The sequence below is a fragment of the Somniosus microcephalus genome, chromosome 27, assembly GCF_052327205.1.
Source record: "Somniosus microcephalus isolate GS21.2 chromosome 27, FLI_Smic_1.0, whole genome shotgun sequence".
Taxonomy (NCBI): domain Eukaryota; kingdom Metazoa; phylum Chordata; class Chondrichthyes; order Squaliformes; family Somniosidae; genus Somniosus; species Somniosus microcephalus.
The window spans coordinates 4,462,460-4,533,993 of record NC_141013.1 but is presented as its reverse complement, the minus strand read 5'-3'; the positions used below and the strand labels follow the sequence as shown (position 1 = coordinate 4,533,993).

Here is a 71,534-nt window from a genome sequence, read left to right as displayed (position 1 = left end):
GGCGCTATATAAATGCAAGTCTTTCTTTTCTTTCCTGGAATCATAGAATGGTTACAGCACAGAAGGAGGCCATTCGGCCCATCGAGCCCGTGCCAGCTCTCTGCAAGAGCACTTCAGCCAGTCCCACTCCCCCGCCCTTTCCCCGCAGCTCTGCAAATTTCTTTCCTTCAGCTACTTATCCAATTCCCTTTTGAAAGCCACAATTGAGACTGCCTCCACCGCCCTTTCAGGCAGTGCATTCCAGATCCTAACCACTCGCTGCGTAAAATGTTTTTCTTATGTCGCCTTTGGTTCTTCTGCCAATCACCTTGAATCTGTGTCCTCTGGTTTGCGACCCTTCCGTCAATGGGAACAGTTTCTCTCTATCTACTCTGTCTAGAATCATGATTTTGAACACCTCTATCAAATATCCTCTCAACCTTCTCTGCTCTAAGGAGAACAATCCCAGCTTCTCCAGTTTATCCACGTAACTAAAGTCCCTCATCCCTGGAACCATTCTTGTAAATCTTTACTGCACCCTCTCTAAGGCCAAATTGACACCGAGCCACATAAGGGGATAGTAGGACAGGTGACCAAAAGCTTGGTCAGTGAGATACATTTTAAGGAACGTCTTAGAGAGAGAGACGGAGAGGTTTAGGGAGTGAATTCCAGAGGTTAGGGCCGAGGCGGCTGAAGGCACAGCCGCCAATGGTGGAGTCACCCGTTCTCACCGTTCTTGGTCTGCAGCTGCCTGGCATTGAGAAGTCCAACTGAGATTTGTAATAATATTTGCTGTTTTCTAAAGAGATCGTCGAGATCAGAACTTTCCATTTTCTGCTGGCAGATAGAACCAAAGTCACTTTCCTCCCACTGCCTATGGCTGTGAAACAACATCTCAACCCTCTCCAAGCTCAAAACATCCTGAAACCACAAGAGTAGAGAAAGGGTTTGCATTTACTCCTCACTATTTCTGATTTTTGAACATTCTCGCTATTGTGATCCGGAAGATTTACTGTGATCAGTCAACACGCACATTGGTTACAGAACTAAATGCTTCCTCCGCCCCCGAATTACCCCCTCCTCTCCTGAATGTTTGAGTTACTGATTCACGAAACATAGAAAAACAGGAGCAGGAATAGGCCATTCGGCCCTTCGAGCCTGCTCAGCCATTCAACACGATCATGGCTGATCCTCTATCTCAATACCATATTCCCGCTCTCTCCCCATACCCCTTGATGCCTTTTATGTCAAGAACACATGCACCTCCTTCCCAATACTCCAAACACCATGATCGCCCTTATCCAAACACTCCCACATCCTGCAACCCCCTTCCCGGTTCTGCTGTACCTTTGCAACCACCCCCCCCCCCCCCCCAAAGCTTTCCACATGCAAGATCCCGCACTCCCAATCCTCCCAGACCCCAGGATCACTACCAATCCACACAGTGCTCCTTTCTCCCTGCAATGCATCTTCTACAACATACCTCCTTCCTATCTGCAACAGCTCCCCTACCACCTTCCTCTGTACCCTGGGCTTTACTTAGAAATAAAACTAACTACAGGACGGAGTTATATTACATAGTATTTACAGGACAGAAACAGGCCATTCGGCCCAACAGGTCCATGATTATGCTCCACATGAGCCTCCTCCCACCCTTCTTCATCTCACCCCATCAACATCTTCTATTCCTTTCTGTGTTTATCTAACGTCCCCTTAAATGCGTCTACACTATTCGCCTCATCCACTCCCTGTGGTAGCGAGTTTCACGTTCTCCCCACTCTCTGGGTAAAGAAGTTTCTCCTGAATTTCCTATTGGATTTATTAGTGACTATCTTATATTTATAGCCTCTAGTTAAACAAACACTTAACAAAAATCAAAGCCAATTATAGTTTCTGACATCACTCCTGAACGGCCTGGCTCTAATTTTAAGGTTCTGCCCCCTTGTTCTGGACTCCCCCCACCAGAGGAAATAGTTTCTCTATCTACCCTATCAAATCCTTTAATCATCTTAATCACCTCAATTAGATCACCCCTTAATATTTTATACTCAAGGGAATACAAGCCACGTTTATGCAGCCAGTCCGCATAATTTAACCCTTTTAGCCCCGGTATCGTTCTGGTGAATCTGCGCTGCCCCCCCTCCTGGGCCAATCTATCCTTCCTGAGGTGCGGGGCCCAGAACTGAACACAGTTAGCACAGATGCGGTCTAACCAGAGCTTTATACAATATTTTAATGATTATTAGGGACTCTTACCTTTGGAAGCTTCTGTATATCATCAATTGAAAGAAAGAAAACCAGGCGGTCTACTTTGTCTAAGGTCAGTGAGGTCCAGTTTCTGGGATCACTAGAAAAAAAGAAAATAAATATTTAAATCGCTATACCTGCAGTGCTACATATAACTCTGGCTATTAATTTTAAGCAATTTTATGCCATGCATTATCAAACCTCTCACATAACTTCTGTGAAGCTGCTTTTAGAGAAGTTTTCCCCTAAACTGAAGTTTGAACATCACTGGGTAAAATTGCACTGTGCAATATTAATAATGAAGTTTACTGAAGAAAATTCCTGTCTGCTATTTTGATGATGACATGAATCGTTCATTACTAATATCACACAGCAAGAGTTCAACCCAAATATACCACGGGATCGACTATTTTTAGGGGTGCAATATCTATAAGACTGTTATACCCGAGTAGCACACAGTATCATTATACAATGCATATAGATGTGCTATAGCTTATTATGTAGATAATATTAAAATATTACGTCTATGTGCTCTTCTTACCAACTTCCCATTAGAAATTCCTCTGTCCTCAGATAATGAAGCACTCCATGCCCGCATGCAACAAGACCTGGACGACGTTCAGGCTTGGGCTGATAAGTGGCAGGTAACATTCGCGCCACACAAGTGCCAGGCAATGACTACCTCCAACAAGCAAGAGTCTAACCACCGCCCCTTGACATTCAACGGCATTACCATCGCCGAATCCCCCACCATCAGCATCCTGGGGGTCACCATTGACCAGAAAGTTAACTGGACCAGCCACATAAATACTGTGCCAACAAGAGCAGGTCAGAGGCTGGGTATTCTGTGATGAGTGTCTCACCTCCTGACTCCCCAAAGCCTTTCCACCATTTACAAGGCACAAGTCAGGAGTGTGATGGAATACTCACCATTTGCCTGGATGAGTGCAGCTCCAACAACACTCAAGAAGCTCGACACCATCCAAGACAAAAGCAGCCCGCTTGATTGGCACCCCATCCACCACCTTAAACATTCACTCCCTCCACCACCGGCGTACCGTGGCTGCAGTGTGTACCACCTACAAGATGCACTGCAGCAACTCGCCAAGGCTTCTTCGGCAGCACCTCCCAAACCCGCGACCTCTACCACCTAGAAGGACAAGGGCAGCAGGCACATGGGAACACCACCACCTCCAAGTTCCCGTCCAAGTCACACACCATCCTGACTTGGAAATATATCGCCGATCCTTCATCGTCACTGGGTCAAAATCCTGGAAACTCCCTCCCTAACCGCACTGTGGGAGTACCATCACCACACAGACTGCAGCGGTTCAAGAAGGCAGCTCACCAACACCTTCTCAAGGGCAATTAGGGATCAGTAATAAATGCTGGCCTTACCAGCGACGCCCACATCCCATGAACGAATATTAAAAAAAATAATAGAAAGTCTATGTAACCATCACGCTGCAATTACAACCTCCTGGTCGGTGGCGGTGCTCTGCTCCAGTTTTGCGTCTCCCTATACTGCAGGGTAGCGTCTAAGCTCCAACTCCACTTCCCAAACTGCAGTACATTTTGCTATTTAACTATAAATAATATCAAATTGAAGTATTATATAAAAATTAGGACAGAATGCATGACTTTAAAATGAGGACTGATTTTTGCCAGTTTGCACTGGTGCAATTATTTTCCCCCGCCCTTTAACTCCACTTTGCCTAAAGACTATACACCTGGTCTTCACTCCTATTGCACAATGCCACGGGAGATCAGCTAGTTACATATTACAAATACACAGTACTGTACACCTCTCTCTCTCCTCCTTTAAGACGCTCCTTAAAACCTACCTCTTTGGCCAAGCTTTTGGTCATATGCCCTAATTTATCCTTATGTGGATCGGTGTCAAAAAAAAATTGTGTCTTAAAATACTCCTTGTTGTGTATGTAATATGTGTGCTACTTTGAACCTATGGACAGGACTGCACTACTTGTTGGGCGTAGTGATATGCAGTACCACTCCTGGCCATAGGGGTATAAATAGTACTGTGGGTACTGATCTCCCCTCAGTTCCCGCCTGTGGGCATGAAGTAAAGACCTATGTATAGTCCCTACCTCCAACCAGTAAAGACCTGTTTGAGTTATACGTTTAAGTCTTTGTGTTAATTGTTCAATACAATACACATACTTAACACTCCTGTGCAGCACCTTGGGACGTTTTACTACATTAAAGGCTCTGTATATACATGATGATGTTGTATGTGGGGACTTTCTAAATGGCTCAGTGAGTTTATTCAGTGAGTCGCTACGTCATATTGATCAAGGTGATCCCGGAATAAATCCTAGGTCTGTGCGGAAATAGCTCACTACCACCTTCTCAAGGGCAATTAGGGATGGACAATAGATGCCGGCCTTACCAGCGATGCCCATATCCCAGCTGGAAGCAGAGGCGCATAATTTGCCTCAGCGCTCCTTGGTTAGAAAAAAAGAGAAAATTAGCCAGGACTCCTGTTCCTAATCAGTATACCGCGAGTCCTGCTGGAAGTGCGTGTTTGTGGGTGTCGGGTGATGACTAGATTGGGCTCAGCTGTAATGTATGCCACAGTTGGATAGCCAGTCAACACTCAACCTCACGACTCACACTTCAACAGAGGTCACTTGGACAAATTACTGGAAAGCAACTGACACTCAGACCCATACCCCCAATACCAAGGCAACATTTTCAGAAGATGGGACATAGGAACAGGAGGCCATTCAGCCCCTCAAGCCTACTCCACCATTAAATTTAGATCATGGCTGATCTATACCATAACTCCATTTTCCCACCTTTGTTTCATATCCCTCGATACTCTTACCCAACTAAAATCTATCAATCTCAGTCCTGAAAGCTCCAATTGGCCCCCAGCATCCACAGCTTTTCGTGGGAGAGTTCCAGATTTCCACTATCCTTTGTGTGGAAAATGTGCTTCCTGATTTCACTTCTGAATGGCCTAGATCTCATTTTATTATGGCCCCTTATTCTTGCGTCCCCCAGCAGAGGAAATAGCTTCTCCGTATCTCCCCTATCGAATCCTTTTAACATTTTAAACACCTCGTTCAGATTATTGCTCAATCTTCAATACTTGAGGGAATACAAGTCAGGTTTCTGCCTTGTTGATGGCTGCTCTATATTGGCTGGACATGTTGTTCTGAAACAACTTGGGATACCTTCTAAAATAAAATTTCTTAACAGCTTCAGTTTTTTTTATCCAAAGTGAGTATTGACACCACTGCGTCAGCCAAAGAGTTGGAGGCAGGGCAGCACTTACAGCAGGACTCACAGCAAACAGTCTATTTAAACACCGTCTCTACAAACTACAGCAAACAGTCTACAGAGTCTATTTATAAAATTAATCTCTACGAACTACAGCAAACAGAACTCATGACCGAAACTACTTCAAACTTCTCCTGATAAAAGCAGGATTATTTCTCCAGCAGAATGCATTGAGTGGAGGATAGTTACATAATACAAATTATGTGCGTAAAATCAACCCCAGTCATTTACAGCAGTGATTGACGGGGGAATTACCCAATCATCTCCATTCTGGCCAGGACATGTGGTGTCATTATAGTCAGCCTGTTTTTTTATCCCGCCTTTAGGCAGTTAATTTAACACGACCAATCCTACTTCAGTGAAACGGGAAACTCCACAAACTGTGGCATTACCTACCCAAACATGTTGTCTTCAGTTAACATGTCGCCCAGCAGAAATTTCTTCTGTCTGTCAAAACAGTAATCTTTAATCTTCAACAGGTTTGCCTTCATCTCTGCTCGGGAGATGGCCATGAATATTTCATCAGCAACAAAAGGTAGTGCAGATCCCAGTAAATCAAATTCCGCATTGGAAAACCCTTGATCGTATAAATTCTGAATATTAAAAGAAAGGTACAGTATATATTTGGAAATGATCAGCACCAGATCAGACTGATTGAAAATTTACACAAGCTTATTTTTATATATAATTTATCAGTATGTTAATTCATCTCAAGATTCAGAGCCAATGAAGTACTTTTGAAGTGTTGTCACTGTTGTAATGTAAGAAATGCGGCAGCCAATTTGCACACAGCAAGCTTCCACAAATAACAACGAGATAATGACCAGATGATCTGGGACACCGGGGAGATCTCCCCTGCTGATTGTCTGATGCTCTCAAATATTTCAGACTGTCAGAAATATTTGAAAGTGTAGTGTATGTAACTGTTCTACCTTTAAGAGAACTATTGTATGTAACCGTCCACCTTTAAGAGAACTATTTTAGGTGTGGCACTACTTTATCTTGGCTGCTGTATACTGTAATACCGACGGTGACCACACCGGTATATAAGTGCTGTGTCAGGATTTATTGGGCAGATTCGCCCTGACCTTCGAATAGTAAAGTCCTGTTAAAGTTACTCTTGTAGTCTGTGTATTAATTCGCCATAATACCTACAGACTTTACAGTGGCGACGAGTTCGATCTTACCCTGCGGCAACAATACTTCCGAAGCAGTTAACGAGCGTCGAGAAGAGGCACCCGCCCTCGTCGTTCTGCTGAGAGAAAACTCGAGTCTGCAGAGCAAGGAAGAAGGAAGAATTCAGACACGAAGCCTTCCATCAGCAACAGGCACTGATTGTCCCTTCTGCCACGGTGGTGAGTGAGCCGATCAGCACGAGAAGCAAGTCGGCCACGGTGACTGTGAGTAAAGGGAAAATAAAAAAAATAAACGGAGGATAAGGGCGGTGAACTCGACCACGGTCGGGGGAAAGGAGCCAGACAGAAGTTGGGCCCAGAGGCGCTGAGACTGGGGCAGCGTGGAGCACGGAAGCCGCGGTACAAGCGGGCTGGGAGACGCAACGGCGTCGTGAGACAGCTAGACCGCGACCGGCGAAAAAGGCCGGGCAGCTACCGAGGCCACGAGGCGCTGCGACCGGGATCGTAAGGCGCGGGAAGATATAAAAATAAATAAACCGCGGTGAACTCATCCGCAGCCGGGGAGGAAAGCACCGGACTGCGAGAGGGCTGGGAGGCGCGATTGGAGTGAAAAAGGCCGGGCAGCGACCGAGGCCACGAAGCGCTGCGACCGGGATCGTAAGGCGCGGGAAGATATAAAAATAAATAAATCACGGAGAACTCAGCCGCAGAGGAAAGCACCGGACTGCGAGAGGGCTGGGAGGCGCGATTGGAAGCCGCTGAGGGAGAGACAGAGCCCGAGCGAGCGGGAGAGACAGAGCCCGAGCGAGGGAGACTGAGCGAGATCCAGCCCAGCGGCTGAAACTGTTCGCCATCAACGGGTTGTACCCAGCGCCGGTTGCCCTGCCGAGAAAAGGGAACAAGGAACGCACTGAAGCCGACGCGCAGGCTGCGAACCCCGAAAGCCAGCGGTCGTCGCCCGAGGGAAAAGCTTACCCCTCCCGCCAGGGGAAGAAACGCGGGAAGCCGTCAGTAGGCGGGGAAGAAGACAAGCGCGGGAAACCGCCATTTTGAAAAAAAAAAAGTTAAAGAAATATTTCGTTGTTGTTTCTCAGGAAGAGTGTGAAGATGCCTAAGCGTAGTAACATCAACGGGTTCGATTCCGATGTGGAAGATTGGGCCACGTATGTAGAACGCATCGAGATATATTGTAAGGTCAATAAGATAGCAAATTATGACAAAGCTCTAACCTTACTAAACTCAATGGGTGCGAAGACATACGGGTTATTGAAGCATCTTCTATCACCAGCTAAACCGGCGGATCAGTCTTTCGCTAATATTGTTGCTGTCCTGAAGGATCATTTTAACCCCGCACCGCTGATGTTAGCGGAACGATCAAAATTTTACATGAGAACGCAACGAAAAGAGGAAAGCAACGCGGAGTACCTGGTTGAACTGCGTAGGCTAGCAAAATACTGTCAGTTTGGGGTAAATCAGACAGAGGCACTGAGAGACAAGTTCGTGTGCGGGATGTCGAAGGAACACAAAAACGACTGCTCGAAGAGAACGATCTTACACTTGATAAGGCTGTCCTTATTGCAGCATCGCACGAAGCCGCAGCGAGAGGCACGGCGGAAATGCAGCGGAAGACAGCGGTACTCAGTGTGGATCAAATGACTTCGGGTACAACGAAATGTTATCGTTGTGGGAAGACAACACACGACCAGAACCAATGCTGGTTTAAAAACCAGGAATGTAGAAAATGTGGCAAGCTTGGTCACATAGCTAAGGTATGCCGGTCAGGAAAGAAGACCAGCAATAATAAGTCACCGCAGAAGTACAGAAAGGTACATAAGGTGACTGGGAAGAATCCAGATGAACAGAATTCGGACTCAGACTCCAACAGCAAGGAACTGGGTAGTCTGAGGATTCACAATGTGAGTAAAGAAGCTGACCGACAAACTATCTGGGTCACACTACAGATTGCAAAAGTCCAAGTGAAGATGGAAGTGGACACCGGATCGGCGTTGACAGTCATGAATAAGCAAGATTACAAAAAGTTATTCAAACATATTCCCCTACGGGATACGGAGATAGTATTGCAGACATACACGGGGCACAAAGTATACCCCATCGGAAAGATAAAAGTCAAGGTGAGATACAAGGACAAAGATCACCAAGGGATGGACATGTATGTGCTGCCCAAGGGAGGTCCACCACTTCTGGGACGGGAGTGGATCAGGAAAATAAAGATAGACTGGCATTCACTAAACACAATGACGGTAGATTCCGGAAAGGAAGATGTCAAACCTGAACGGTTGTCCAGAATATTGGACGAAGCTAAAGAGGTATTCCAGCAAGGACTGGGAACACTGAGAGGAATTAAAGCAAAAATCAAGATTGCAGAACATGCAAGCCCAAAATTTTTCAAAGCCAGATCGGTACCTTACGCGATACGACCTGCTGTGGAGGCAGAACTGGAAGAGCTTGAACGTTCAGGGGTACTGTCTAAGGTGGACTGGAGTGAGTGGGCCACGCCCATTGTTCCTGTCGTGAAGTCTTTATCAAGTAACAAGCCAGGGGGACCGGGAAAGGTCCGCATCTGCGGAGACTTCAAGATCACAGTTAATCCGGTGCTTCACACGGTACAATACCCGCTCCCGCGGATTGAGGATATCTTTGCTTCATTGTCTGGCGGGAAACACTTCACCAAGATAAACCTGGCACAAGCATACTTACAAATGGAAGTCGAGGAAGAGTCGCGCCAGTATCTCACAATCAACACGCACAGAGGCTTGTATTGTTATAATAGACTGGTTTTTGGAGTAGCTTCGGCTCCAGCAATTTGGCAGAGGGCCGTGGAGCAGGTCTTACAGGGTATTCCAAGCACGCAGTGTTACTTGGACGATATCCTGATTACGGGAGAAGACGAGGAGGAACACCTCACAAATTTGAAACTGGTGCTCACCAGGTTGAAGGAATATGGCCTTCGAGTTAATCGCCAGAAATGTGAGTTCTTCCAGAAACGGATCTCGTACTGCGGTCATGTCATTGACCAAGAGGGGCTGCACAAGTCACCTGACAAGATAGAAGCTGTCGTGAAGGCCCCCGCTCCGGAAAATGTATCACAGTTGAGATCGTTTCTGGGGTTGATTAATTATTACCACAAGTTTCTGCCAAATCTATCCACGGTGCTGCATCCGCTGAATGCTCTGTTGCGGAAAGAAGTACCATGGAAGTGGAGCGAGGACTGTAAGAAGGCCTTTCGCAGAAGCAAGGCGTTGATTACCTCTGAGGAAGTGTTGGCTCATTTCAACCCAACGTTACCTCTTCGTCTAGCTTGTGATGCTTCCCCTTATGGAATTGGAGCAGTACTTTCACACAAGTTACCAAATGGCTCGGAAAGGCCAGTCGCATTTGCGTCCCGATCATTGACCTCCGCTGAGCGAAATTATGCTCAGATAGATAGGGAGGCCCTCAGCCTTGTGTGGGGAGTAAAGAAATTCAATCATTACCTGCAGGGCAAGAAGTTCACATTACTGACAGACCACCAGCCGTTGGTGTCCATATTCAACCCTAACAAGGCCGTTTCCACTATGACAGCGCAAAGGCTACAGAGGTGGTCCGTGTTACTTGGGGCACACCAATATGACATCGAATACAAAAGGTCCAAACAGCATGGAAATGCTGATGGGTTATCGCGCCTACCGTTGCCAGTAGTGGAAGAGGCGGCTACAGTGGACCCGGTAGAGATGTTCCACTCATCCATAGTGGAATGTCTACCAGTAACAAATTCGATGATCGAAAATGAAACAAGAAATGACCCGACTCTCTCACGAGTCTACGATTTAACAGTGGAGGGATGGCCAGCACATGGCGAACCAACGCTGCCCGCATTTTCGCAAAGAAAAGAACAGCTGTCAGTGTGCCGAGGAACCTTGATGTGTGGATCTAGAATGGTGATTCCACCCAAACTTCAGCATAAGGTGCTAAAGGAGCTTCACAAGGGGCATCTGGGTGGAGTGAAAATGAAGAACCTAGCAAGAACGTTTGTGTGGTGGCCAGGTATTGATGGAGACATCGAAGAAATAACCAAGAGCTGTCTAGGATGCCAGAAGGTCCAAAACGCGCCACCACAAGCTCCTCTGCATCCATGGGAGTGGCCCTCATCTCCTTGGCAAAGGGTACACGTCGACTTTGCTGGTCCATTTATGGACTCAATGTTTCTAATCGCGGTGGATGCACACTCCAAGTGGCCGGAGGTAATAAAGATGTCCTCCACCACCACGGAAAAAACCATCACAGTATTAAGGACCATATTTGCCAGGAATGGGCTGCCGGAACAGATCTGTTCTGATAATGGACCGCAATTTGTGTCCAAAGAATTCAGTAAGTTCTTAAAAAGGAATGGGGTCAAGCACTACACGTCAGCCCCATACCATCCCGCCACCAATGGATTAGCTGAAAGGTTTGTCCAGACCTTCAAGAAGGCCATAAAGGCCATGGGTAATGAAGACATCAACCTACAACATAAGGTAGATAACTTCTTGTTGGCGTACAGGAATGCAACACATGCGGTCACAAACCAAACTCCCGCCATGATGTTTTTCAATAGAAGACTAAGATGCCGGCTGGATTTGATTAAGCCAAACGTCAGAAGGGACGTAGAGAACCGGCAATTTCAGGGCATGAATGAAAGGCCAACTAGATCCTTTCAGATAGGTCAACAAGTTTTGGCCCGGGACTACCGTACCGAGAAATGGCAGCCTGGAACTATTGGGAAAAGGCTAGGGCCGCTGATGTATACCGTGGACATTGGTGACAGCATAATAAGGCGCCATGTTGACCAGATCATAGGGTCATCCACAAAGGACCAACCTACTCCACAACCTTACACGGCTAATGTTGAAGCAGAGATACCCAGAGCACCTACCTCCGATCTGGTAATACTGGAATCAGATGAACCTGACACTGTCCTTCAAGCCGAATCGACCTTGCCAGAAGAACCTACTACCCCGCCGAAAACTACTACACCACCGAGGCGTTATCCGGACAGAGTCAGGAAGCCTCCAGAGAGACTGAATCTGTGAACTGTTTTGCATAAGTTGTATATATGTTATGATGTTATGTTAATGGGGAATAAGTATGTTGTAAGCTAAAAAGGGAGGATTTTAGTGTATGTAACTGTTCTACCTTTAAGAGAACTATTGTATGTAACCGTCCACCTTTAAGAGAACTATTTTAGGTGTGGCACTACTTTATCTTGGCTGCTGTATACTGTAATACCGACGGTGACCACACCGGTATATAAGTGCTGTGTCAGGATTTATTGGGCAGATTCGCCCTGACCTTCGAATAGTAAAGTCCTGTTAAAGTTACTCTTGTAGTCTGTGTATTAATTCGCCATAATACCTACAGACTTTACAGAAAGCATTTGTGGTTTTGATCTGTTTATAATTAAATGCATGTTTGGTGAAAGCAGGAGTGAAGGTCTCACCAAAACTCTTCATTCCAAGGGATGACTCCTTCACCTTCACTGTGATACTACTCGAGTCTCCTGTTTAGATCTATATTAAGACTTCCCTTGGTAATTCTGAGCTTGGTCTAGAGACGATACTGTGGGAAAACTGACCCTACGGAGGAGGGCAAGTCACTCAGTTAGGGAGGGCGAGCAAGTACGTTTATGGTTACCACCCAGTTTTTGAGTGGGTTGTCCAAAAATTTAATCCAATTACCAGAAGTCTACTTCCTAAAATAGAAATTATTTTTTCCCTAGTTTCTGTGACCTGTGATGTGCAGCTATTGGTTATTAAGGTGTCAGCCGTGGCTCAGTGGGTAGCACTCTCTCGTCTCAGAGTCAGAAGGTTGTGGGTTCAAGTCCCCACTCCGGAACGTTGAGCACAAAATCTAGGCGGACACTCCAGTGCAGTGCTGAGGGAGCGCTGCACTGTCGGAGGTGCAATCTCTCAGATGAGACGTTAAACTGAGGCCGTGTCTGTCCTCTCAGGTGGGTGTAAAAGATCCCATGGCATTATTTCGAAGAACAGCAGGGGAGATCTCCCCGGTGTCCCAGATCATCTGGTCATTATCTCATTGTTATTTGTGGGAGCTTGCTGTGTGCAAATTAGCTGCCGCGTTTCCTATATTACAACAGTGACTACACTTCAAAAAGTACTTCATTGGTTCTGAAGGGCTTTGGGAAATCCTGAGGTCAGGAAAGGCGCTATAGAAATGCAATTCATTCTTTTTTAAGGTTCTTTGAATGAATTTTCATTGGCAGCAAAGAGAACATTAGAGATAAGCTTGTATCGGGGCTAGACAGGAGTAATGTTGCAACTCTGATTTCCTGCCCAGGTCATATGCATGGCCCAGGGGGTAACCGTGGCATGGCCCAGGGGGTAACCATGGCACTCCCTCTGCCCAACCCACAGCTGAGTCTAGTGCCAATGGAAGGGGCATAAAATTCTCCGTTCCTTAAACTCTACCACTTTGACCAAGCTTTTGGTCACCTGTCCTAATATCTCCTTATGTGGCTCGGTGTCAAATTTTGTTTGATAATCGCTCCTGTGAAGCCCCTTGGGACGTTTTACTATGTTAAATGTAAGTTGTTGCATCCAAATATTGTTTAGTCAATGCAAGTTCAAAATAGACAAATAGGGAAACCATTACAGCATTTCCCCCTATTACACCGAGATCGCTCACCAATGGTGACAGAGCTCACATCTTACCAGTACTTGTACAATCCAATCCACCATCAGACTCTGCTTCGAACTTGGGATCTTTAAGAAAGGAATTGGATTATCTACCAGGATTTGCAGCAACCTCTGTGTCATGTTGATGGAAAATCTTCTAATTTTCAATAGCCTACAAAAAAAATAACCTTAATAATCTGAAGGAGTGAACCGGTTTTTCTCTAGCAAAGAGAAGACAGAGAGGTGACCAGCTAGAGGTCTTCAAGATTATGAAAGGGTTCGGTAGGATAGACGTAGAGAAGATGTTTCCACTTGTGGGGAGACCAGAACTAGGGGCCATCAATATAAGACAGTCACTAATAAATCCAATCGGGAATTCAGGAGAAACTTCTTTACCCAGAGAGTGGTGAGAATGTGGAACTCGCTACCACAGGGAGTGGTTGAGGCGAATAGCACAGATGCATTTAAGGGGAAGCTAGATAGGTAAGGAATAGGGTTTGATGAAGAGGGTTGGGAGGAGGTTCGTGTGGAGCATAAACACCGGCACAGACCAGTTGGGTCGAATGGCCTGTTTCTGTGCTGTAAATACTATGTAATAACTGTTTTTGAAAGATATGCAGAAATTGACTTCCGACCGTTCCAGCTGGAAGGGGTTACTTACTGGAGGTCGAAGAGTAGTTGAGGTCGCATGCTCTGCATGGTCTCTGTAGAAAGGACAAAGCGGTTCACTGCTTCCAAAATGCAATTTCTCTGTAAAAAAAGGGCACGGTGTTGCTTTAGATCCTTAGACATTTTTTTTAAATAGTGAACTTAAAAAAAACAATGTTTTCATGTTTGATTAAAGAGCGAGTCTCGTCTCTGGTTTAACTTATAGAATCTTACAGCACAGTTGGAGGTTCCACCGTTGATCAGTGAGCTTATTCAGTGACAGGCCTGTGACGCAAGCAGAGGGTGTCATGAATCTTACCATTCATGTAGAAATGACTCATGAAGTAACACTGGGCAGCCAGCTGGTGGCGCCGTCCAAGGAAAGTATAAATACTCGGGCGTGGGCCCAGCTTGCTCAGGATGTTTCTGTAACCAGGAACTAGTGATGTAACTAGAACTCATGGTTGTGAAACAGTTGATTAAAGCCTTGTTTTATACTCAACCAAGTGCTCAATTCAATTCAATTTTATTTGTCATATATGCAGCAGACGTGTGTACTGCACAATGAAATGTTGATTTTTATGAGTAGTTTTCTTACGTCAGAGAGCTGAACTTACCAGGGGCACCGGCAAGTCAATCGGCAGATCCCGGAAAAATCGTAGGAGTTTCAGGAATGTATTGGGTGTCACTAGATATTTCAGAGTTGGACAATCCACTCCACGTGCCACAAATCCAAGAGAACTGAAGAACATACAAGGTGTTAAAATAAATCAAAGTCATCAATTTCTACATGTGACTAAAAGGTTTATGCATGAAACCAGCATTGCACACTGCAGGGTGGCATCCAATTAACATGAAGTATTTACATCCAGACATTTGCTGCATATGTAACCCTTAGTTTCGGCACTCTGACTTTAGTGAAATGTAATCCAGTTATAGAATGTGCCTTGTGAGGGCAGTCTGAGCTGCATAACACCAGGGTGGAGTACTGATGGTGGCTAACACCAGGGTGGAGTACTGATGGCGGCTAACACCAGGGTGGAGTACTGATGGTGGCTAACACCAGGGTGGAGTACTGATGGTGGCAGCAATGGGAACTACTTTTGGTGATGAATGAAGAACATCATACAAGTGTGTCAGCCGTGCTCAGTGGGTCGCACTCTCTCTCACCTGAGTCAGAAGGTTGTGGGTTCAAGTCCCACTCCAGAAATTTGAGCACATAATCCAGGCTGACACTCCAGTGCAGTACTGAGGGAGTGCCGCACTGTTGGAGGTGCCGTCTTTCGGACAGGATTTTAATCAGAGGCCCCGTCTCAGGAAAATTCCATGCTCCAAAATTTCTCTGTGTAACAAAGTTTCTCCTAAATTCTCTTCATGACTACTTTAAATTTGAGACTCTTTGTCACTAACTCTCCAGAGCGGGCTGCATAGGGTGACACCACTAGTCCTGGCTAGGATAATTCCCCCATCAATCTCACTTGGAGACTGCACTGCTGTAAGTATCTGGGATTGATTTTATGCACGTCATTTGTATTCTGTAACTATCCTCCACTCACTGCATTTTGCTGGAGAAATAATCCTGCTTTTATCGGGAGAAGTTGCTGCAGTATCGGTCATGAGGTCTGTTTGCTGTAGTTCATAGAGACTCTTTAGACTGTTTGGTGTAGTGCGTTGTTTAAACAGACTCTGTACGCTGAGTAAATAGACTCTTTGCTGTAAAATAGACTGCTTGCTGCGAGTCCTGCAGTAAGTCCAGCCCCACCTCCAACTCATTGGCTGATTGGCTAACACAATAGACACTCTGAAGAATATAACAGCGCATGAATATCAGTCCTGATTCTAACGCAGAGAGGATGCAGGGAAGATGCAAATTATTGAAGAGCTTCCTCAATAGCTCAATGTATAAATAGTGCTCCTGACCAGGTAGGTGTCAGGTTGAAGGTCTGGTCGGCAGTGGGAGCTCTGCAACGGCCCTCAGTCTCCATAGCCTATGGAGGGGGACAAACAGCTAAGATCGCCACTCCTGACTGCCACGCTTGTTGAAGCGTGTGGACATCAGGATCAGACTTGGCCATGATGCATTCAGCAGAACAGCCCAATGACTGTCACTATCTCCAAGCTCAGACATGGTCCTATGACGCCGTGTCATATCTTCAACAAGCTCTGCAGCTTAGTGTGTTGTACAGTTCCATTGCTGGAAAAAACAAGCTCAGAGCAACTTACCTGAAGAGATCTTCAGTCATATTGTGGCCATTTGCTTCTAAAATTTTCCCAAAGAGCATCTGTGCCTGTAACAAGGGAAGAATTCTCTTGGAGCATCAAGTGACACGGCCAGAACTTCTCTTAGTTTCCATGCACACCCCTCTAAACATAAACTTAGCTTTTATTTTTTTTAAAACCTCATGCTTTATCCCCTCCTGAAGCATAACTCTTGTTGGTTGTGGTTCAGAAGGTATCTGCCACAAGCTAGGATCTCCCCCAAATGGCCACTCTTCATGAGCGAGCAGAGATAGCAAGGATCTGTGTTAGCATTCAACCTCCTTCCCTCTGTGGTTCACAACAACACACTTTGAGTAAGCATGAGACACTTGATGGTGGAGTATATATGGAGCAGACTTTATTGATATACAGCGCAGGTGATCGGCCTAACTGTATAGAGAGCAGCTTCTCGGTTTCTGTATCTTTCGAGCTCTCCAGAAACCTGTTGAAAACCATGCTCCTTTATACACCAAATAATATTTTGCCTACATCAAAGGTCCATGTCACAGATAAGATCTCATGACATATCTGTTCCCAAATCCTTTGAAGACAGTCTAATCATGTAAACAGTTGCAGTTGTTTGCTCCAAAGTTACTGCCCTTAAACAAGACTTCCTGACGTAACTGTTAGGAACATAGGAACAAGATAAGGCCATTCAGCCCTGTGAGCCTGTTCCGCTATTCAATAAGATCATGGCTGATCTGTGACCTAACTCCATATACCTGCCTTTGGCGCGTATCCCTTAATAGCTTTGGTTAAAAAAAAGCAATCAATCTCAGATTTAAACTTAACAATTGATCCAGCAAATGTTCTTAACCTCTTTGAAGAATAGGGTTTATTAACCGTTATCTTTCTATACTAGAGTTAGTGGATCCCTCTGCCTATGTTTATTACTCTAGCCACCAAAGTTACACTTTAATCACTCATGACTGACATCAATACTGTCCCTTATTTTCTTACAAAAGCACTTTTCGTATAGAACATTTGAACACTAAAAGCATAAGGCAAGCCAGGCTTTCCTTTTACAACATTTCAAAGTCATCCTGTTTATCTTGGAAAGCCTGTTGTTCTAAGATACAAAGAAGTTCGATCAACTCTCCAGGACATCCAAGTTATTTGATAACAGATGTCATCACAGCCAAATTCAATCTTGTTCGCACCCAGAATGCACATGCACGCATATTCAGCACAGGTTCCCAGACAGGATTCAGGAGAGGGAACACTGGCCAGTTGCCCCCTCCTTAACCCAGATACTTCCTGCCTTAACCAGCTGAGCTACCTGGGGAGGAGCCACTTATTTATACTTTATAACAGGACTTCAGAAAGAGTTAGTCAAAAAATGTTTGTCAAATTGAAAATATTACCTGTTGCACAGACCATTTTATTTGCGTTGTGTCATTGGCGTTGGACAATAGCATGTTCACCGTTGAACTCAAAGATATTAGAGGAATGTCCTTTACAAGAGAATCCAAGTCTTTGAGCCACTTCATATTGTCAGATTTCTAACAAAAAAGTGACAAATAGAAATGCATTGCTTTAAGAATTAAAAATACATTTTGTCTATTTTACACCCTTCTAAAATACACACCTCTGGACTCAATGCAACATTAGCATACAGATCAGATACACGGCAGTTATACAGTGCAACACCCCACAAAATGGTTTTGGCATCACAGCCGTGCAAAACATGCAGTATAACTACAGTCTAATTCGGCATCAGTTCGGCATTGTGCATCAGGTGTGAAATCACCTGAGGGAGAGTCTCACTCCACCTCATTTCAGTTGGGACAGAGGTAGAGTTTCATAGATTCATAGGAACTTACAGCACTGAAGGAGGCCATTTGGCCCGTCGTGCCTGTGCTGGCTCTTTGAAAGAGCCGTCGTGCTTAGTCCCACTCCCCCGCTTTTTGTCCGCAACCCTGCAAGTTGCTCATCCTCAAGTACCTGTCTAACTCCGTTTTAAAATTATTTATGGAATCAGCTTCCACCACCATTTCAGGTAGAGCGTTCCAGATCCCAAGTTATTTCAACTGACCTCAACTGGGCTTGGGAGTGGAAAAATCTAGGGTTCCAGCTCCTGGTTGTGATTCAGTTATCTGCACATGTGGATTTCAGATGAGGATAATAATGGCATCGGCTGGGATAACCCCATGGTCAAATAGCCTAGGTTCGTACATGTAGAATTGATACTTAGGTGAGGTGACGTGTGAGGGGGGGGCTGGCACCTGTGGAACTACAAGGTAAAGAAGAAAGGACTTGCCTTTCACGACCTCAGGACGTCCCAAAGCGCTTTACAGCCAATGAAGTACATCTGAAGTGTAGACACTGTTGCATGCAGCAAGCTCAAACCACAAACAGGTAATCTGTTTTCTTTTTTAGTGCTGTTGATTGAGGGATTAAATATTGGCCAGGACACCGGGGATAACTCCCCTGCTCTTCTTTGAATAGTGCCATGGGATCTTTTACATTCACCTGAGAGGACGGACAGACGGGGCCTCGGTTTAACGTCGCATCCAAAAGACGGCACCTCCGACATTGCAGCGTTCCCTCAGTACTGCACTGGGAATGTCCGCCTAGATTTTTGTGCTCAAGTCTCTGGAGTGAGACTAGAACCCACAACCTTCTGACTCATACACGAGTGCGACCCACTGAGACACAACTCAGACAGTCCCAGTGGGGAACTGCACTTACAGGGAGGATGGGTTGAAATTTTGGCTGGACAGTACTCTAGCCTATCTCCGACCTTCACACCCATCAAGCGCGACCGCTTTGGGAGTGCAGCATTGGTGAGTCCACCCTCCTATCCCTAGAGTCAGCACCTCAGGATAGGAAGGATGAAAATCGGAGGGCAGAAGGGGAGAACAGAATAACATTCTGAACTCAACAATTATTTAAGGACAAACATCAGCGAAACATAGAAAAACAGAAGCAGGAGTAGGCCATTCAGCCCTTTGAGCCTGCTCCGCCATTCAATATGATCATGGCTGATCCTCTATCTCAATACCATATTCCTGCTCTCTCCCCATACCCCTTGATGCTTTTTGTGTCTAGAAAGTGTACCAAAATCTGAAATAATTAAGAAATTATATTAAATATAATTAACAAAGTGACTGACCAGCCTGATTTATGAGACTGATTTCTGCGGTCAGGTTACCAAACAGTCCACTGTTACCGAACTCTGACAAACGAATGGTTCAGGTTACTGTAAACTCAAACTTGTTCTTGGGGCAGGTCCAGGAAAGGTGTCAGAATACTTTAACCAATCACTCACCTCGACCAGGTTCAAATATCATTCCTTAATGAAATTTCACACTGCCAAAAGCCCTTTACAAACTACAGACTAATCTATTATTCAGGATCTATCCAGCCACAAAGTCCTTTGCTCTGGTACACATTTATCAAGCAACGCTGGCTGATAGTGATCAAATATTTAAATTACTTTTAAATGTTAATTCCCTGGTGTGATTAATGTGTGGTCAAAATTATTGTCTTCTAACACACAGACGGTTGAAATCGAGAAGGAGGAGGCCTGAATTCTCAGAGACAAAGGTTAATACTCACAGTTCTCTGTGGAGAGACGGGAGAAGCTGGGTTTGTTCTCCTTAGAGCACAGCAGAACAGAGGAGGTTAAGAGGAGTTCAAAATTATGAATGGTTTTGATAGAGTAAATAAGGAGAAACTGTTTCCAGTGGCAGAAGGGTCGGTAACCAGAGGACACAGATTGAAGATGATTGGCAAAAGAACCAGAGGCGACATGAGGAAACATTTTTTTACGCAGCAAGTTGTTGTGATCTGGAACGCGCTGCCTGAAAGGGCGGTGGAAGCAGATTCAACAGTAACTTTCAAAAGGGAATTGGATAAATACTTGAAGGGAAAAAATTTACAGGACTATGGGGTAAGAGCAGGGGTTAATTGGATAGCTCTTTCAAAGCATCAGCACAGGCATGATGGGTCGAATGGCCTCCTTCTGTGCTGTATCATTCCATAAAAGAAAGACTGACGTGCATTTATATAGCGCCTTTCACGACCACCGGACATCCTAAAGCGCTTTACAGCCAATTAAGTACTTTTTGAAGTGAAGTGTAGTCATTGTTGCAATGTAGGAAACGCGGCAGCCAATTTGCGCACAGCAAGGTCCCACAAACAGCAATGTGATAATGACCAGATAATCTGCTTTTAGTGATGCTGATTGACGATAAATATTGGCCAGGTCACCGGGGAGAACTCCCCTGCTCTTCTTCGAAAGTGGCCGTGGGATCCACCCGAGAGAGCAGACGGGGCCTCGGTTTAACGTCTCACCCGAAAGACGGCACCTCCGACAGTGCAGCATTCCCTCAGTACTGCACTGGGAGTGTCACATTAGACATTATGCTCAAATCTCTGAAGCAGGACTCGAACCCGCAACCTCCTGATGCAGAGGCAAGAGGGCTACCCACTGAGCCACGGCTGAAACCTGACACAGCGATAGAAAGCGTTACAATGAGAGCGAGGAAGAGAGATAAAATGGTGAGATCTTCTGATACCAACCCATAGCTTATTTACAATGATCAGCTTCTGGACAGGATTCACTTTACGTTCATACTCTGCCATGCTGGGCAGGACGTGCACTATTAGAGACGCTGGAATGACTCGCAGAATCGATGGGCTGAGACCTATCACTGCCGACCCCAGGCTGCTCAGCAACTCCTCTGTAATCTGCAGCGTGACAAAGAGAAAAGGACTGTGAGCAATGCTTCAAATCAAATCCCTAAACTGTTACACATTGCACCCGACAAATTAATTACAATCTGTGCAATACTTACAGACACATTTTGAAGTATCTTGTCAATTATTTCCCTGGCCTGAAATAAATGTTATAAAATATTAATACATAAACTTCTAAGACATCATTTGATTGGAGATGTGTTGGAACTACTGAATCCCAGGCAATGTTCCCCCTAAATTTTTTTTGTGCGCGCAGTCCATTCAAATTTCCGCACAGGCACGTTTTTTTTTTCATTCAAAAGCCTGCGTGGGACCTCCAGACCACTGCACTACTGTGCAGCTAAACAGGAACATTGCTCATAGGGCCTTATAGCCAATAGAGACAGGAGACTTGCATCAAATCAGTCTGCACTGACCACTCACATACCTTTGTAACCGTAATGACGTTTATTTCAAAATAAATAGTTTTGGTCACGAGGGTAGATTTTCCAGTCCCCATGGGCTGGGGGCCCAGGACACCTGGGCTATCGCACCGGATGTCTGCCACTCTTGTGCCCGTCAGCTTCTGACCGGCCTACAGGGCTCTTACCCAACACGGGCGAGAACTAGAAGGCAGACACTGCTTCCGTGTGAAAGGAATCTCACCATCACCACACTTACTAATTATAGAAACACACCGGGATGTTTAACTAAAGTAAACCTACCACTATTGTTAATAAATCAAATGAGTTTCCGAATAATTTGATTTGCTCTTTAAAAAATGTCACCTCCACAATGGTGGAGTCTATCTTGCCCAAATTATCACGGTCAAAGTGGCTGTCAGGTGATGTACCACCATTTTGAAGTTGCTGCCCAACCTCCCCCAACTCATTGATGCTGCAATATTTTACTGCCAATCAATAAATCAGTCACTCTCTTCTCTTGGCCCCTTACCCACAATCCCACATCTCTCCTTCTCCTACCTCATTTTTCCCAGTCAGAAAGTCCCCCGTATCTCTCCCTCCTCCCAGATACAGATTTGGGAGCATCAGTTGAAAACACAACTGTAAAAATATACGACAGTACTGAAGGGTATCAAAGGAAAAATTACCTGGACAGGAGAGAAGTTCATTGTACTGAGCTCCGGGAGCATGGCTTGTATTTGTACAGGATGAAGCTGTTTTATAAAGGATAACCCAAGGATTGGAAGGAGCCCAGCCATACCCGATAATTCATCGGTTATCAAGACTCCTTGGTTGGTTACACTAGTTGTTCTGACCAAAAACTCGGTGAGCTGTATGTAAAGAAATAGGGGCAATAGCGGCATTAGCGGAGATACCAACCCAAGCTGCTTTAGGCTTTTCAAGAATATTTTCATATGCTGCCAACCTCCCACGGCATTGCTCACCCCGAGTCGGAGTGTACGCTGTTTTATAACAAAGCGTGATGGAAAATGTGCAATAGGGTAAGTGTTACAGGAAGCAAGTGTGACGCTTACAGGAAGTGCTCACTATTCACAAGACTTTTTAGTATATCACTAGCAGAGTGGCTCACGGTGAATCAGATGATACACTGTTTTGCTATCCTTGTGATCACATAGATAGACCCTCTGTGGCACCCACACTGACGTGAAAGTTAACAAAACTCTTCAATATATGAGTGAGGTAAAAATAAAAGCTTCTGTTTAGCTAACGACGCACGGGGTTATTAATGCACAAATCAGCCAGCAAGTTCAGGGGATGAGGAGATATGCCGTGAGTCGCGAATCTCCGGAGCTTGCTGGTCGATTCACGCCGCTCCGCAGTTTGCTTCGCACAAACAGCATCTTGTCCTCAGCCTCCCGGGTATTTTCATGAACTTGTTGGATTTGCACATTAATTGTCCATCAAACTCACTGCAGAGAGTTAGAGCTCATGATTAACAGCGTAAGCACCCTTTTAACGACATGATAATTATTGATGCAATGCCAATCAACCTCTCCGGCTCAGAAAGGGAATAATTTTAATTGTTGAGTCTCATTCCTGCAAGTAGCAAATTCTTCTTGGAGATTTTTTAAATGTCAAATTTAAATTTTTAAATTTTATTTCTTACTTTTCCTTTGTCTCTCTTTCCTCTCTCTCTCAATCCAATCTTTCCCTCTCTTTATTTTTATTTCCGTACCTGATTCCCTTCTCCGATGTTCCTGTTTCTTTCGCAACCTTTAAAGCTCATTGGTTAAGGAGACAGACTGTTGGTCCCGTCGTTCTCCCAGGTCCCACTGCCCTCGCTGCCCCGTTATCAGCTCGCAATTCCAGCAAGAATGCTAGTTGTATAAAGCTAACTCACCAGTTCATTAGGGACAAAGATTTGATCACCAATGCAGGTTAGCAATTGTTTCTTGATAATATCAAACACTTGCAGATTCTGTTTGTAGGGCATCAGGTCCTGGGTGGTTGCAGAACATATCAATCTGCCCAGTCTAGAAATGAGAGAAACCCCAGTGAGAAATCTGCTTACATTCTGTACAATCATGGAGGGAAAAAATGCATCTATTTTTCAATTCCATGCAGCACTCACTCCCTCTCCACTCAAAAATGGAGAGAATAATTGTGTAGGAAGGAATTCCCCCCCCCCCCACCCCCCAAAAAAAAATCAAGGTCTACAAAAGATCATGCCGTCTATTCAAGCTTGTCCATCTGGTACCCTAACTCTCCCAGCCCAGCAGATCACAATCATACAGCACAGTAGGGAGCCATTCGGCCCATCGTGCCTGTGCCGGCTCTTTGGTAGAGCTATCCAATCAGTCCCACTGCCCCTGCTCTTTCCCCATAGCCCTGCAACCATTTCCTTTTCAAGTACAGGAAACTCTCGATTTACCGGCACCTAAATAACCGGAAATCTCTGTTAACCGGCAAAATTCAGGAGTAGGTTCAGGTAAGTTTTACTTCATATTAGTGGCTGTTCCTGGATCTGTGGCTGTGTAACTGGGGCTCCTGCACTTGTTGCTAAGCAACAGGGACGCTTGGTCTGTGGCCGGAGTTCCTGCACATGTTGCTAAGCAACAGGGAAGCCTGGATTTGTTGCTGTGTACGGAGCTCTCGTACCTTTTAACTATACCTCTCTGTAATCCGGACTTTTTGATAAACCGGCACCACGCCGGTCCCGTCAGTGCCGGATACCAAAGAGTTTCCTGTATATATCTAATTCCCTTTTGAAAGGGCATCCAATATGGTTTTGAATGTCCCATTTTGTACTACCCTACCTGCCAGTTTTACCCAGACCAGTCACTCTTTGGTGGAAGGAGATCCTTCTAGCGCCAGATTTCAATTTATTTTTCACTAACCTGTAGTCACATTATCCTGCTTTATTTTAAAATACTCAGGATTTATCTATCTAAGCCACTGAATATTTTATATACAGAAGAAAACGCTGGAAAAACTCAGCAGGCCTGGCAACATCCGTGGAGAGAGAAACAGAGTCAATGTTTCGGGTCGAAACCCTTCGTCAGAACTGAGAAAAAAAGGCAGGAAATGAAAGCCTTCAACAAGGTTCCCTTAACTGTCTTCTCCCTCGCCTGGAGAGACTGAGGTTTCTAACCTTTCCTCGTAGCTCATTGTCAGTACACTTGGAACCCATCTTGTCACACTTCTCTGTAACATTTCTAATACTTGTGCGTCCTACTTGTAGATAATCTCCAGTTAAAAGCGGATAGCCTCCCGAGTAACTGCAATACTCGCCTCTCAAAGTCAGAAGCTGCCATTGGTTTTCCCTCTTTTAAGATGTTGTGAATGACAAACCTTTCCTGGATTGTAGTTAAATTATTGGCCAAAAGCACATCCAGTGCGGCCAGTATCTGGTAAAAGAGAGAAAAGGGAAAGTGTTCAGCTCGTTCAGCACTTGCACTTCAGAGATTTGCATCCAGTGCAACACCCAGGCTCTACAACAAATAAACTTCAACAGCTAGCTGACTCATAGAGCCTGCAACTGGAGGGGCGAATCACTGACAGGAACGTCAACAGCAAATAATTTCTTTATGTGAAGACAAAGGGGCGCATTTGCACAGGGTGGGGGGGGGGGGGGGGGGGATTTGCATGGGGGTTCACACCTAAACCAATATTTCTTTTATTGTTACCCTATTTTAAAAAAAATCCCATTAAGAGTGAAAATCCACCGTAAAGAATGGAAGGGTTCCCCCTTTCCTACTAATACAAGAAATATACCTGCGTGAGACTGCTGTATCTCTGTAACCCACAGGGGCCATCGTGCTCCACGCACATATCCTGCCTCTGCTGCAACGTCCCAGTGTTAAACTCACGTCAAACCATTAATGGATTTCTTTCCAAAAAAAACTGTGCTTTTTTTCCTGCTCAACCAACTGTAGATTCAAACTTGCATTAAAGCAGAACACTCCTCGTGAACGCTGACCTGTTCACATGGGAATTGCTGGATGAAAAAAGACCCAAGGTCCATCGATGGGACTTTCTCCCATCCTGGTAGTCCCATGATATGATAATGGGGTTGTTGACCAATCACAGCGATCAATCTCTATCAATGGGTCTACAATAGACCCAGACATGAGGTGAGCAAAATCCCCAGTGGTGGAGAGCTTTGGGAACCAGGAGTCCAAAGTCACCTGTTCCTCCCGAGCACACTATACTCCCCACACGGCACGTCTCAAATTACTCGTATACTGGATCCCCAAATATTATTTTCTGAAAGAAATCTAATTTGAATTTAAATGAATCGATACCATCTGCTTCCAACATCTCCCCAGGGAGCCTGTTCCATAGATTGACCACTCGCTCCCTGAAATATTGGACCCGATCGTGACTGGAGTGGTTTTCCCAGCGAGGGGAGGGGGAAAGGAGTTACGGTCGGGAAACCTGCTCCCTGTCCCGCCTCTGTGAAAACCAGAAGTGGGCAGGTTCGAGGCGGGCTAGGTTCGGGTTTGAGATTTTTAAACTTTCCCTGCCCACCCGTTTTTGGGGATTGAAAATCCTCTCATCATTTCTGCAGATTAGTTTTGAATTTCTGCGGCAGTGTCAAGCCATGGCTAGGAGGGTAGCAATGTCGCCTCTGAATCAGAAGGCTCAAACCAGAGAGTCTTGAGCACATAATCCAGGCTGACACTTCAGTGCAGTGCTGAGGGAGCGCTGCACTGTCAGAGGTGCCGTCTTTTGGATGAGACCTTAAACCTGTCCTCTCAGGTGGACGCAAATTGTAGGATTCGCAAAAATCCAGGAAAATACAGTCTACATTGTAAAACCCCTGAAATGGCCACATTTTATGAACACAAGATGGAGTTGGCAGATCACATGACTCATTTCAGAAGGACATACCACTGCAGTATCTTAAAGAAACCTGAGTCACCACCGATTAGAAGATTCCAGAACTGACTGCAATTTATATGGTAAAACGGTTACAGTAGTAACGAAGTCAAAACAAAAGTATTTACACCTCAAGGTGTGTTAATTGCTAGCAAAACGCAAACCCATCTCTGAAATCGCAGAGCACAGACAAAACCTATTATCTGTACCAAACTCAGAGGGACACAGGACAGATCCCATTAGTTTCATTTACAAGACATTAAAATAAAGTACCCGCTTTTGTCAAAGCAGCCTGCCCATTACTTTAACAAAAGAAAACCCCTGATTTGGCGCCAAGGGCAAGAAAACAGTATAACTGTTGGGGGAAAAGAGACATTAAAAAAACACAGTTTCACACAGACACGAGGTCAAAGGCAGAGCGAGTGGAGAGGTTCAATTACGGTTCGAGGAGCATGGAGGGCCTACAAGTTCGAGCAGGAGAGCAGGTTCAGGAGCCGGTACCATAAGGAAGATTGGAGATCCCGGACGATACAGGAGCACCAAGGTCAAGGACAGTTTTAAAAACCCTGGTGAGCATAGAGGCCCAACTCCACCTAGCTGATCTAATTGAGGTATATTGTAGAGACGGGAGGGTTTTTAATATTAAGGGCTTTGTAATTCGGGAGTGTTATTCATTCTTCGTTGTGCCGTGCGCTTTCTCCACCCCCGTTTTATTATATCGCTGATCTAGAATTGATGTATTATGATAGTCAAAGTAACTCTTGTGTGTTAAATTTTAGTTCCCATTGAGAGGCGTGTTCATGATTTTTGTCTGCATTGTTTCTTCATTCTCTATGTTTTATTCTCCTTAAAAATAAAGATACCTTTGATTTAAAACTTACCTTGTCTCACCTGATCCATTTGTCTTCCGAGTCACAAGTTGGGCCAACACATCAAGGTGGTCTGGCAATAAGCCCAGTGTCTAGAACCGGTGAGGGGGGAGCGCTTCGGAACCGCTCACGAGCAGTGTGAAATCAAAAACCGATCTCGCACACCACAAGCTCGTTAAAACGACCCCTTACAGAATGGCGACCCAGATGGGACACTGGCTACAGAACCCTTGTGTGGTGGACAAAGACTCGGGTGAGACAGATGTTATGGAGGACAGGTTATCCTCCTACATGTGTGGCAAAGTAAATGTAGCAAAAAAATGGGTATATGACCTGTTAGGAGCTGAGCGTCCCCTAAAGGCAGCCGCCCAGTGGACAGCTAGTAAAGAGCACCGCAAGGGCATTGAAAAAGCGGTGTGGCTTATGTGCTATAAAAAGCAGGTTCTGGTACTGGACCACGCGGTGGCTAGTAAGGAAACCAAAATTAAGCATTTGTCCCGGGAGCTGCAGGAAAAGGTTGCAGCGGAAGGGAAGGTGCTAGTGGCTCTGGAAGCCATAAGCCAAGAGAGGGCAGCGATGGTCCGGGACCATCGGGGGAAGGTAGAAAGGCTGGAGGGCAAGATAGCTGAGCTGGAGGGGAGCGCTAGGTTCAGGGTAGAACACGTAGAGTATCAGGCAAGAGAATCCAGGGAGAAAGAGAGGAGATTAAAAACAGAGATTAGTCGCCTTACAGGGGAACTGAAGGCACAGGAGGAAAAGGTAGGTGAAGTAAAAGCAGCCTATAAGCTGGCCTGCGCTCAAGGGTTTGAGGAGGCAGACCACGGCCCCTGTAGGCAGGAAATAGAAAGCCTGAATCTGGCATTGGCCAGGGCAAAAGGGGATGATATGCCTCATTAGCCCCAAGGTCGGCCAGGCTGAGTTCAACGGTAACCCAAGCAGGGAAGTCCCGCAGGCAGCCCCCAGAACAAAACGGGTTAGGGAACCCGAGATTTCACAGCCACCACCCCTAGCCCCTAGTTTTCCAGAGGTCTGGGATCAGGAGGGGGTGGAGGATGAAGAATCCAAGGTAGACCAGGGTAGCCCGAGAGAGAATCAGGGACCGGGACCGGTGTACCCCGTGACACAACGGAGGTACGGACCACCCGGTGATGACGGGGAACCTGGGGACCTCCAGAACCAATTCCTGGTGCCACACGGTGCGCAACAATTGCGCTCCATGGTGAGCTACATCCCCAAGCTCACCATGAAGGGGGACCCTTCTCTTCACTTTAGGGAGATAGAGCAGGCGGCCTGTGTTAACGACTGCGACGAGGCAGAGAAGGCCAAGATGATGTTGTTCTCCCTGGGTAGCGATCTCCTCCAGACGCTACCCGATGGGTGTAAGAGGGGTCAGGAAAATTATGGCAGGCTGAAGGACGAGATCCTGGAGGCCATGGGGATGAACGAGGGGAGTCCGTTCACCCGGGTGGAGAAAACAGTCCAGCTCCCCGGGGAATTCCCACAGGCGTTCGCGGACAGGCTGTGGCCAGTCTACCAGGGTGCGTGCCCGGGAATGCCGGCGCGAGCGAACCTGGACGGGGACCAGTTAGTCCACTGGCTCAGGTGCCTGATGAATAACTCCCTGCCCCGCGTTCGAACGCAGGCAATGGCCTGGTTCGACCCCCGAAACCCTCTGACCACGGAGGCGACGGTGATCCGCCAACTCACCGTCACCTTTAGAAACGGAAGGGATAGTGAGACACCCCAGCAAAACGGGAAGGTTTGAGAGGTCAGGCCTGGTGACCAGCCCCGTAAAGAGTGGCGCCAGGAAGGGAGCCGTCCCAACCAAAGCCGACAAACGTGCTACGGCTGCGGGAAGGAGGGGCATTGGCGCAGGGACTGTAAGAATCCCTGGAAGGACACAAGGGAAAAGGTCCCCACAGCCCCAGCCCAAGCCCCGGCCGCACCCCCGACCTCTGCCCCAGAGAGAGAGACGGAGCCAACTGTCCCTCCAGAGCTGCTGGACGTGCTGCTGGCTTCAGTGAGGTCATTGGTCCTCACTAAGGGAAAGATAGCAGCCACCACCGGTCCAGCAGTTCCCCCAACCCCTTCCCAAAGTGGCCTGCAATGACTGGAGCCTGTGCAGCCCGTCTATCTATGTGCGCTCCAGTACGACGGATGGAAGAGACCGCTCGTGCAGATGGAGGTAGAGAAGGAAACGGGGACTTATCTGTTGGATACGGGAGCTACATGCACCGTGATCCATACGGAGAATCCCACCACCTCACCTCTGTCTAACGGGGTTCCATACGTCCTATCGGGGTTCACAGGGGCGGAGCAGACGGGTGCGTTCTCCAGGCCACTCTCGATCCGCCTGGGCACACTCCAGACAAAGTGGACATGTGTCCTGGCGAGATGGGATGCGGAGGGAGGGAAGGGGATCCTAGGGGCCGACTTCATCGTGGGCCATGGGATCCTCGTGGACCTCAGGAACCATTGCCTTTGGGGGGCCAACACCGGAAAGGAAAGTGGAGTGGTAGTAATCCCGGGAAAGGATGGGAAGGGAACCCTGTGTACCATGAAGCCGAAAGGGAGTTACGACCTTGGTGAAATGATGGAGGGTATCCCAGAAGTATTTAGAGCTGAGGTGCAGGCTCAGTTAGGTGCGTTCGCCACGCACAAACACGACTGTGGGAGGGTTGCTGGCTTTGAGGTTAGGGTAGATGGGGATCCCATGGCTCGGCCCCAAAAGCAGTGGCTGATATGGAGGTGGCCATATCAGCGCTGGTACAGCAGGGGGTACTGAGGCCTATAGCCACCCATGTGAACTCTCCGCTTTGGCCGGTTAAGAAACCGGACAATTCCTGGAGCGCCACGGTGGACTATCAGGTGTTGAACAGCAACATCCCCGCATATGCCCCCACAGTGGCAGACCTCATTGGGAGTATCCCCGCATCCGCGACCACGTTCACGGTGCTGGATATTTCCAATGGGTTCTGGTCGATCCCTGTGCGGAGGGAGGACCAGTATAAATTTGCCTTTACTTTCAGAGGGCAACAGTATACCTGGAATTCCACAATAGTCCCAGCATTTTCCACCAATGCATGGCAGACAGCCTGAAGGAGTTCAGTCAGCCCCTTCAGTTAGTACAGTACGTGGACGACCTGCTCCTGTTTACCGACACGGTCGGGGAGCACGGCCCACTGCTGGCTGAACTGTTGGAACTACTGACCAGAAGGGGGTTCAAAGTCAACCCAAAGAAAGTGCAGATCGGTCAAAAGGAAGTCAAGTTCCTGGGGCTGACCATCCGCGCCGGAGAAAGGGCCATCGATAGGGCTAGGAGGGAGGCGGTACTGGAGTTACCGGTCCCCGTCACCATAAAGGGTGTGAGGTCGTTTCTAGGGCTAACCGGGTACTGCCGAGACTTCATGGAGGACTATGCGGCCATGGCAGCCCCACTACTCCGACTCCTGCACAAGGGAGTGGAGTGGTCGTGGGATGAAGGATGCCAGGCCGCGTTCGAGCTCCTAAAAAGGAAGCTGCAGACCGCACCAGCCCTGGGAGCGATAGATGGGGGAAGGGAGTTCTTCCTGGAGGTGGCGGCCAGCGGGGACAGTCTGAGTGCTGTGTTGCTCCAGGAGCGACATGGCAAGCTGAGACCCGTGGTTTACTCCTCCAGGGTGCTCACCGACGTGGAGAGGAGCTACTCGGTCTGTGAGCGGCACCTCTTGGCCACACACTGGGCTGTGAAAAGATCCGCCATCTTCACAGGCACCTCCCCCATCACCCTCCTCACACCACACGCCCACCAAGATGCTTTTGGATGGGAGGATTAAGGATGGGACAGTAAGCAGTGCCCGCATTGCGCACTGGACCTACTCCTCTCACAAATGGATCTGCGGGTACGAGGCCTGTGCGAGCCCAGATTAGCCGCCAACCTGGCTTACCCTGGGACAGCCCATCAATGTTCTGTTGAAGGGGTATGGGAGGTCAACGTTGGTCTCCAGGCTGGGATACATCCCACCGGCCGTGAGATTTACGTGGATGGTTCCAGCACAGTATCCGCTGGAAAGCGGCTCACGGGGTTCGGAGTGTATGACCCAACGGCTGACATTGCGTTGGCGATTAAACTCCCCAGTACCATGAGCGCCCAGCAGGCAGAACTGTCTGCTGTGGCGTATGTGGTTACCCATCCCGAAGTTTTCCCTACCCCGTACACGATTTGCTCAGACAGCATGTTTACATGCAATTCGTGTACCGAATACCTGGCCATCTGGTCCCGTCGCGGATTCACTTCCGCGGATGGGAGACCCTTGGTGGTAAAGCCCCTGCTGGAGAAGATCCTGGCAGCCGTGGGGGAGAAGGGTGAGGTCTTCATCCACAAGGTGAAGGCTCACTCCTCCACAGAACCTCGCGGTCAGGGGAACCAGCGAGCTAACGCACTGGCGAGAGAGGGTGCCCAGACCGGCATTTTCTGGGACCCCTACGGGTCCGGACCAGTGGCAGCTGTAAAAGGCAGGGATGGGATCCAGAAGAGTGTAGGGGTAGCGCTAGCCCCGGACCTCAAATCGGTCCAATCTCAGGACCCTGCCCTGAGAGGGGTATTTAACGCGGTTAGCGAGGGGAAGAAAATGGAAGGCCCGTATGGTGCAGCATCCCTGTCCATAAGAGAGGGAATGCTGTTTAAAGAAGAGCAGTGGGTGGTGCCTCAGCAGCACCGGAGGGAATTCCTTCAACTGGCCCATGAGGGACCAGGAGCAGGGCACCCCGGGCCTGAGGTCACCTGGCAGCGGGTGGAACAAGCAGGATGGTGGCCAGGACTCCGGGAGGACGTCCGGGAGTTTTGCGCGAACTGTCTTGTGTGCGCGGCAAATAACCCCGATCCTCACAGGAGGAAGGTGCCGATGGGACACGTTAGGAGGGTAGAGGGACCATGGCAGTCAATCCAAATTGACTATATCGGACCCTTACCCGCCACCCAGGGAGGCTATAAGTACTGCCTCGTTCTGGTGGACGTGTTCTCTAAATGGGTTGAAGCCTTCCCCTGCCGAACAGCCACAGCGTTAGGGACTGCGAGAATCTTGGTGCGGGAGGTGTTCTCGAGATGGGGACTGCCCCAGTTCGTGGAATGCGATCAGGGAAGCCAGCTTACCGGCCAAGTAATGCAGAACACCCTGGTGCTGCTGGGCATTCAGGGGAAATGGCACGTAGCCTACAATCCACAGTCATCGGGGATTGTGGAGCGGATGAACCGCATCCTCAACCTGACCGAGGTGCACCTGCCGGAATGGTGCCCCGTAGAGACGGCAAGGCTGTATCAGGCCTTGCTGAAAGAGACCCTGCAGAAGTTTTACGAGTTTGACTTCGCGGGGGTCAATAGAACCGAACTCTACACCGAGGGCCACAAGGAATGGGAGCAATTGTGGAGACAAAGAAGGGGCGCAGTGAACGACTGGTTCACAGGGTTTAACACTGGGTCGTCCATCATAAATAGTATGGACGACATCGAATTGCAACGGCAGGTTAACGGGTTAAAGACCCAGTTGAGGGGGATCCTCACGGACGAAAATCGGGTGGTGGGTTCGGAGCTCCACGAGGACCAGGCTATGACTCTCCATTTAAAAGAAATCATAGCAGAGCTGGAGAAGCAGGCTCGGACGGTCAACACTCTCATTAGGGAGGACAGGAACGCCTCAGATCAGGCTGCCCAGAATGAGGTGTGCGTACTATACGGAGCATGGTTGCTGGGCGAGGGCCGCAGCAATCTGGAGGACTTAAAACAGGGTTTGGTCCCCTCCTGGATCAGTAACAAACACCTCGCAGCCCTCCACCCCTTTGAGAACGCGTTGAGTCCGTGCCAGCTCCGGCTCGCTTCTGAGGCCTACCCAGTCCCGGTGGACTGTGGTCGCTCCAACCACACCATCATGGGGGTCGTCGTGCGGATCCCAGTAATGAGTAGGGCGGCCCGACCTGCGCCGGTGTATAGGGTGGTGAACATTGGAGTCATTCGGGGGGGAGCACACGTCCGTTTCGCAGAGGTCCCGCCCTACGTCATTAAGTGGGAGCATGCTATGACGGGGACTCACCTCTTGGGGTGCCGTAACCGGGGAGCACACATAATCCTGTGTCCCCAGCACTTGAATGCCTATTCAACACCACAGTGCGGGTTCAGTTCTGCTGACGCTAAGCCTATCAATTGCACCATGGAAGCCATGGCACAGGACCATGTTCCCCCACAGGTGGCATACATAGGAGGTGGGACATATTGTGTCGCCACCGCAGCGTCTCACTACCGGCACGGACAGCACGGCTGGTGCGCGGTCAGTGAAAGCAGCTTCTGTTTCAAACCCGAGGCAGTAGTTCAAGTGGCACAGCTGCGGATTATCCCGATCCCTGAACCATCCACTGTTCACCTCACTGTCAAGGAGAACTTCATCGATCTCCAGAAGTACGTGGCCCACTTTGGTTTCACAATTCCCCCTCTCCCAGAACATTTAACCGAACTGCTGAAAGCAGTTACTGTCTCTCAGAAGCACTTCTTTACTTTAGAGCAGAAAACCACCGACATAGGGGCAAAAATCCAAGACATAGTGGTTCCACCATGGTGGGACCTTTTTGATAATATAGAGATCCCATCATGGGTCAGACTGGCTTCCCACGTCTTAGTGGTGTGCCAGGTAGGGATCGTTCTGTACCTGGTCTGTGTCCAGTGTAGGAGGAAGGGACACGACAGGGAGTTCCCTAGTCAGCGGAATTGGCGGGGCCACTATGTCAGCATAAACGGGGACTCGCCCGTGTAGCTAAATGTTCTTATTCCATCTGTTTTTGGTGTATTATAACAAAGATTGTGTTGCGTCGGGTTATGACTCTAAGGTGAGTCTGTACATAGCATAAATGTTTCTCCGGTAGGGGATATCTACTCAACTCCATTTTCGGGATGAGGAAAGTGCGTGTGCAAGGTACACTCCATAGTCAGGTAAACTACGGGGAAGGTCAGTTGGGGGGGGTAACTGTTGAGTCTGTGCTTTCAAATGTAGTTATGCTGAATAACTGGACACAGACTACAGAAATACTTAAACAGGTCTTTAGTAACTGAGGGTCAGGGCTGAACTGGAATACACTTTGCTCCACAGGGTTTATATACCGGTGTGGTCACCACCGGTACTACAATGTACAGGAGCCATCAAAAAGTAGTCCATCACCTTAAGGTATCCTCTTAAGGTGGTACAGGTTACATACACTACAATTCCTCCCCTTTTAGCTTAACAGTGTACACCCCAATTTAAACATTACATGGATAACATATATACAACTTTCACACAAAACTGTTCAAAGATTCAGTCTCTGAGGAGGCCTCCTGATCCGGGCCGGATAACGCCTTTCAGGGGTCTCTGGTTCTCGTTGCTGGGGTGACTCATCCATTTGATCTCCTATGGATTGAACATCATCATGTACGTTCGAGTCTGAGGTAGATGCTACAGGCTCAATAACTTCTTCAACTGGTGTCTCTGCCGTAGACATGGGGTCGACCCTTGTTCTCGATTCCACAAGTTGGTCAGCATGACGTCGTATTACGTTCTCTCCAACATCTACCGTGTACATCAAGGGTCCTTATCGGGCACGAATTGTTCCGGATTGCCATTTATCATTCCTATAATCCCTGGCCAACACTGGTTGTCCTATTTCGAAACTCCGAGTGGCCTTGTTATTTACGTGCTGGAATTGCTTGTTTTCGACTTCCCTACGCACATTGGGTTTTAACAAATCCAACCGGGACCGCAACCTCCTGTTATAGAACATTATGGCAGGGCTTTGATTTGTCACTGCATGCGTGGCGTTTCGATATGCCATCAGGAAATTGTCCACCTTGTGTTGTAGTGGAATGTGGTCTTCGCTCATGGCCTTTATCGCCTTTTTGAACGTTTGTACAAATCTCTCGGCCAACCCATTGGTAGCCGGATGATATGGGGCAGATGTATAGTGTTTCACCCCATTCTTTTTCATGAATTTCTGGAATTCTTCTGACACGAACTGTGGTCCGTTGTCTGAACATATTTGTTCCGGCAACCCATTCCTTGCAAATATGGTTCTTAGAACTGCGATCGTCTTTTCAGAGGTAGTGGTCGACATCTTAATCACTTCTGGCCATTTAGAATGTGCGTCTACCGCTATCAAAAACATGGAATCCATGAATGGACCTGCAAAGTCGATATGCACGCGTTGCCATGGGGTTGAAGGCCATTCCCACGGATGCAGCGGTGCAATTGGAGGTGCGTTTTGAACTTTTTGGCACCCTGAGCAGCTTTTAGTCAGATCCTCTATTTGTTTGTCGATACCTGGCCACCACACATAAGCCCTAGCAAGGCTTTTCATCTTGACTCCCCCCAGATGACCTTCATGCAGTTCCTTCAGAACTCTCTCCCTTAATTTAGGAGGAATAATCACCCTTGTTCCATACATCAATGTTCCTTGACAGACGGACAGCTGTTCTCGTCTGGCTGAGAATGCTGGTAACAGTGGGTCGCCATGTGCTGGCCATCCCTTCACTGTCAAATCGTAGACCCGAGACAGTGTCGGGTCGTTTCGGGTCTCTCTCTCAATACTCGCATTGGTGACTGGTAAGCATTCGATGATGGTCGAGTGAAATATCTCGACAGGGTCAACTGCCGGTGCCTCTTCCGCTGTAGGTAGTGGCAGGCGCGACAGCCCATCAGCATTACCATGTTGCTTTGTACCTTTGAATTCGATATCATATTGATGTGCCCCTAGGAAAAGGGACCATCTCTGAAGCCTCTGCGCCGTCATAACCGGAACACCCTTCTTAGGGTTAAAAATGGAAACCAACGGCTGGTGATCTGTCAGCAGCGTAAACTTTTGGCCTTGCAGGTAATGGTTAAATTTCTTAACTCCCCACACGAGGCTGAGAGCCTCCCTATCTATCTGAGCATAGTTGCGCTCTGCGGAGGTCAATGATCTGGATGCGAACACGACTGGCCTTTCCAAGCCATTTGGCAACTTATGTGAGAGCACTGCCCTGATACCATATGGAGAAGCATCACAAGCTAAGCGAATAGGCAGCATTGGGTTAAAGTGAGCCAACACTTCCTTAGAGGTGATCAGTGCCTTGCTTTTTTGAAAAGCCCGCTTACAATCCTCGCTCCACTTCCATGGTACTCCCATTTGCAAAAGAGTGTTCAGCGGGTGTAACACCGTGGATAAATTTGGAAGAAACTTGTGGTAATAGTTAACCAACCCAAGGAACGACCTCAACTGGGATACATTTTCCGGAGCGGGAGCTTTCACAACAGCTTCGATCTTGTCAGGTGACTTATGGAGCCCCTCCTGGTCAATGACGTGGCCGCAGTACGAGATTCGCTTTTGAAAGAACTCACATTTCTGGCGATTAACTCTGAGTCCATATTCTTTCAATCTGGTGAGCACCTGCTCCAAATTCGCGAGGTGCTCCTCATCATCATCTCCTGTAATCAGAATGTCGTCCAGGTAGCATTGTGTGCCTGGAATTCCCTGCAATACCTGCTCCATGGCCCTTTGCCAAATCGCTGGAGCCGATGCCACTCCAAAAACCAGTCTATTATACCGATATAAGCCCTTATGTGTGTTGATCGTGAGATACTGGCGTGACGCTTCATCAACTTCCATCTGTAGGTACGCCTGCGCCAGGTCTATCTTGGTGAAGTGTTTCCCGCCAGACAGCGAAGCGAAGATATCTTCAATCCGCGGAAGCGGATATTGCACCGTGTGAAGAACTGGATTAACAGTGATCTTGAAATCGCCACAGATGCGAACCTTCCCAGGTTCCCCCGGCTTGTTGCTCAACGAACGCTTCATGACGGGAACAATGGGTGTGGCCCATTCGCTCCAGTCCACCTTTGACAGTACTCCTGAACGTTCTAGCCCTTCCAGCTCTGCTTCCACAGCAGGTCGTATCGCATAAGGTACCGGTCTGGCTTTGAAAAATTTTGGGTTTGCATGTTCTTCAACCTTGATGTTTGCCGTAATTCCTTTCAGTGTTCCCAGTCCCTGTTGGAACACCTCCTTAGCATCGTCCAATATTTTGGACAGCCGTTTAGGTTTGATGTCGTCCTCTTTACAGGAATCTACAGTTAGCGCTTGTATGGAATGCCAGTCCACATTTATTCTCCGGATCCATTCCTGTCCCAGTAGTGGCGGACCTCCATCAGGTAACACATACAAGTCCATTTCCTGACTTTCTTTACCATTGTAGACCACATTTACCTTTATCTTTCCGATGGGGTATACTCTTTGCCCAGTGTATGTTTTCAATACAATCTCCGTATCCCTCAGGGGAATGTGTGAGAATAACCTTTTGTAATCTTGCTTATTCATGACCGTCAATGCCGATCCAGTGTCCAATTCCATCTTCACTTGGACTCCTGCTATCCGAAGCATGACCCAGATAGTTTGGTGGTCCGCTGTGTTACCCACATTATGTATTTTTAGACAACCCAGTTCCTTACTGCTGGAGTCTGAATCCATCTTCTGTTCATCCGAACTGTTCTCTGTCACCTTGTGTACTTTTTTGTACTTCTCCTGCGGCGACTTTTTGCTGCTGGTCTTCTTTCCTGACCGGCATACTCTCGCTATGTGACCAAGTTTGCCACATTGCCTGCATTCTTTATCTTTGAACCAGCACTGGTTCTGGTCATGCGTTGTCCTTCCGCAACGATAGCACTTTACTGCGCCCAATGCCATTTCATTGGTGCTGAATTCCAATGGCCTTTGCTGCATTTCTGCAGTGCCTCGTGCTGCTGCCTCGTGCGATGCTGCAATGCTGAAAGCTTTGTCCAGCGTAAGATCCTTTTCCTCTAGCAGTCGCTTCTGGGTTCCTTCCCTTAGGAGCCCACACACAAACTTATCTCTCAGTGCGTCTGCTAGTCCTGTACCAAACTGACAGTACTTTGATAACTTGCGCAGTTCGATTAAGAATTCAGCGTTGCTTTCCTCTTTAAGTTTAATTCTTTTGTAGAATTTAAATCGTTCCGCTATCAGCAGTGGCGTGGGGTTTAAATGCTCCTGCAGGATAGTAACAATATCCGCGAAACTCTTTCCTACCGGTTTATCTGGTGTTACAAGGTTCCTTAATAACCCGTACGTCTTCGCACCCATTGAGTTTAATAGGGTTAGTGCTTTCTTATCCACCGGTACCTCATTCGCTGTACAGTAAACTTCAACGCGTTCCACATAAGTGGCCCAATCTTCCACATCGCTATCAAAAGCAGTGATGTTACCTGTTTTTGGCATCCTTGTTGAGTTTCCTTTCCTTCGGATTATGATTATTATTTTATTTTATTTTTCAAAATGGCGGCTTCCCGCGCTTGGCGGCTTTTCCCGCGCTTGTCTTCTTCCCCCGCCGACTAAAAATGGCGCTTACTGCGCTGTTGCCGTTCTTGCCTCCCAGCGGTCCTTTATTTTCCCCGACGCTGCTGCTCTTGTTCCCGCCGCTCCCGCGGTCCTTGTGGACATAAACGCTTTTCTGGCTGCTGCGCGTCGCTGCCCCGATTGCAGTCTGGCCCCTGACACCGGCTGCGGTCGTGTTCTCCGCCCTTTTCGTCGTTTCCCTCCCCTTCTCTTACTGACAACTCGGCCGACATCCCCCCCGTGCCGCTCGATCGGGCTTACCCGCCGCTGTCGTCGAAGGGATGTTCACTGATGTTAGACTTCGTGGCCAGAACCCAACCCGGGTTCCCGATTGCCTCCCGTGCTATGCAGTGCCCAGCAGGATGTTGAGGGTGGATGTCCTTGTTCGACGCCCGTTTCAGAGGTGAAGCTTCCTTTGATGCAACTGCCGCTAGGTAAGATCAGACTCGTCGCCACTGTTGAGTCTGTGCTTTCAAATGTAGTTATGCTGAATAACTGGACAGACTACAGAAATACTTAAACAGGTCTTTAGTAACTGAGGGTCAGGGCTGAACTGGAATACACTTTGCTCCACAGGGTTTATATACCGGTGTGGTCACCACCGGTACTACAATGTACAGGAGCCATCAAAAAGTAGTCCATCACCTTAAGGTATCCTCTTAAGGTGGTACAGGTTACATACACTACAGGAACGGATTTATGCTCACCCTAAAACATTCATGATACAAAAGACGATTTGAGATGTCCATTGTATCACAGGGGGAACTGTAGGATTCGCAAAAATCCAGGAAAATACAGTCTACATTGTAAAACCCCTGAAATGGCCACATTTTATGAACACAAGATGGAGTTGGCAGATCACATGACTCATTTCAGAAGGACATACCACTGCAGTGTCTTAAAGAAACCTGAGTCACCACCGATTAGAAGATTCCAGAACTGACTGCGATTTATATGGTAAAAAAATGGTTACAGTAGTAACGAAGTCAAAACAAAAGTATTTACACCTCAAGGTGTGTTAATTGCTAGCAAAATGCAAACCCATCTCTGAAATCGCAGAGCACAGACAAAACCTATTATCTGTACCAAACTCAGAGGGACACAGGACAGATCCCATTAGTTTCATTTACAAGACATTAAAATAAAGTACCCACTTTTGTCAAAGCAGCCTGCCCATTACTTTAACAAAAGAAAACCCCTGATTTGGCGCCAAGATAAGGGCAAGAAAACAGTATAACTGTTGGGGGAAAAGAGACATTAAAAAAACAGTTTCACACAGACACGAGGTCAAAGGCAGAGCAAGTGGAGAGGTTCGATTACGGCTCGAGGAGCACGGAGGGCCTACAAGTTCGAGCAGGAGAGCAGGTTCAGGAGCCGGTACCATAAGGAAGATTGGAGATCCCGGACGATACAGGAGCACCAAGGTCAAGGACAGTTTTAAAAACCCTGGTGAGCATAGAGGCCCAACTCCACCTAGCCGATCTAGTTGAGGTATATTGTAGAGACGGGAGGGTTTTTAATATTAAGGGCTTTGTAATTCGGGAGTGTTATTCATCCTTCGTTGTGCCGTGCGCTTTCTCCACCCCCGTTTTATTATATCGCTGATCTAGAATTGATGTATTATGATAGTCAAAGTAACTCTTGTGTGTTAAATTTTAGTTCCCATTGAGAGGCGTGTTCATGATTTTTGTCTGCATTGTTTCTTCATTCTCTATGTTTTATTCTCCTTAAAAATAAAGATACCTTTGATTTAAAACTTACCTTGTCTCACCTGATCCATTTGTCTTCCGAGTCACAAGTTGGGCCAACACATCAAGGTGGTCTGGCAATAAGCCCAGTGTCTAGAACCGGTGAGGGGGGGGAGCGCTTCGGAACCCTCACGAGCAGTGTGAAATCAAAAACCGATCTCGCACACCACAAGCTCGTTAAAACGACCCCTTACAAAATGATCCCACTGCACTATTTTGAAGAAGAGCAGGAGTTCGCCCCAGTGTCCTGGCCAATATTTATCCCCTCAATCAACAGCACTAAAACAGATTATCTGGTCATTATCACATTACTGTTTGTGGGATTTTGCTGTGTGCAAAAAATTACAGTCGTGTTTCCTTCAGTACAACAGCAAATACGCTTCAAAAAGTACTGTAAAGTGCGTTGAGGCCGTGAAAGGTGCTTTAGAAATGCAGGTTCTTTCTCTTTCATTAAGTGGTGCTGTACCTGTAAACGAGACAGAAGCTGAAACTTCTCAAATGGTAGGTATACCAGCAGGTTACCAACTCGGTGCAGGAATGTCAAAGGCCAATCGGTGACATCGCTATACCTCCCAGAATCCACTGTCCATTGGGCAAAGGCTTTTCTCTGGTCATCGGACAGTTTCCCAAAGATATGAGTAACCATGGACAATCTGGAATTAAGAAACATACAATTGTGAGTATTGAGGGTATTCCAATGCAGGGTGCCCTTGATACCAATCAGCAATTGGGCAACAATTTACAAAGCATGCATATTACCAAAACAAGGATTTGGCATAAATCCAGAGTGTAATTCTTTCTTAATTGACACTAAACTGGCCATTCAACACAAGAGGTCACAAAAGTTGCTGGTGCTGGATGTGGCAGGAAGTGCTTGGAGTTTGGGTTGAGGCACCATCATGGGATAGTATAAAGCACCTTCGCCTCATGTACTGATATGAAGATTAGCGATGTCACCTCCGTGAACCTGACGACAGGGTTGGCCCATGATTTTCATGGGTCCCTGTGTTCGTCTCCCTAAACTGGAGCTCATCCAAAACTCTGCTGCCCGTATCCTAACTTGCACCAAATCCCGTTCATCCATCGCTGACCTACATTGGCTCCCAGTCCGTCAATGCCTCGATTTTAAAATTCTCATCCTCGTTTTCAAATTCCCTCCACGGCCTCGCACCCCCTCCCTAGCTCTGTAATCTCCTCCAGCCCTACAACCCTCCGAGATCTCTGCGCTCCTCCAATTCTGGCCTCTTGCTCATCCCCGATTTTCATCGCTCCACCATTGGCGGCCGTGCCTTCAGCTGCCTGATCTAGAATTCCCTCCCTAAACCTCTCCGAACCTTTGACAAAGTCCTGTCCCAACATCTCATGTGGCACGGTGTCAAATTTTGTTTGATTACTCTCCTGTGAAGTGCTTTGGGATGTTTTACTACGTTAAAGCGCTATATAAATGCGAGTTTGTTGCTGCTCTTCTTCCACTGAAATACATGCCTCTTCCAGTGGCCTTCTAAATTGGTCAGCAGGCTTGCATCGTGACACGAAGCAGCACTGATCTAGATCCCATCAATTCTAAGCCCAGCCACATCCATTTTTTTTTTACCCCCAAGCAGCGCAGGATCACCAGAATGATACTGGGGCTTATAGGGTTAAATTATGAGGACAGTTTGCATAGACTAGGCTTGTATTCCCTTGAGTATAAACAATTCAGGGGTGATCTAATTGAAATGTTTAAAATGATTAAAGACTTTGATTGGGTAGATAGAGAGAAACTATTTCCTCTGGTGGGGGGAGTCCAGAACAAGGGGGCATAGCCTTAAAATTAGAGCCAGGCCGTTCAGGAATGAAATCAGGAAGCACTCTTTCTGCACAAAGGGTGATGGAACCCTGGAACTCTCTCCCCCAAAAGGCTGTGGGTGCTGGGGGCTAATTGGAGCTTTCAAGACTGAGGTGGATTGATTGTTGTTGGGTAAGGGTATCAAGGGATATGGAGCATAGGCGGGTAAATGGAGTTGAGATACAGATCAGCCCTGATCTAACTGAATGGTGGAACAGGACTGAGGGGCTGAATGGCCTCCTCCTGTTCCAATGTTCCAGGTCTGCCACATCGCGTGTGGAAGAGCCGGTCTAGACTTTCTGGGCTTACGAATTTAGCATGACGTGACAAAAACATGACAACAGGAAGTAATCTTTGTAGACCGGAAGTGGCAGCTGATAAGACTTTTAATAAATTACAGATGATCACAAAAATTTCAACAAAAACAGATTGGAATTTTTTGTTTTTAAAAAATAGGAATTTCCAGTCTAGCTATTTTCCAGTTTTGATTCTAGCAGATACGTGGAGGAATTGCTCTGGTCACAATGCGTGAGCATGTCATTGAACATTTTCCCAGTTAGAACTTTGTGAACGCATTTATGCTGTTGTTACACAAGAGGAACAGAGCAAATTTCCTACAACTCGAAGATGCGTGGTAATTACAGCCCGACTGAAATTGACCCAAAATTCCTGAGAGTTTCATTTGCAGTTTAAAAAAAAGTGTGAACAAAAAAAAGCAGCCCAGAATAATCACAGACTCTGGATAAAATTACAGTCTACTCCCTGATCGTTTGTTGCACTTAAAAAAAAATGGAATAATCCCATAACTTGAATTAAATAACATAGCAAAGTGGGTATTCAGTGCTTTAAAAAAAAAAGCAGACTTATCAGGTCATTTGAATTTGGAAGAGAGAGTACGCCATGTTATAATGGAGGAGTCTAACACGTAAACTGTAAGTGATGGTCCCTACAAATGGAAATGAATGTTGTGTGACGGAGAGGGAAAAGGAGTAAAATAATCAAACAAGGGAGTTAACTAAAGATCTTTAATATTGAAGGTATGTGTGACGCACACTTGCTCCTTGTCCAAGATCGCTGGAAAAGCCCGGATCTCAGATGTTGACAGGTGAGGTAGAAAGTGAACAAACTCCAGAATCATATTTGGGTCGACAACCAGGATTCTATTGAAGACCGATGCCATGACACTCTTCAAATCATCCCGAATCTGAAATTAAAACCAGAATTCTTAAACCAGAAATCGCTGCTTCAGGATCAAACTTATTTCCAAATGAAAACCAATATTTATTTAATGTATAACATTTTTAATTTTTAGATGTGAGTGTTTAAGATTCCCTTGTGTGATTTTATTAATAGGGCTCCTTCACCCACCGGGATAACTCCACCTTCAAATAGTGTTTCCTGGTCTTCCTTGAAAGGCAAGTTTGCAATAGGCAATATAAAAATAGTTGACACAAATGGATCAGCAGTCAGCTGTTACCATTGAGTAGGTGGATCCGCTGGGACGGGTGGGGGTGGGGCAGTCTTGTGCAATTGAACCGAGGGAGTGCTGCACTGTCGGAGGTGCCGCCTTTCGGATGAGACGTTAAACCGAGGCCCCGTCTGCTCTCTCAGGTGGATGTAAAAGATCCCATGGCAATATTTCGAAGAAGAGCAGGGGAGCTCTCCCCGGTGTCCTGGCCAATATTTATCCCTCAACCAACACCTACAACAGATGATCTGGTCATTATCACATTGCTGTTTGTGGGAGCTTGCTGTGCACAAATTGGCTGCCACGTTTCCTACATTACAACAGTGACTACACTTCACTATTGGCTGTCAAGCGCTTCAGGACGTCCTGAAGTTGTGAAAGAGGTTATAGAAGTGCAAGTCTTTTTTTAGTATCATGTTGCCTTTTTGGCTAGAAGCAGTGTGGCACAATGGGGCCTAAAGAGACAAAACACTAAATATGTACATAAAGTGGATAAAAGAAGTATTCATTCATTCTATGATTCCGTTTAGCAGTGAGATTGCAGTCAGACTGTTTTCTAGTTAATAGAATGTCTCGCTGTTTAATACTAAATGGCATCAGCCTGTTTACCTGCAGACCATTCCAGTTTGTGTTTAGGAGCTGTAGCAGTTGTTTTGCAGTTTGAATGTCGATTGCAAACAGCACCACTCGAAGATCGACTGCAGAAAGTTTCAGGTACTCCTGTTTTTCGAAAGAGAGGAAGAAAGAGATTTCTGAGGAAAAACACTTACTGAAACAAATTTCTGCAGAGTTACTAGCTGGTTAAGAGCAGACAATTGTCTCTCCTCAGATATTCTATCCAAGGTTTTAGTTTCGCCCGGGCTGTATTAGTGTGTACCACAGAGCCTTGCGAGCTATATGTAAAGGTTAAATCAATGCCCCCACTAAATTTTCACAAATGTTAAGTTAGCGATACAAACAGATCTTGACTTTTAATTGAAAGTTTTAAAATTCTCATCCTTGTTTTCAAATCCCTCCATGGCCTCGCCCCTCCCTATCTCTGTAACCTCCGCCAGCCCCACAACCCTCCGAGATCTCTGCGTTCCTCCAATTCTGGCCTCTTGCGCATCCCCGATTTTCATCGCTTCACCATTGGCAGCCACGCTTTCAGCTGCCCTAAGCTCTGGAAATCACTCTCTAAACCTCTCTGCCTCTCTCTCCTCCTTTAAGATGCTCCTTAAAAACTACCTCTTTGACTAAGCTTTTGGTCATCTGGCCTGAAATCTCCTTTTGTGGCTCAGTGTCAAAAATGTTTTTATTGATATTTTATTTCTCCTGTGAAGCGCCTTTGGATATTGTTGGGGGAGATGGCTCATCGGGGGAAGGCAGCAGCAGCCAACTTCCTGGCACCATGGATGGTCCTGCTGCACAGGACGGGAGGAAAAAGAGCAGGAGAGCTATAGTGATAGGGGATTCTATTGTAAGGGGAATAGATCAGCGTTTCTGCGGCCGCAAACGAGACTCCAGGATGGTATGTTGCCTCCCTGGTGCAAGGATGTCTCGGGGCGGCTGCAGGGCATTCTGGAGGGGGAGGGTGAAAAGCCAGTGGTGCATATAGGTACCAACGATACAGGTAAAAAATAGGATGAGGTCCTAAAAGTTGAATATAGGGAGTTGGGTAAATTAAAAAATAGGACCTCAAAGGTAGTAATCTCAGGATTGCAACCAGTGCCACGTGCTAGTCAGAGTAGAAATAGAAGAATATTTCAGATGAATACGTGGCTGGAGGAATGGTGCAAGGGGGAGGGATTCAAATTCCTGGGACATTGGAACCAGTACAAACTGGACGGTTTGCACCTGGGCGGGACCGGGACTGATGTCCTAGGGGGAGTGTTTGCTAGTGCTGTTGGGGAGGGTTTAAACTAAAATGGCAGGGGGTTGGGAACCTGTGCAGGGAGTCAGAGGAAAGGGAAGCAAGGATAGAAACAAAAGACAGGAAGGAGAAAAGGGGTATTCAATATTCAGGAAGGACAGACAAAAAGGAAAAGGCGGTGGGGTAGCATTGCTGGTTAAAGAGATTAACACAATAGTAAGGAAGGATATTAGCTCTGATGATGTGGAATCTGTATGGGCAGAGCTGAGAAATACCAAGGGGCAGAAAACATTAGTGGGAGTTGTATACAGTCCCCCAAACAGTAATGCTGAGGTTGGGGATGGCATTAAATGGGAAATTAGAGACGCGTGCTATAAGGGCACAGCAGTTATCATGGGTGATTTTAATCTGCATACAGATTGGGCTAACCAAATTAGTAACAATACTGTGAAGGAGGAATTCCTAGAGTGTATACGGGATGGTTTCCTGGACCAATATGTCGAAGAACCAACTGGAGATCAGGCCATCTTAGACTGGGCATTATGTAATGAGAAAGGATTAATTAGCAATCTTGTTGTGCGAGACCCCTTGGGGAGGAGTGATCATAATATTATAGAATTCTTCATTAAGATGGAGAGTGATGTAGTTGACTCAGAGGCTAGGATCCTGAATTTAAATAAAGGATACTACGATGGTATGAGGCGCGAGTTGGCTAGAATGGATTGGGGAACGTTACTTAAAGGGTTGACGGTGGATAGGCAATGGCAAACATTCAAAGATCGCATGGATGAACTACAGAATTTGTTCATCCCTGTTTGGCATAAAAATAAAACAAAAAAGGTGACTCAACCGTGGCTAACAAGGGAAATTAGGGATAGCATAAGATCCAACGAGAGGACATATAATTTGGCCAGAAAAAGCAGCAAACCTGAGGATTCTTCTGTGTGTCGCTGCACAGTTTAAGTGTGCACTTCAGTCTTGGCTTCTGTGTTGTTTTGTGGGGGGGGGGGGGGGGGTGTGATTGCACCAGACTGATACCTGGGATGGCAGGAATGACGTATGAGGAGAGATTGGGTCGATTGGGCTTGTATTCGCTAGAGTTTAGAAGAATGAGAGGGGATTTCATTGAAACTTATAATATTCTAACATGACTAGACAGACTAGATGCAGGAAGGATGTTCCCAATGGCGGGGGAGTCCAGAACCAGGGGTCACAGTCTAAGGATAAGGGGTAAGCCATTTAGGACTGAGATGAGGAGGAATTTCTTCATCCAGAGAGAGTGGTGAACCTGTGGAATTCTCTACCACAGAAGGCAGTGGAGGCCAATTCATTAAATATATTCAAGGAGTTAGATATATTTCTTAAGGCTAAAGGGATCAAGGGATATGGGGAGAAAGCAGGGACAGGGTACTGAATTTGGATGATCAGCCATGATCTCATTAAATGGCAGAACAGGCTCGAGGGGCCGAATGGCCTACTCCTGCTCCTATCTTCTATGTTTCTATGTTTGGGACGTTTTGCTATAAATAAATATAAGGGCAAATAGAAATGAGGTGCGTGGACTTCAAGGGCTGGATTGGAAAGGCCCAGGGGCCACAGTTCGGACTGTCCCGCTCCATGGTATCCCTTGTATAGGGAGCGATTGATCCAAGTACAGACTGGTGATTAGGAACCCTACTGACCGACAGTGCACACCAGAAGCTCAGAGGCATGCTGCCCGCCATATTCCACTGGTAAGTGAAGCTCCCTGGCCTCAGGATGTACCCTCTGACCTCAGGATTTACTCAATTGCCCATGTACTGTATACACTGAGTAAACTCAACAGGTCAGACATATTTGTGTCCATGTGGCTCACTTATGTCTCTTCTGCGCTTTAACAGGAGTCCTAACTGACCCGATGCCTTTAGTAAGCAATTGCGCTGCTTGGTCTGGGATTTCCATAGAATTTACAGCACAGAATTCACTAGATTGATCCCTGGGATGAGAGGGTTGTCCTATGAGGAGAGATTGAGTCGATTCGGCCTATATCTCTGGAGTTTAGAAGAATGAGAGGTGATCTTACTGAAACATACAAGATTCTGAGGGGGATTGACAGGGTAGATGCCGAGAGGTTGTTACCCCCTGGCTAGAGTGTCTAGAGCTAGGGGCATAGTCTCAGGATAAGGGGTCGGCCTTTTAAGAGTGAGATGAGGGGGAATTTCTTCACTCAGAGGGTTGTGAATCTTTGGAATTCTCTACCCCAGAGGGCTGTGGATGCTGAGTCATTGAGTATATTCAAGGGTGAGATGGATAGATTTTTGGACTCATGGGGAATCAAGGGAAGTGGGGATCGGGCGGGAAAGTGAAGCTGAGGTCAAAGATCACCATGAACTTACTGAATGGTGCAGCAGGCTCAAGGGGCCGAATGGCCTACTCCTGCTCCTAATTCTTACGTTTTTATGTTCTTAGAAACAGGCCCAACTGGTCTGTGCCGGTTTATATGCTCCACATGAGCCTCATCTCATCCTATCAGCATATCCTTCTATTTCTTTCTCCCTCATGTGCTTATCTAGCTTCCCCTTCATCTATACCTCTAAATGCGAGACTCCCTCTTTAATGTGTACAGAAATGCTACCAGCATGGAAAGGGTTGTGTATATTTGTTTAATACTGATACGATACCTTTACTAGGTCCACACCCGACGATCCTCCTCCCTTCTGCACCAAGTCCAATAGGACAGACTAAGGAAAAAAAGGATGCAGTAAAAGATGGTTGAGGGTTAAATAACGGAGTGTCTATTGACACCACTGTGTCGGCCAATGAGACGAAGTGGGACTTACAGCAGGACTCACAGCAAACAGTCTATTTTACAGCAAACAAAGTCTATTTACTCAGTGAACAGTCTGTTTAAACATCGCGCTACAGCAAACAGTCTACAGAGTCTATTTAAAAAGAGAGTCACTACGAAGTACGGCAAACAGAACTCATGACCGAAACTGCAGCAAAGTCTCCCGATAGAAGCAGGATTATTTCTCCAGCAAAATGCAGTGAGTGGAGGATAGTTACATACAAATTCTGTGCGTAAAATCAATCCCAGTCACTTCCAGGCATGATTGCCGGGGAATTACCTAATCATCTTCATTCTGGCAGGGAATAGCGGTGTCACTATATGCAGCCGATAAATATTGGCCAAGACACCAGGGAGGACTCTTCTGCTCTTTTTCAAATAGTACCATGGGATCTTTTACATCCACCTGAGGGGGCAGACGGGGCCTCGGTTTATCATCTCATCTGAAAGACAGCACCTCCGACAGTGCAGCACTCCCTCGGTACTGCACTGGTGTGGAGTGTCAGCCTAGATTTTTGTCCTCAAGTCTCTGGAGTGGGGACTTGAACCCACAACCTTCTGATTCAGAGCCAAAGGTGCTACCCACTGAGCCATGGCCTAAATTCCTTAGTCTATTGTTTTAAAAGAGGCTCTAACCCAACAAAGGAATTACACTTAACTGCATTAGCACATTTACTTTAACTGGGTATGGGGTTCTTACATTATTAGATGAGCCCAGTTTCAAAGCACATGACCACAATTTGCCACAAAATGTTATAAAAAGGGAAATCTCACAGAATCTGTGAATATAATCTGTGACAGAAGGGCGTGTAGAGGAGTGTAACTTAGTTCCTATAAAGTACAATTATTATATGCCTTACCCCAAAACACTGGAGCAACTCTTTCTTGATTCTATAGCTGCCCTCATTTTGCAGGTAGTTTATAACAGTGTGCAGGACACTACTTCTGGCATTCTGAATGACTTGCAGGATTGAGATTCGGTTATCTTCTAAGACCATTAAGACCATGATGATCTTATTTATTGCTTCTGTAAGGCCTGTTGTTAGGTCCTCAATAGCTGTGCTATGTAACATCAGACCGATGTTTTCCAAACCACATATAATTAGAGGAGGAATATCTCCTAACCGGAACTGTTTGAGCGGGCAGGTTTCTGATGCGGCCAAGCTGCATGTCCACTGGAGTTGTGAGATGACATCCTGCACTGGGCACACCTTGATATCTGTAGAATTGGTAGAGTTACTGATTGACATGCAGTCTGCTGCAACCCAAGTGTTCTCTGGATCGTTGGTCAATGCATGAAGCACGCCAGGATCTTGGCAGACGAATTTATTGAAATTGCTCTGATCGTAATCAAAGCAGAGCGCCACGGTGGTTGAATCCACTGGTAGCTCCGTCCAGGAGTTGTAAATGCACGTGGTGGCGGGATTTATTCCATCTGCTTCAGCGTGGGAGCAGTAGGCGGAGAACCAGGTACTACTTTTGTTGCTGAGCAACCCCCACAATAGTGTTGAATTGTCGCATGCAGCTTGTACAAAATTGTCCAGGTCATATTGACTACAAAATTCAACAGCGGCAGAGTCTATAGAGGAGAGATCTGCCCACTCTTCATATCTGCAGGTTCTGTTCTTACCATTTGCGTGAGGATTGTCCTGGATGTTACAGTGAGATTTTAACCACACGTTTTCAGGATACAGCAACAGCTCGCTAATCAGTGCCTCGACCTGACAAACGAATCGAGTAAAATTTGCCCGATCATGCCTCCAACACAAGTCTACTAGAGAAGGATCGACTGACCCTTCTGTCCACTGGCTGTATTGACAGTGTGTGGCCACGTCAGTACTGTTATTCTCCAAGATGAAAGGACTATCGCAGAAGTCAATCAGCCAAAGATTGTACTCGTTCTTCAGTAACTCCTGAAGAATGGCCAGGTTCTTGCAGACCTTGATGTTGAACTGCTCACTGTCACTATTGAAACACACCGCAACCACAGTGCTGTCCACCACAGCAGGGTGTGTCCATGTTTCATAATGGCAAAGATTTCCCACAGCAGTCATGAGATCCCCTTGAGTGGTTGGGTTGGCAGTGGACCCCAGAGGCATGTTGTCACTGCTCTCCTCTGGAATTACAGTGGAGACCACCGTGGAACTCAAAGTGTCGGCGCAAAAATTATTCAACCAGGAGTTGTCTGGATTATTCAGCAGGCTCCCCAAGAGTGATGCAGAGGTGCAGACTGTCTGGTTAAAAGCAGCTTGATCAGCCTCCTTGCAGAACACAACCATACCGGAGGCTACAGAAAGAGCATCCAGCCATTCTTCATAGTTGCAACTGTCCTCAGTATTGCAGGCAGATGGTAGCCAAGCATTGGCAGGATCCTGCTTCAGTTTATTAAGGAGAATCCCATCGTCGCAAACAGATTTATTGAAGTTTGTTTGATCACTATTCCAACACAACGCAACTATAGAAGGATCTACCGGCTCCTCTTCCCACTTGCTGTACCTGCAGAATTCGCTGCTGGCGTTCAAGATGGTGGAATTATTGCAAAAGTCCGCCAGCCAGAAATTGCTCTTTATCAGCTGCTCAAGTGCGGAGACGTCATTACAGATCACGCTGGTGAAATGGTCCCCATCATGACTGGCACAGAATGCGATCACAGTATCATTTACCGAGGAGAAGTCTGTCCACTCTTCATAATGGCAGTGGATGTCCACTCCTTTCACTGGAGGTGCGATGGTGGCTGGACTGAGAGTGGAGCCACCATGTGTGCTGTCACTGACTACATCGGTCATGAGAGTAGGGGTCAGCATAGTACCGGAATAGCTGGTGCAGAAGGCCTCCAGCCAGAAGTGAGCTGGGTTTTTCATTATGGTCTCCAGCAGTGAAGTATTGGTGCAGAAAGTCTTTCTAAAACCAACTTGGTCGAAAACAGAACAGAAACCAAAATCCGTAGAGTTGAAAAAATCTGCAACAACCCAAGTATCATAGTTACACGTCTGGTCATCAAATTGTCGGGCATCATTTGAAGGGGTATCAACTTTTGCTTTTGGGCTTGTGTTCTCACAGTAATCGACGTACAAGTTTAATCCTTTAGCCAGGTATGTGAATATGAAGTTAATTTTAGTGCAAACTTTATCGAGCAGTGGACCTGTCCCATTTCTCGCTAAGCCTCCTACGATACCGCAAAACACAGGCAGCCACGCCAGGTTGAATTGCTGCTGAAAGCCTTTGTTGCAAAAGGTTCTGTTAAGCAAAAGCAAAACGTGTCGATTGCAGCTCATGGGGAGTTCGGCAAAAACCCGGAAAACTTTAGCAGTCCTGTAAAGTTCAGTGGGAGACTGGTCACTGAAGATTTGCCCAATGTCCAGTGTAACAGCTTCAAAATTCCAGGTCAGGTTGTGAAGACGGCCCCTGTGTAGCACAAATTAAATATTTTTCAATAAACTGTGCATTCCAGAAGTGTCATCTGATCGTTTACAGATGCCAAACTGTGAACCCCGGAGATCTTGTTCTCATCACTTGTGTGATTGTAATCTAAGAATGAAAGAACTTGCATTTATATAGTGCGTTTCATGACCTCAGGACATCCCAAAAGCACTTTATAACCAATGAAGCACTTTTGAAGTAGTCACTGTTGTAATGTAGGAAACGCGACAGCCAATTTGCGCACAGCAGGATCCCACAAACAGAAATGTGATAATGACCAGATAATCTGTTTTAGTGATGTTGATTGAGGGATAAATATTGGCCCCAGGACACTGGGGAGAACTCCCCTGTTCTCCTTCGAAATAGTACCATGGGATCTTTTACGTCCACCTGAGAGAGCATCCGAAAGACGACACCTCCGACAGTGCAGCACTCCCTCAGTACTGCACTGGAGTGTCAGCCTAGATTTTTGTGCTCAAGTCTCTGGAGTGGGACTTGAACCTACAACCTCTGACTCAGAGGCAAGAATGCTACCCACTGAGCCACGACTAACATCACAAGGATACAATACGACTGAGCAGGCTGGATAAATACTTGAAGGCGGAAAATTTGCAGGGCTTTGGGGAAAGAGCAGGGGAGTGGGACTAATTGGAGAGCTGTTTCAAAGAGCCGGCACAGGCACGATGGGCCGAATGGCCTCCTTCTGTGCTGTAAGATTCTATGTGGAAGAACCTGAAAAGAGCAGGGAGTTGTCCTGTGTTGTGATCCTGGCTAATATTCCTCCCTCAAACAACACAACCAAAAAACATAAACAGTTCATTCACCTCAGTGCTGGTTGTGGAATCTCTCTGTGCACAAAATGTCTGTTGCTTTTACTAATAACAGTAACTGCACGATGCCAAGTGCTTTGGGATGTTTCTGAAATGTGATCAAGTGCATTATAAGTACAAGATTGTTTGTTCTTTATTTAATCAGAACCAAGCAAAGTCTCGCCTGCTACTCAACACCCTGACCCTTGTTCAACAAAGACATTGGGGAATTCGCATTCTGATTACAACCATGCACATCCTTCTCATTCATTTTTCTGTTTGATGCAATCATGCAACACTATCTTCAGTAACTCATCCACCTCACGCACACAGATCACACGATGCAAGGAGAATAATGGGACTGAGCTACAAAACTGTAACCTGACTGCTAGGTTTGACCAGTGTCACAACCTGTAAGAGTGAAACTCGATCAGTTGCTGATCATTAGATTGTAGCTTCAATCTCACACCCTGGTATTTTTTAAATAATATTCAAATGGTTTATATTTTCAGGGATTTGCTCACTGACACAAAAAATTGTGCATTTCCCCCCCACCCCCAGCCCCTCCAATCCTCGCTTACCCATTACTATAACCAGCAAACATTGAAAAGCGCCTGGGATCTGGGGCGGTGGGATGGATCGCAGGAGTGGCCAAATTAATGTGGATCTGTACCCCAGGACGGACAGTGTTTACTGTGGGTCTGTACCCCAGTACGGACAGTGTTTACTGTGGATCTGTAACCCAGTACGGACAGTGTTTACTGTGGGTCTGTACCCCAGTACGGACAGTGTTTACTGTGGGTCTGTAACCCAGGACGGACAGTGTTTACTGTGGGTCTGTACCCCAGTACGGACAGTGTTTACTGTGGATCTGTAACCCAGTACGGACAGTGTTTACTGTGGGTCTGTACCCCAGTATGGACAGTGTTTACTGTGGGTCTGTACCCCAGTACGGACAGTGTTTACTGTGGGTCTGTACCCCAGTACGGACAGTGTTTACTGTGGATCTGTACCCCAGTACGGACAGTGTTTACTGTGGGTCTGTACCCCAGTATGGATAGTGTTTACTGTGGGTCTGTACCCCAGTACGGACAGTGTTTACTGTGGGTCTGTACCCCAGTACGGACCGTGTTTACTGTGGATCTGTACCCCAGTACGGACCGTGTTTACTGTGGGTCTGTACCCCAGTACGGACAGTGTTTACTGTGGGTCTGTACCCCAGTATGGATAGTGTTTACTGTGGGTCTGTACCCCAGTACGGACAGTGTTTACTGCGGATCTGTACCCCAGTATGGAAAGAAGGGAAGGAAATTGAAAAGGAAGGTTTTCAGATAAAGGGTAATATTATATCATGAGGGGAAAGGTGGGAGGAGGTGATATTTATATTTTTATTTATTTATATATATATTTAAAAACACACAATGTGCGAGGAATTGGACACCTCTTGCACTCCAAGGTTCAAACAAATAATGCAGACTGCTCTGTAACTTACCAAATGAGGAGCTGGTTCAGATTCCCTGTAAAAACAGTGAATTAAGAGTTATACTAAACACAAAAAGTGGGCATAAGGAATCAAACTATAATGTGCTTCCACTTATATACAGTAACATTTCAACAAGGGTGCAGATCGGACAACGAGGAGGTTCGGGCAGAGGACAGAAGGAGTTGGTTGCCAAGTAGCCAAAGGAATATGAGGGAGGAGGTTCAACAGAAAGACCATTACAATGGAAGGAAGGCAGCAGAGGTAATGTTATAACGAGGGAAGGAATAACAGAAATAGTACTGGGGCAGATTAACAGTTCCTGCTGCTGGGCACAGCTCAGAGGGATATCCAACAGGTTAAAAAAAACTTACATTTCTACAGCACCTTTCACAACCTCACGACGTCCCAAAGTGCTTCACAGCCAATGAAGTACTTTTGAAGTGTAGTCAATGTTGTAATGTAAGAAACGTGACAGCCAATTTGCGCACAGCAAGCTCCCACAAACAGCAATAAGATAAATGACCAGATAATGTTTTTTTTTTTTTTTTAGTGATGTTGGTTGAGGGATAAATATTTGCCAAAACACCAGAGGGAACTCCCCTGCTCTTCTTCAAAATAGTGCCATGGGGTCTTTTACATCCACCTGAGAGCAGACAGGGCCTCTGTTTAACGTCTCATCCGAAAGAGGGCACCTCCGACAGTGCAGCGCTCCTCAGCACTGCACTGGGGGTGTCGGGTTGGATTATGGGCTCAAGTCTCTGGAGTGGGGGCTTGAACCCACAACCTTTTGACTCAGAGTCAAGAGTGCTACCCACTGAGCCACAGATAACAACTGTTAGAATTGCGCACTTGAAAGAGACCCACCCGATTTTCCACCCCTTGATTTATCAGGCAAAAAATAATCGTCAGGAAGTGCCATCAGTATGTGATCCTTCCCAGTTGACTTCTCTCTATCGGCTGCACCCAGTTTATCCAAAGCTGCCCTGTGTTATGACGAGTGAAGGGATGTAATAATGAAGGAGGAAATGTACAATAGCGATGACCGGGGTAACCCCTCCCTTTACTCTTCCACTACAATGCGCCTTAATCCCACCCTCAAAACAGCACGCCCGACTGGGCCACTGTCACATTTCCATTTCCTGCAATAGCCACCCTAGGGCTTTGTCCAACGCTGCCAACCAGTGGTGAATCATGCCTAATCCTGGGTACTTGTGCGCTGCAGACTCGGATCCTCTACAGACCAGGCCGAGACCGCTCAACCTCAACTTGTGTAGGTTCCCTGCAGCCAACAGAGGCAGAGGGGGAAGAACATCATCCCATTATGTCTCAGCCGGATTTTGAACCCAGGTTCCAGAGATGCAAGGCTCAACTCCCAGCTTGGGAGCCGAGTTAGCGTGTCTCATCTGGGTGGCAGTAGAGGAGCGACAATCGGATTCAGTGCCCCAGGGTTAATGAGGGAATGGATATTCAACTGTGGTCGCCACCCCTAGTCACTATTCTTCCTGGAAAGTGCATGTGTGTGTGGATATTGGGTGAGGGCATGATATTGGGCTCAGTTTGGTTGATGCCCATGTTGAAAAAAACCAACATTCACTGTCTGGCCTCACACATGAAGAATCCCAGGAGGAGGCAACACCTTCGGGAGGAGAGAAAATTGGCAGTAAAAAAATAAACGTAAAGTAATATAACGTGCCTCCTTACCTTGGGGACACTGTCCTTTTCCATTCAATTTAACTACATTGCTCGACAATAACATTTCCTCCAGGACAAAGCCTGTTGTCTTCAAAAGGATCTGTTTCGTAATGCGACAAAGGTAGGATTCAAACAATGAGAACACATTCTGACCAAAGAAAGACCAAACGGTCTTTAACCCATAGGAAAAGACCTGATGCACCTTCCCAATGAAACTCAACAGTAGATTTTGAACATTAAAGCCATCATTCCCTGTCATTGACCTATTTGCCCTCACTGTGGATGCAAGAACCATTCGGACATAATCACTGAGGGATCCGCTGTTCATAGTTGAAGCAACATAACAGGCTTCATCCTGCATGGACCTCACTAGAACTTTCCAGTTGACTCCCATTTGAATCAACAACTCTTCGACAAGTGCAAAGAAAGGTCCAGAGTCTTTGGTTTCCTGAAAAAGGTACAAAAGTAGCTGGGGCAGTTGTTGGAGCAGCCCTGAATTTGTCTCTCCAAACTGGCTACTATACAGAGCTTGTAAGATCATGTAATAAAATTCCCATTTGTTCTCTGGGGTGATGCTGGAAATTGCCATCCGGATGACCTCCAGTACAGCGGAATCTCCCTGGGATGTCTTAGCATGAAGATCAGGAGCCAAAAGCCTCCGCAGAGATCTGCTGAAACCATGGTTACTGGTGCGATTTACTTCAGGAGATAATTGGGGGCTGTTGTTCCTCTCAGTTTCTCTCTCTACCTCGGCTGGCGTCTCTGTGCTGGTGTGTTTCCCGAGTATAGTGTTCACAGATCGCGGCTTGGTTTGAGGAATTTGTGGTTTCTCAGCAAAAGACACTGAAGGAAAAATAATAAGAACACACTAACATTAGTTTTTGAAAACCTAAATTATTGGTTTTCGTTACACTTTCAATACATCTCTATACGGAGATGAATTTAAACCATATTCAATAGATACTATGTCCCTTCCCCTTGAGTATAGAAGATTAAGGAGTGATCTAATTGAGGTGATTAAAGGATTCGATAGGGTAGATAGGGAGAAACTATTTCCTCTGTTAGGGGGTGGACGTCCAGAACAAGGGGGCGTAACCTTAAAATTAGAGCTAGGCCGTTCAGCGGGTTAAGTCCTACTCCTGCTCCTATTTCTTGTGTTAAGATAATCAGTCATGATCTAATAGAATGGCAGAACAAGCTCGAGGGGCTGAATGGCCTCCTCCTGTTCTTATCTTCCTATTCATTTTTATCCCAGTGTCACAATGGCTTTTCCACTTGAATGGATAATTTTATTATTTTTGGAATTTTCTCCACTCTTCCGGTGAAGGTGGGCTGCAATCCCACCAGAATCCCTCAGATAACTCATCCAAGTGGCCAGTCTTCATGTACGAGCCTTGACAGCGAGTGTCCGCAAGATGTTCAACCATTGAGATCAACCCGGTCCAACTGAAAACGCAGGGGTTATGAGAGACTTGAGCAGAAAATCTAGGCTGACACTGCCAGTGCAGTACTGAGGGAGAGCTGCACTGTCAGAGGTGCCATCCTTCGGATGAGACATTACACCAAGGCCCCGTCTGCTCTCTCGGGTGGGCGTAAAAGATCCCAGGGCACTATTCGAAGAGCAGGGGAGGCCAATATTTATCCCTCAACCAACATCACTAAAAAGTAGATTATGTGGTTATCATCACATTGCTGTTTGTGGGAGCTTGCTGTGCACAAATTGGCTGCCGCGTTTCCCACATTACAGCAGTGACTACACTTCAAAAGTACTTCATTGGCTGTAAAGTGCTTTGGGATGTCCTGAGGTCGTGAAAGGTGCTGTAGAAATGCAAGTCTTTCTTTCTTTCTTTACCTGTTAATATACACAACAGGAGGAGACCAAGACCGGCAGTCTTCTTCATTATATTCTCCGACTTGTAACCTGTGCCTCCTGCTACTGTCATAGATGAGGCAGTAGTTCACGGGCTTGAGAAAGGCAGGAAACAATCATAAAACATTCTTTCAAACTTATTAAAAAATCTATTGCAGTAAAACGAATCTGAATATTCGGCCAGCATTTGGATCACATTTTTTCAATTCTCTACTCCAAATACAAAAAACATATAATCAAATAACAGAGTTCTCTCAATGTGGTATTGAACCACACAGGCCGGCAGGCCGCAGGTTTGGGCCCTAGTCTGTGCAGAGTAAATCAACTCAATGGCAATTGGGCTCTAGAATTGGCTTCAACACCCCTGGGAGTAGCGAAGGGAAAGCCCCAACCAGCTTTCCTGCTCTTCATCGCTATCCAGCAACTCCGGGGAGGAAGCGTGTGTGAGTGGATGGCAAGCGAGGCCAGATCAGTTTCAGTTGTGATGGGCCCCACAGTTAAAGAGCCTGTTGAGACTCACAGCCGAGGCCAACACATGAAGAATGGGTACACAAAGAGCTATACCCCAGTCAGAGTCAGGGCTCCAGGAGGGAAGAGGAGAAAATTGGCAAAAAATAATAAAATGGTATTTATTCTATTGTGTATCAACCGTATACTTACATCTCAAAAGGAAAATATATTGCACCACGTTCCAATTATTGGGACCACTATTTTTCCTTTGTGTCAGCCGTGGCCCAGTGGGTAACACGCTCACCTCCGAGTCAGAAGGTTGTGGGTTCAAGCCCCACTCCAGAGACTTGAACTCATAATCCAGGCTGACACTCCACTGCAGTACTGAGGGAGTGCCGCACTGTCGGAGGTGCCGTCTTTCGGATGAGACGTTAAACCGAGGTCCCATCTGCCTTCTCAGGTGGATGCAAAGATCCCATGGCACTATTTCAAAGAAGAGCAGGGGAGTCCTGGCCAATATTTATCCCTTGACTAACATCACTAATAACGGGATTAACTGGTCATTACCTCCTTGCTGTTTGCGAGACCTTGCTTTGTTTGGCGGCTGCGTTTCCTTCATTACAACAGTGACTACACTTTAAAAGTACTTCATTGGCTGTGAAGCACTTTGGGACGTCCCGAGGTCATGGAAGGGGCAAGTCTTTCTTTTTCGTTGTTACTTGTAGGACATAGTTAATGTTCTATGGGTTTTTAGAATTTATCCTTTATAACATACATTAATAATTAGAGATTTAGGTATAATGACGGAGGTTGAACAGTTTCCCGTTTGTTCTGTAAATTAGCTCCAGTCCAGATCCAAGGTCGTACCATCCTCTGTCGTCGAATTACAGTATGCAGACGACGTTTGGATTTTGGAGGTCGAACTCCAAACCATCGTCAACACCTTCACCGAAGCGTACAAGAGCATGGGCCTTACACTAAACATCTGTAAGACAAAAGTCCTCTACCAACCTGACCCGCCACACAGTACTGCCCCCTGATTATCAAAATCCACGACAAGGCCTCCTTCTGTGCTGTAACTTTCTATGATTCTATAAGATCATAGAATCATACAGCACAGCACAGAAAGAAGCCATTCGGCCCATTGTGCCTGTGCCATACATGTTACAAGTCAGAGCTGGAGCTAAGATTCCAGGGACATGTTCTAGAGGTACCAGTAAATCTGTCACCCACTGATACTCCAGTACTGTTCAACTGATAACCAGCATCTGTCCTTACCACAATAACCTCTGGCTGCACCTTACTACAATCAGTGCTTTCAAACTTGTTCTGTGTGGGGCTATTCCCTGCAAATACAGTCCTGGAGATCCTGGCCTAATCTCTGAACAAGAGTACCCAAAGGAATTCAGCGCTATCACTGCAGAAAATGATTATTTTAATTAATGTAACAGCAATGAAAATAACATGCTAGTAAGTCAACAAAGGGAGAAATAAAATAGGAGAGTGTGTACAAGTACATAACTCTGGAGACACTTTACTGGTGTACGTGTACCCTGCCCCAGATGGTCAGGAATCTGATGACTTTTAATCATAAGAAATAGGAGCAGGGATCATCAGAGACCGTGGCTTAACACCACCTGTATAGCCCTTAAAAAGAGAATATATGATCCATATCCCATATCTTGCAACCTCTTAGCCCCTTTCCAAACTCCCTTTGACTGTTTGGGTGGTAGATCAGATAAGCAGGTTTTCACAAGGCTGCTACTTGCTGTGTTGTTATGGGATCTGCAGTATAAAGTACAATGGAACACAAGCAGATTCGTTTCCAGGAAATGTCCTCGTCAGTTCAGTTCCCATCCACAACCAGCGGAATAACCGGAAAAGGCCCTTCTTAAATCAGATTAAAATTGCCCAAGTCTATCTTAGTCTACACACCGGATACAGGTAAATTTGTTACTGTGTTTAGATTTTGACACGCAAACTGATTCTTTTCCAGATAAATGTTCTCAGTAGAATATGCATTCTTCAGAAACTACTTGTAATCAGCTACTAAAATTACCGACATGGTATCTTGACAAGACAATAAATTAAGCATAGCATGTGCGTACATGCACGTTTTTGTGTATGTGCACGTGTGTGTCCACTGAGGCTGAACCAGACCACATTGGCATCCAATTTGACGCTGAGCTGAGCTGCCAACCCCCATATCTTCTCCTTCACCCCGACCGCCTACTTCCACCTCCGTAATATCGCCCGTCTCCGCCCCAGCTCATCTGCTGCGGACATCCTCACCCATGCCTTTGTTACCTCCAGATTCGACTGTTCCAACACTCTCCGGGCCGGCCTCATACCTTCCACCTTCCGTAAACTTCAGCTCATCCAAAACTCTGCTGCCCCGTGTCCTAACTCGCACCAAGTCCCGTTCACCCATCACCCCTGTGATCGCTGAGCTAAATTGCTGGTCTGGCAACGCCTCAATTTTAAAATCCCTCCATGGCCTTGCACTTCCCTATTTCTATAACCTCCTCCAGCCCTACAACCCTTCGAGATCTCAGCATTCCTCCAATTTCGGCCTCTTGCGCATCCCTGATTTTAATCGCTCCACTATTGGTGGCCGTGCCTTCAGCGGCCTAGGACCTCAAGCTCTGGAATTCCCTCCCTAAACCTCTCCGCCTCTCTGTCCACCTTTAAGACACTCCTCAAAACCTACCTCTTTGACCAAGTTTTTTGGTCACCTGTCCTATTTCTCCTTACGTGGCTTGGTATCAAATTTTGTTTGATTACGCTCTTGTGAAGTTTTACCAAGTTAAAGGTGCTGTATAAATCCAAGTTGTTGTTGGCACCTCATCCAAATGTCCATTTCGCATGTGCAAGTGTCAGCAGGCTGTTTGTCCATACAGGTCCTCTTTTCATCCGAGGTCCACACACAAACACACTCTAAGGGTATCAAGGGATATGGCTCAAAGGTGGGTAAATGGAGTTGAGGTACAGATCAGCCATTATCTCATTAAAGGTGGAACAGGCTCAAATGTCCTTTGATACTCTTACTTAACAAAAATCTATCGACCGTGGTCTTGAAAATTTCAGTTGACCCCCCGCATCCATAGCCTTTTTCGGGGAGAGAGTGTTCCAGATTTCCACTACCCTTTATCAAAAAGTGCTTCCTGACAGCACCCCTGAACAGCCTGGCTCTAATTCTAAGGCTGTGCCCCCTTGTTCTGGATTCCCCCCACCAGAGGGTGTTTCTTTGTTTCTAACTTATCAGAGTATAGTCCAGCACAGAAGGGGGCCATTCGGCCCATCGAGTCTGTGCCAGCTCTTTCGAAGAGCAATCCAGTGAGTCCCACTCCCCCCTGCTCTTTCCCCATATCCTTCAAGTATTTATCAAACTCCCTTTTGAAGGCTACTATTGAATCTGTATCCACCGCCTTGTCAGGCAGCACATTCCAAATCCTAACCACTCGCTGCGTAAAAAGGTTTTCCCTCATGTGGCCTCTGGTTCTTTTGCCAATCACCTTAAATCTGTGCCCTCTGATTATCGACCCTTCAGCCACTGGAAACAGTTTCTCTTTATTTACTCTATCTAAACCCCTCATGATTTTTAACACCTCGATCAAATCGCCTCTTAGCCTTCTCTGCTCTAAGGAGAACAACCCCAGCTTCTCCAGTCTCTCCACGTAACTGTAATCCCTCATCCCTGGATCCATTCTAGTAAATCTCCTCTGTACCCTCCCCAAAGCCTTCATGCCCTTCCTAAAGTGTGGTGTCCAGAATTGGACACAATTCTCCAGCTGGGGCCAAACTACTGTTTGATAAAGGTTTAACACAACTTCCTGGCTTTTGTACTCTATGGGGGAAAAATTGAGTTGTGCCCACTTTGGGGCGTTAACTTCGCCCGAAAAAATTAGCACCCCGTGGCTGAAATTCACCAGTAGCACCCCAAGAGGGAAGCAGGGTGCTACTGGAAGCACCCTGCCTCCCTCTTGGGGCACTGCGAGTGAATATTGCGGCGCCACGTGCCACAGCACCAGGCGCTGCAGCACGTCGCGGTGCAGTACTGCAGGCCTTCCTCCCCTTCTTAAAGGTGAGTGGCCTAGCGCAGCGTGACCCGGGGCCCAGCTGGGCCACCAGGGATCGGAGTGCTGGCAAAAGAGCCCGGCACTCAAGAGAAGTGCCGGGCTCAAGGAGCACAGCCCGGGGGGGTGGGGGGGGTGCTGCAGAGGAGTTCGGGGGTGGCAGAGGGGGCAGGTGCTGCCCGGCACCTTCCCTTTAATTAGCGCCGCCCCGGCTGCAGGTAGGCTCCCCTGACCCCGTCGGACATAGCGATGACATCATCGCCGGCGTGCGGCGCCACGGGGCGCTAACGGTTACTGCCACCGCTAACCTCCCGCTGAATTTCGCGTTGGCGGCACCACGCCCAGTGGCTAGTTGCTTTGCGCCCTAAGAGTGCACTAACGGGAGGCGCAAAGCAACTGAATTTTTAGGCCTATGCCTCTATTTATAAAGCCCAGGATCCCATATGTTTTATTAACTGCTTTGTTAACCTGTCCTGTCGCATCCAGGTCTCTCTGTTCTTGCACCCACTTTTTCATTTTAAACATCTCCATTAGATCACCCCTCAACCTTCTAAACGCAATAGAATACAAGCCAAGTTTATGCAACCTGTCCTCACAATTTAACCCTTTACCCTGGTATCATTCTGGTGAATATGCACTGACCAGTGCTGAGGGGGTCCCATTCTATTAGAAGCTCTGGCACCTCATTCAACTACACAAATCTGTGTGCTTTACACAAATAAAGGCATGGGAAGATCAGCTCAAACAATTTAAAGTGTATTTTATAAAATAAAATGTTCCTCCCATTGCCCGAGAATAACTTAAAATTACAAAAACTGTTTCTTTTTATTTCTTTCTTAAACCAATTTAGACGGTTAGCCTAAAAACAAACTCACCGAAGATTTATGGTGTTTCAGACATTCAGGGTGGAAGTGGAGATTATTCCTGGATGGAAGCTGATTCTGTTTAAAGTTATTCCAGACTTGATCCGGATCAGCACTGTGCGAGTAGACTCCCAGATGGCCCGTCTCTATGCTTCCACCGTCCAGCTTCATTCACATTCTCAAACCCTTTCACCCAGTGCCATTGTCTGAAGATTATTTCTGTTAACATGTGATCCAACATTACGGTTCGAGCCCTGAAGCAGGTGGAAAAACCAACTCACCCCATTTAACATGGATGTAAAGTGAAAAAAAACAATGACTTTACATGAAGTAATTTTATACACGGCGTAATTCTAACCTCGGCTAATGAAACCCAGAGGTGAGCTGTAAAGATGCTTTGAATGGGCAAGGCAGCTACAAAACGCGACATGTGAATAATGCATTGGCTTGCTTCTGATGCCATTCTCAATAGCCTCTCACAGGGCTAATGGGAAGGATATCATGTTAATCTGTAACTCAGTCGGTTTGCAGGATGATTAAAACACAAAAGGATCCAAATGCCAAGTTCGAGCCAAAGAGTCCCACTCTTGTGTTAAAAGGTGTCGTGCAGTCTAAAATGAGAAGCACGGTGGAGCGTGCAATAATTAGCCTGTGGCATTTTGAGGGATGATTAAGACACAATATCCCAACACACACACACTCTTCAGATGTTCAGAACATACTATCTCCCCCTCCAGGGCTCAGTTTCAACCTCATTTAAATGCCATTCCTTGTTTGTGTGTGGACACACAACACACACACACACATATGTACACACATAGGTATAGGCGGCTATATTTTACATCACCAGTGTATCTTACTGGCTTTGCGGGGGTAAATTGGGGGTTATGGGGAAGAGTGGAAATGGAATGGGTAGAGGAAGGATTGGGGGAAAAGAACAATTTAAGGTGAGGCAATACAATTTTTAGAAATGTCACTAGACATGACAGATCAAGTTTTTTTGTATAGAACCTTGGTTAGACCACACTTGGTTCAGTTCTTATCTCCATACTATAAAAAGGATATAGAGGTACTGGAGAAGGTGCAAAAAAGATTTACTAGAAAGTTACCAGAACTGAGAAGTTATATCGATCAGGAAAGATTGAACAGGCTGGGCCTCTTTTCTCTAGAATAGAGAAGACTGAGGGGTGACCTGATAGGGTAGACGTAGTGAAGATGTTTACACTTGCGGGTGAGACCAGAAGTAGGGGCCATAAACAATATTCCCTGTAATTTTTCTTGGCTGTGCGACCCATTCAATTTTTCACGCCTGCGCGGTTATTACCGTTGTAAAGTCGGCGGGCGGCCTGTGCAGGACCTCCAGACTGCCAGTGAGTGGCCCCGCAGCTTAACGGGGACATTGGCCATAAATAGAAGATAGTCACTAATAAATCCAGTAATTAATTCAGGAGAACCTTCTTTACACACAGAGCGGTGAGAATGTGGAACTCGCTACCACATGGAATAGTTGAGGCGAATGGAATTGATGCATTTAAGGGGAAGCTAGATAAGCACGAGGGAGAAAGGAATAGAAGGATATATTGATGGGGTTAGAATAATGGGGGTGGGAGAAGGCTCGTGTGGAGCATGGACCCTAGCATGGACCTGTTGGGCCGAATGGCCTGTCTGTGTTGTAAATACTATGAAATATATATTTTTAGCTGACTTGTTAGCAAACTGAAAGCCCATGGGATTAAAGGGACAGTGGCAGCATGGATACAAAATTGTCTAAGGAACAGAAAGCAGAGAGCAGTGGTGAACTTGTTTTTCAGACTGGAGGGAAGTATACAGTGGTGTTCCCCAGGGGTCAGTATTAGGACCACTGCTCTTTTTAATATATATTAATGACTGGACTTGGGTATACAGGGCACAATTTCAAAGTTTGCAAATGATCCGAAACTCAGAAATATAGTAAACAGTGATTAGGATAGTAACAGACTCCAGGAAGACATAGGCAGACTGGTGAAATGGGCAGACACATGGCAGATGAAATTTATCGCAGAGAAGTGTGAAGTGATATATTTTGGTAGGAAAAATTAGGAGAGGCAATATGAACTAAATGGTAGAATTTTAAAGGGGGTGCAGGAATAGGGTGTATGAACAGGACCTGGGGTGTATGTACACAAATCTTGGAAAGTGGCAGGACAAATTGAGAAGGCTGTTAAAAAGGCATATGGGATCCTTGGCTTAAGACGGACACCTCAGCACTTCACTCTACCACAAGCCCACGGACAACCTCACGATGCTCCACTTCTCCAGCTTCCACCCTAACCACGTTAAAGAAGCCATCCCCTATGGACAAGCCCTGCGAATACACAGGATCTGCTCAGACGAGGAGGAACGCGATGGACACCTACAGACGCTGAAAGACGCCCTCGTAAGAACGGGATATGACGCTCGACTCGTCGATCGACAGTTCCGACGGGCCACAGCGAAAAATCGCATAGACCTCCTCAGAAGACAAACACAGGACACAACCAACAGAGTACCCTTCGTCGTCCAGTACTTCCCCGGAGCGGAGAAACTACGCCATGTTCTTCGCAGCCTTCAACATGTCATCGATGACGACGAACACCTCGCTAAGGCCATCCCCACGCCTCCACTACTTGCCTTCAAACAGCCGCCTAACCTCAAACAGACCATCGTTCGCAGCAAATTACCCAGCTTTCAGGAGAACAGCGACCACGACACCACACAACCCTGCCACAGCAACCTCTGCAAGACATGCCAGATCATCAACACAGATACCATCATCACACGTGAGGACACCACCCACCAGGTACATGGTACATACTCATGTGACTCGGCCAACATTGTCTACCTCATACGTTGCAGGAAAGGATGCCCCGGAGCATGGTACATCGGCAAGACCATGCAGACACTGTGACAACGGATGAACGGACACCGCGCAACAATTGCCAGGCAGGCGTGTTCCCTCCCAGTCGGGGAACACTTCAGCAGTCAAGGACATTCAGCCTCCGATCTTCGGGTAAGCATTCTCCAAGGCGGCCTTCGAGACACATGACAACGCAAAATCGTCGAGCAGAAACTGATAGCCAAGTTCCGCACCCATGAGGACGGCCTCAACCGGGATCTTGGGTTCATGTCACGCTACATGTAACCCCACCTGACGTAGGGTCATCCAGACTCGAGTCATCGTTGGCTTGTTCTCTCCACACAGATGCGGCCAGACCTGCTGTGAGTTCCAGCAAAAAAAATGTTTTTTGTCAGTTTTTTTGTTTTTCATACAGACCCCAGCATCTGCAACATTTGACCCCTTGTGACCCCACCTCATTGTTCTTTGATGTAATGTTTTCCTGACTGACCTGTTTGGACACCATTTACACCTTTGATTGCTGTGATTATCTCTCTGCCGAGGTGTGATAAATGGCAGTTAGAAAGATTACCTGTAAACATCTGACATTATTCTCTGACTATATAAGCTGTGTTTTTATGCATCTCTCCACGTCATCTGACGAAGGAGCAGTGCTCCGAAAGCTTGTGATTTCAAATAAAGCTGTTGGACTATAACCTGGTGTTGTGTGATTTCTTACATTAATTAAAAGAGGAAGAGAGTATAATAGCAAGGAAGTTATGCTAAAACTTTTATAAAACACTGGTTCGGCCCTAGCTGGAGTATTGTGTTCAATTTTGGGCACCACACTTTACGAAGGATGTCAAGGCCTTGGAGAGGGTGCAGAGGAGATTTACTAGAATGGTTCCAAGGTTGAGGAGCTTCAGTTATGTGGCGAGACCGAAGAGCGGAGATTGTTCTCCTTAGAGCAGAGAAAGTTAAGAGATTTCGTAGAGGTATTCAAAATCATGAATGGTTTTGGTAGAGTAAATAAGGAGAAACTGTTTCCAGTGGCAGAAGGGTCAGTCACCAGAGGGCACAGATTTAAGGTGATTGGCAAAAGAGGCGACATCAGGAACCTTTTTTTAAAAAAAACACTGAGTTGTTGTGATCTGAAATGCACTGCCAATGCACTGAAAGGGCGGTGGAAGCAGATTCAATAGTAACTTTCAAAAAGAGAATTGGATAAATACTTGAAGGGAAAAAAAATTACAGGGCTATGGGGAAAGAGCAGGGAAGTGGAATTAATTGGACGGTTCTATCAAAGTGCCGTCACGAGGCACGAGGGGCTGAATGGCTTCCTTCTGTGCTGTATGATTCTATCTGCTGCACAAGATAAACATTTTATTGTAAATAAACTTCTGAACATTTAAAACATTAAAAGTTGCCTACAACTACTGTATGTATATATCTATATAATTTTATACATATGTTTGCGTGTCTATATATTATACACATACATATTATAAATCTTGCAATGGGTGTACACTAATGTCCCCTGTAAGCTGTGCAGCGCTCCAGGGATCCCACGCAGCCTACTTGTCGGCTTTTCAATACAAAAACTATGTAAGCGCAGTATTGTGAATGGCCTGCGTAGCGCCAAACAAAATTAGAGGGAACTTTGGTTTGTACACACCATTGAAAATCATTATGTAAACATGTCTGATGGGAATTCCAACGTTAAGTGCCAATAATGACCTGCAATGATCACCAGCCACACCAACCAGTGCTATTGCCTTGCCTCTCAAAAAAAAAGACTCAAATCACTTTCTGAAAAAAAGTCAAGTTTTTTCCCCTCAGCAACTGAAATTTCCATGTCCAAGATAAGGTTTTAAACAATAAAAATTCAATAGAAGAAATAAAACATTTCACAATAACATAATTAAGTTTATCCACTGGTTTGTCTTTTGAATCTTTAAATGTCATAATTTACAGAATTTTAATGAAATGAAAAAAATATATTAAATTATTTCAAACTGGAGTGTTTCTGGGCTTCATTTGCCTTAATTGCACAGAGCTTTATATAAAAAGGGTATTGAGTGACAGGACAGAAGAGGAACTGTTTAAAATATTAAACAGTGATTTCTCATATCTGACATGTAATTCAATGAGCTGGAAGGAGGGTTGAGTCACTGTGTAATTAAAAAGATGCTGTCTACTTTGTGTTACTGGAAAAAAACAAGGTAATTTATTTTATAACTTCATGTCTTCCACCTGTGAGCTGCTCCTGTCCCATAGAGGGTGATCACTACCTGAAACAGATAAAAAGCAAGCCTCTCAAATGGGGTAAACATAGAAACATAGAAGATAGGAGCAGGAGTAGGCCATTCGGCCCCTCGAGCCTGCTCCGCCATTCAATGCGATCATGGCTGATCATCCAAATTCAGTATCCTGTTCCTGCTTTCTCCCCATACCCCTTGATCCCTTTAGCCTTAACAAATATATCCAACTCCTTCTTGAATATATTTAATGAATTGGCCTCTACTGCCTTCTGTGGTAGAGAATTCCACAGGTTCACCACTCTCTGGGTGAAGAAATTCCTCCTAATTTCTGTCCTAAATGGCTTACCCCTTATCCTTAGACTGTGACCCCTGGTTCTGGACTCCCCGACGATCGGGAACATCCTTCCTGCATCTAGTCTGTTCAGTCCTGTCAGAATGTTATAAGTTTCAATGAGATCCCCTCTCATTCTTCTAAACTCCAGTGAGTACAAGCCCAATCAACCCAATCTCTCCTCATACGTCATTCCTGCCATCCCAGGTATCAGCCTGGTGAATCTTCGCTGAACTCCCTCCATGGCAAGAACATCCTTCCTCAGATAAGGCGACCAAAACTGCACACAATACTCAAGGTGTGGTCTCACCAAGGCCCTGTACAACTGCAGCAAGACATCCTTGTTCTTGTACTCAAACCCTCTCGCTACGAAGGCCAAGATACCATTTGCCTTCTTAACCGCCTGCTGCACCTGCATGCTTATCTTCAGCGACTGGTGCACAAAGACCAAACGGTCCCAGGGTTGTTCCCTGTTCTAGTTGAGGGCATGACACAGAATCTGCTCTTCTTCAAAATAGTGCAATGAGATCTTTTACATCCACCCGAGGGCAGACAGGGCCTCGATTTAACATCTCATCTGAGAGACGGCACCTCCAACAGTGCAGCACTGCACTGAAGTGTCAGCCTAGATTTTTGTGCTCAAGTCTCTGGAGTGGGACTTGAACCCACAACCTTCAGACTCAGAGGCGAGAGTGCGATCCATTGAGCCACGGCTGACACTTAAGCCTCTCTAATGTGCGGAACTGTACATGTAAGTTTTATCGTATCACAGCAGATTGGAGCTGCAATATGCCGGATTATAACGTGCCCCTCAAAGACCCCAACCGCAGGGGTTCCGATGATGGTTTGAGACTGCTTTAAAGCATCTGAATTCTTTGATTGTAGTACAGTCTTGTAACTCACTGGGAGTCACTCAACAACCTCCTGTACTATTAACAGTTCTGTATTGGAAAAGGGTGGAATCTGAATTGATACAGCACAGGTGACAACTCGGTATGAACTCGTCCATTGGTACACCTATGTTAAACCATTGGATTGAAACTAAGTCTATTCATGGAGTTTTGTGATGCGTAGATTAGGGACTGGGAGACCAGGCAAGACTTCTTATCGTTCATCATATTGCACAACACATATTTTCCTGTCTGGTTTTCCCTTTGCAGATTTTGAATGATAAAATGGCAGCAAATGTCTTATGAAAATTAACCTCCATTTTGTTATTTAAAAAATAATTCTAGTGGTTTGGGCTTGCAGTGGATAAAAAACCTCATGGCTCAGCGGGTGAAGGCAGTAATCAGCGGAGATGAACAAGATCCCAGGTTTGATTGAAGTTTACTGCACAGTGAGCTACTACAATCATAGAATGGTTACAGCACAGGTGGTCATTCGGCCCGTCGAGTCCGTGCTGGCTCTCTGCAAGAGCACTTCAGCCAGTCCCACTCCCTCGCCTTGCAAATTATTTTCTTTCAGGTACTTACCCAATTCCCTTTTGAAAGCCACGATTGAATCTGCCTCCACCACCCCTTTCAGGCAGTGCATTAGAGATCCTAAACACTCACTGCGTAAAAATGTTTTCCTTCATGTTGCCTTTGGTTCTTTTGCCAATCACCTTGAATCTGTGTCCTCTGGTTCTCGACCCTTCCGCCAATAGGAACAGTTTCTCTCTATCTACTCTGTCTAGACCCCTCATATGATTTTGAATACCTCTATCAAATCGCCTCAATCTTCTCTGCTCTAAGGAGAACAACCCCAGCTTCTGTAGTCTATGCACGTAACTGAAGTCCCTCATTCCTGGAATCATTCTCGTAAATCTTTTCCCCTTCTCTAAGGCCTTCACATCCTTCCTAAAGTGCGGTGGTTCATAATTTCCACGCTTTTGTACTCTATGCCTCTATTTATGAAGCCCAGTATCCCGTATGCTTTTTTAACCGCTTTCTCAACCTGCCCAGCCACCTTCAACGGTTTGTGCACAGATACCCCCAGGCCTCTCTGTTCATGCACCCACTTTAGGATTGTACCCTTTAGTTTATATTGCCTCTCCTCGTTCTTCCTACCAAAATGTATCACTTCACACTTTTCTGCGTTAAATTTTACCAGCCTGTCTATGTCTTCGTGAAGTCTATCACTATCCACCTCAGTTCACTATACTTCCAAGTTTTGTGTCATCTGCAAATTTTGAAATTGTGCACTGTTACTCCCACATCCAAGTCATTAATATATATCATGAAAAGCAGTGGTCCTAGTACCGACCCCTGGGGAACATCACTGTATAACCTTCCTCCAGTCCGAAAAACAACCGTTCACCACTACTGTTTCCTGTCACTTAGCCAATTTCATATCCATACTGCCACTGTCCCTGTTATTCCATGGGATTCAACTTTGCTGACACTTCATCAAACGCCTTTTGGAAGTCCATATACACGTCAACCACATTGTCCTCATCAACCCTCTCTGTTACCTCATCAAAAAAACTCGATCAAGTTAGTTAAACACGATTTGCCTTTAACAAATCCGTGCTTGCTTTCCTTAATTAATCCACACTTGTCCAAGTGACTGTTAACTTTGTCCCTGATTATCGTTTCTAAAAGCTTCCCCACTATCGAGGTTACACTGACTGGCCTGTAATTGCTGGGTTTATCCTTACACCCTTTTTTGAACAAGGGTGTAACATTTGCAATTCTCCAGTCCTCTGGCACCGCCCCCATATCCAAGGAGGATTGGAAGATTATGGAGAGTACCTCTGCGATTTCCTCCTTAACCTCCCTCAGCATCGTAGGATGCATCCCATCCAGTCCTGGTGACTTATCAACTTTAAGTACAGCCAGCCTTTCTAGTACCTCCATCAATTTTTATCTCATCCAGTATCACCACTACCTCCTCTTTCACTATGGCTTTGGCAGCATCATCTTCCTTGGTGAAGACAGATGCAAAGTACTCGTTTAGTATCTCAGCCATGCCCTCTGCCTTCATGCATAGGTCTCCTTTTTGCTCCCCAACTGGCCCCACCCGTCCACTTACTACCCGATTATTTATATGCCTATAGAAGACTTTTGAATTCCCTTTTATGTTAGCTGCCAATCTAGTCTCATACTCTCTTTGCCCCTTATTTTTTTTTTTTCCCACTCTACACTTTCTATATTCAGCCCGATTCTCACTTGTATTCCCAACCTGACATCTGTCATACGTGTTCTTTTTCTGCTTCATCTTGCTCTATCTCTGACT

The 71,534-nt window shown here is 46.3% G+C and overlaps 3 protein-coding genes across 3 annotated transcripts in view; all 3 read right to left on the bottom strand.

The window, feature by feature from the left end:
- LOC147099902 (stereocilin-like) overlaps window positions 1-23,382 on the bottom strand; it is a 40,940-nt gene extending 17,558 nt beyond the window's left edge. Inside the window, exons 1-12 of the mRNA XM_085968974.1 lie at window positions 23,255-23,382; window positions 22,041-22,223; window positions 21,049-21,087; window positions 20,774-20,941; window positions 17,611-17,748; window positions 16,211-16,275; window positions 14,605-14,728; window positions 14,001-14,089; window positions 13,376-13,511; window positions 5,929-6,125; window positions 2,236-2,326; window positions 711-900 (exon numbers count right to left, since the gene is read on the bottom strand). Of these exons, the coding sequence (XP_085825100.1) occupies window positions 711-900; window positions 2,236-2,326; window positions 5,929-6,125; window positions 13,376-13,511; window positions 14,001-14,089; window positions 14,605-14,728; window positions 16,211-16,275; window positions 17,611-17,748; window positions 20,774-20,941; window positions 21,049-21,087; window positions 22,041-22,223; window positions 23,255-23,347 (1,513 nt within the window). The 5' untranslated portion in view covers window positions 23,348-23,382. The remainder of the gene's footprint in view (window positions 1-710; window positions 901-2,235; window positions 2,327-5,928; window positions 6,126-13,375; window positions 13,512-14,000; window positions 14,090-14,604; window positions 14,729-16,210; window positions 16,276-17,610; window positions 17,749-20,773; window positions 20,942-21,048; window positions 21,088-22,040; window positions 22,224-23,254) is intronic.
- A 1,187-nt stretch (window positions 23,383-24,569) lies between these two features.
- LOC147099901 (uncharacterized) lies at window positions 24,570-53,953 on the bottom strand. The gene is made up of 7 exons (XM_085968958.1): window positions 53,928-53,953; window positions 49,067-51,611; window positions 48,040-48,099; window positions 44,137-44,247; window positions 43,112-43,263; window positions 40,698-40,884; window positions 24,570-24,761 (listed from the first exon to the last, which is right to left on the bottom strand). Exons 2-7 carry the CDS (start codon window positions 51,479-51,481, stop codon window positions 24,570-24,572), a joined length of 3,117 nt encoding a protein of 1,038 aa, XP_085825084.1. The 5' UTR covers window positions 51,482-51,611; window positions 53,928-53,953.
- Window positions 53,954-55,042: 1,089 nt separating this feature from the next.
- On the bottom strand, window positions 55,043-57,573 carry LOC147099900 (uncharacterized). The gene is made up of 3 exons (XM_085968957.1): window positions 57,463-57,573; window positions 55,620-56,453; window positions 55,043-55,197 (listed from the first exon to the last, which is right to left on the bottom strand). The coding sequence occupies exons 1-3, from the start codon at window positions 57,551-57,553 to the stop codon at window positions 55,043-55,045; spliced, it is 1,080 nt and encodes a 359-aa protein (XP_085825083.1). The 5' UTR covers window positions 57,554-57,573.
- Window positions 57,574-71,534: the final 13,961 nt, after the last annotated feature.

Excerpts from the sequence above, each read along its gene's own strand:
- LOC147099900 (XM_085968957.1), bottom strand. The coding sequence starts at position 57,553 with ATGACAGTAGCAGGAGGCACAGGTTACAAGTCGGAGAATATAATGAAG. Across the intron at positions 56,454-57,462 it reads CCTGTTGTGTATATTAACAG|TGTCTTTTGCTGAGAAACCA; the intron begins GTAAAGAAAGAA and ends TTTTTCCTTCAG. Across the intron at positions 55,198-55,619 it reads AAAAGGACAGTGTCCCCAAG|GGAACCTACACAAGTTGAGG; the intron begins GTAAGGAGGCAC and ends TGTTGGCTGCAG.
- LOC147099901 (XM_085968958.1), bottom strand. The coding sequence starts at position 51,481 with ATGAGCTGCAATCGACACGTTTTGCTTTTGCTTAACAGAACCTTTTGC. Across the intron at positions 48,100-49,066 it reads AGTTGCTCCAGTGTTTTGGG|TCTGTCCTATTGGACTTGGT; the intron begins GTAAGGCATATA and ends TTTTTTCCTTAG. Across the intron at positions 43,264-44,136 it reads CAAACTGGAATGGTCTGCAG|ATTCGGGATGATTTGAAGAG; the intron begins GTAAACAGGCTG and ends TTTTAATTTCAG.